This window comes from Gossypium hirsutum, chromosome A06, assembly GCF_007990345.1.
Source record: "Gossypium hirsutum isolate 1008001.06 chromosome A06, Gossypium_hirsutum_v2.1, whole genome shotgun sequence".
NCBI lineage: Eukaryota > Viridiplantae > Streptophyta > Magnoliopsida > Malvales > Malvaceae > Gossypium > Gossypium hirsutum.
Window position 1 is genome coordinate 13558813 of NC_053429.1, and position 72089 is coordinate 13630901.

Sequence of the window (72089 nt, forward strand, 5' to 3'; positions counted from 1 at the left end):
CCTAAATTAATTTAAGCCCCATTTTTGTCGAGATTTGAATTGAAATAGTTGCTTAGCTATGTTGTATTCTACTCTGTAATTTAATGTGTTCTTAAAAAAAACATGTATACATATTAGTAGTGATCTTCTATTTGTAAACTTCAAAAGTTAAATTCCTTAGTCTGAGAAGAAGCTCTGTTGTACGCAAGTGATGATTAACTCTTTTTCTAGTTAGGTAATTTTTCAATTCAATCTCGATTCTAACCCTTTCTTTCAGCTTGTGACTACACCTCCTAACCAAACTTCATTACAACCCTCTAAAGACCTTTTTGATTATGTATCATCTTAAATTATAGTGGTGGAGACTTGATTTTCATGCAAGCCTATGGTAATGACTTTTCATTATTGACTACTGAGTGCTTCATTTATTGTCCTTAAACACCTCGAGTGATTTGAGTGAATCTGTAGTGAGGATGTGAAACTCTATTTGCATGATTAAAAACTTAACTTGGAATGTTTGAAACTTTTTTGTTCTTTTAGTTGAATTCTCAATGTATGATTACCTATGGATTATTCTGAGATATTATCAATAGAATTATAAGTTGAGAAGAATTTATTTTGATTATGAGTTGAGAATTTTGCTTTAGGACAAGCAAATGCTTAAGTGTGTGCGTATTTGATAAACCGTAATTTATACATATTTTTACCCCATGTTTAACGCATTTTATGGATGATATTCCATTAGAATTGGTGAATTCGATGCTCCTAATGCTTTAATTTCATGTTTTACACTTAGGAGAGCATAGGAGAGCGAAAGGAATGAGAAAAGGGCCAAAAACAGAGAAAATGGGCCAAAGTAAGAAATCAACACGGCTCGAACCTCCTCACACGGGCAGACCACACAGCCGTGTCAATTTGACAGGCTCGATAACGGCCTTAAGTAATCACACACGGGCATGTCCCTACCGAGCCCAAGTTGAGTCCAATTTGAAAAAGGCTAATTTTGAGGGCGTTTAGGCATTCCAAAGCCTATAAATACACCCTAGAGAAGGAAGAAAGGGGAGGACAGAGTAGGGGATAAGGAATTACTCCCAGAAAGTCGATTGATTCATCTCAAAAGTTGAATTCATCATCAAGACTGAAGATCTCTCCTCAATTCCCTTTCAGGAGTTTTGGGTTTTCTTTATGTTTTGTATTCTTTATTATTTTGAGATGTTTTGTTATTTAGTTATGAACTAAATCCCCTAAATACCTAAGGGGAATGAAACCTAAGATGAATCTTGTTATTATTTTCTGAGTTTTATGATAAATATTTAACTTGTTCTTAATTATGTATTCTTAATTCTTGTTTTAATATCCCAGGATACCAATTCAAGATAAGTTCTTACTCAAAGGAGGAATAGACCCTGTTTAAGAGTACGTTTGTCATAATTAAGCGGAGTTGATTGCGCACCTAGACATAGGGTGACAAGATTTTTCTGGATTAGGGTGAAACCTAAGAAGGGAATCCATGGATCGAGTTAATGCAGGCCTAGAGTGTTAATTAGAGAAAAGTCTCATTTATTCAAACTAGGTATTAGACATTATTAGTCTTGAATAGGGATAATAACATAACTTAGGGATCTCTACAAAACAAGTTAAATGAATAAATCGTCTGATTCAGAACGAGAATAACAGGTATAGTCTAGGTGGATTTTTCCTTAAGTATTGTCTTCATTCAATCGATTTTTCCAAAAGCAATTCCCCAATTCCATTCTCTGTGCGTTCTTAGTTTAGATAATTAGTTAGTTAAAATAAAAACCTCTTTATTCTTAGGCTAGATAATAAAAAGACATTCATTACTAGTACTTTCAGCTCCTTTGGGTTCGACAATCCGGTCTTACTAAAACTATACTACTGTTCGATAGGTACACTTGCCTACATCGCGATAATAGTTAGTTCAAGAATGAGTAATTATAAATATTTAAAACCTATCACGAAATCACGCGATCAATAGTTCCATCGTGAGCTCGAGGTATGTCAGCTCGATGATCTCAAAGAAGAGCCCCCGCGGTCCAGTCATCAGGAGGGCTCGGATCGCGTCAGCCATCTGAATTTGTTCAAGTGTGTCCTAGTCAATGCAGCAGCCCACACATAGGGTTTGGGCCCATAATATCTGAAATAGCTCCTCTTGGGGTCCCAAGGGGAACTCGAGGAAATGGTGCCTAATTACCGCGGTAGGACCTGAGGATGGCGTTGCTCCTTTCCTTTTCTTCGAGGCGGGGACAACGGTTTTCTTAGTACGTGAGGATGACATTGTATACTTGCATTGAAAAGCTGAAGTTCAACCAATACACCCCAAAAATAGCATGGAAACACAAAACTAAATAGGAATATTTCATGAGACTCGCGTACCAGATCAAGTTAACAAAACTAAAACAACTAAAGCAAATATATTAAGTTATTAAAATAGGACTATGAGAATAATACGACTGGAATATCTAATGTATGAATGCATGTGGGTAAGCATAAAATCCATGGAAACGAGAAAAATAGATGAATGTAGTATGAAAAATGGCAATATTCTTTAATGACAAGCATGAGTATTATTATTCTACTATGAATATTCACTTGAAATAGTCAAATGGATCAGAGAAATCATGAAATAGGAAAAATATTTAAAGAAAATAGAGAGAAAAGAGTAAACAAACGCAAAAAGGAGAAGCTTGGGTCGTTGGAAACAGTGTTGTAGGCGGTGCACGGGCGTGGCATGTAGGGCACATGGAGTTGCAACGACTAGGGTTAGGGATTTTTGGGGAGGGGGATGATGAATAGTGAGGGGTTTATATAGATTTTAGGGCACACGGGCATGCCCCTGTGTTTCACGATTCTTTAAATTTAGGTGTGTCTAACATTCGCCCCACGCCCATATTTCCTTGGGTGTGTGGGTGCACATGGCCATGTCGCACGGCCGTGTCTTGCTTCGTTCGCTTCTCCCACGCCCGTGTATGATATCCCATGCCTGTGTTAGTTTGACAGTGTCTACCACGGGGGCTGGGCACAGGCATGTCGAACGCCCGTGCTAAATTGACAGGTTCACCCAAGGTTTCAAAACACGGGCATGTCGCACGCCCGTGTTGGTTTGGCAGTTTCACCCACGGCCTTATTACATGGCCGTGGCAACTTATTGCATCCCGTGTTGGGGAAAAAAAATTTCCCTGTTTTCACACAGCAATATTGCACAACCGTGTCTCCTCCTGTGGTGTGTGCACGGCCTAAGGCACGCCCGTGTGCCTGGCTGTGTGGATGGGAAAATCCTATGTTTTCAAGACTTGGTTAGTAGGTTAGATGTGAAAAACTAGAATTTAAATAAATCATTACTATTAGTGCTCTGGTTGCCTCTCGAGAAGCGCTTATTTATAGTCTAAGCTTGACTTACCTCTCTGGTGTTTGATTATAGTGGCTCGAGGAGTTTACACTCCTCATCCCTGCTATCAACTTTATCAATATAAGGTTTAAGATGAGTATTTCTTACTTTAAAAGTTCCGAATTCGGGGTGAATTACCTCGACTATACCATATGGGAAAATACTGAGTACCGTGAGAGGAATTTCTTCATTAGGTTCAGAAGTGGTAACGCGAGGATCTGTTGCATCTAGTAGTACTTTGTCTCCAACCTTAAGTTGATTTGGTGATGTATTGAGATCGTCTTGGCTCGGTTTCGGTTTATCGGGTGTTCTCAGTTTCTGTATCTGCCATTCATCTAGTTCCTCGATTTGTAGCCTTCGTTCTTCATAGATAGGTCCTTTGTTGTTGCTTGAACATGGCTCGTGTAGGTTCTCTAAACTTATTTCCTGCAAAGTAGGTTGCCCCACATGGTCAGTTTTAGTAGAATGATTTATACAACCACCTTTAATTTTTGATGTGTTACTCGAATTACAAGCTTGAGTAGAATGATTATTTCGTCTCCCACACGAAGTGTGAGTTCACCTGTACCAACATCAATTATTGTTCTAGCAGATGCTAAAAAGGGCCTCCCTAAAATTAAAGGAACGTTACTATCCTCTTCTATGTCTGAAACAACGAAATTAATTGGGAATATAAATTTGTCAATTTTAACGAGTACATCTTCAATAATACCCCTAAGAAATCTGATTATTTTATCTGCTAATTGAATACTCATCCTAGTTTGTTTGGGTTTCCCAAGACCTAGTTGCTTAAACATTTTGTAAGGCATGACATTTATACTAGCCCCTAAATCAGCCAAAGCATTATTTACACTAGGCTACCAATTAAACAGGGAATCGTAAAACTCCCTGGATCTTTTAATTTGTTGGCCAGCTTATTCTGTAGTATGGCTGAGCAAACTGCATTTAGTTCCACATGCGACTCCTCATCTAACTTCAGCTTATTTGTTAAAAGCTCCTTTAAGAATTTGACTGCATTTTGTATTTGCAAAGAGCTTTAATAAACGGTAAGTTAATGTGTAACTTCTTTAATAATTTAAGGAATTTACCAAATTGTTCTTCTGTGCGGTCTTTCCTTGTTGTGTTTGGGTATGGCATACGAGGTTTGTATTCTTTACTTACTGGTTTTAGGTCATTATGGTCCACCTCACCCTTACCTTTACTTACCACTGTTTCTTGCCTCGGTTCTGGTTCAGGTGCAACTAACCCTTCCTCATCTTGAATTGTAATTGCATTGATTTGCTCCCTTGGATTAGATTCAGTGTTACTCGGTAGGCTACCTTGTGGTTATTCAGATATCAATTTAGCGAGTTAACCTATCTGAGTTCCAGCCCTTGGATCGATGCTTGTTGATTTTTAAGTGCTGTCTCGGTATTCTAAAAATGGGTTTCTGACACCAAGATGAATTTTGTTAGCATCTCCTCAAGGTTCAGCTTTTTCTCTTTTTGGTAGGGTGGTTGTTGGAAGCCTGAAGGTGGTGGTGGTCGCTGGTTCCCTTAGCTTCCCCATGAGAAATTTGGGTGGTTCCCCCAACCTATATTGTAAGTACTACTATAAGGATTATTTTGAGATCGAGGATTATTACCCATGTAATTTAACTGCTCGCTCTCCATGTTGTGGCCATAGGGTGGGTATTCTGGATTGTTCGATCCACCTCCACTTGCTTCCCACTGCATTACTAGGTGAACCTATGAAGAACTAAGAAAACCATCAATTTTCTTATTCAAAAGTTCCACCTGATTAGAGAGCATAGTGACTGAATCAACGTTAAAAACACCGGATGCTTTCGTTGGCTTTGTCCTCATGACTTGCCACTAATAATTATTCAGTGACATCTCTTCTATAAATTCATAAGCATCCTCAGGTGTCTTATTATTGATAGTTCCGTCAGCGGCTGCGTCGATCTTCTGCCAAGTTGAAGGATTCAGGCCATTGTGGAACGTTTGAACCTATAGCCAGAGTGGTAACCAATGGTGAAGACACCTTCTTAATAGATCCTTGTATCTCTCCCATGCATCGTAGAGTGTTTCTAGATCCATCTGCACAAAAGAAGAGATATCATTACTTAATTTGGCTATTTTAGCCGGCGGAAAATATTTTAATAAAAACTTTTTAATCATTTGTTCCCAACTAGTGATTGACCCTCGTGGTAACGAGTTCAACCATTGTTTAGCCTTATTCCTTAATGAAAAGGGAATAACCGAAGGCGAATGGCGTCATTAGAAACGCCATTAATTTTAAATGTATCACATAGTTCTAAAAAGTTTTCCAAGTGAGCGTTGGGATATTCATCCTACAAACCATCAAACTGAACAAATTATTGTATCATTTGAATTGTGTTAAGTTTTAGTTCAAAAGTATTTGCAGCAACAGCAGGTCTAATTGTGCTCGATTCTGTTCCTGTTAAAGAAGGTTTAGCGTAATCATACAAAGTACGCGAAGCAGGACTCTGATTAGCAGCAATCGCAGGAGGTAGCGGATTTTCTTGGTTTTCAGCCATCTCATCGGTTGTGGTTGAAATATTGTCCTCTTGCTCTTCCTCTGTGTATCTTAAGCTTTGCCTTATTTCTCTTCGGTTTCTGCAAACTGTGCGATCAGTCTCACTATCAAACAGTAATGGTCTTGACGGGTTTCTTCTGGTCATAAACTAGAAAAACCTGTCAGAAGAAAATAAATGAAGAATTAGAAAATAAAATAAAAATTTCAATTGCAATAAAAATGAAATGGCTAAAGTAATAAAAATCGAGTGCTCCTAATATCCTAGTTCCCCTGCAACGGCGCCAAAAACTTGATACGTGATATTTGTGACAGGTTTGAAAATTTTATAATTAACCGTTCCTGAAACTAACGATTATCATGATGAAGGCAAGTGTACCTATCGAATAGTAGTATAGCTTTAGCAAGATCGGATTGTCGAACCCAAAGGAACCAAGAGTACTATTAATTACTTTCTTTTTATTATCTAGCCTAAAAGTTAAGGGATTTGTTTATCTAAACTAATTAACTAAACTAAGAGTGCACAGAGAGAAAATTGGAAAAAATCTTTTGGGAAAACTTGTTTGATTAAGACAATACCCAAGGAAAAATCCACCTAGACTTCACCTGTTATTTGACTCTGAATCAGACGATTTATTCATTTGACTTGATCCGTAGAAATCCATAAGTTATATTATTATCTCTCTCGAGACTAATAACGTCTAACCCTAGGTTGATTAATTGAAATCTCTTTCTAATTAACACCTAGTGTTGCATTAACTCGATCTATAGATCTCCTTATTAGGTTTCACCCTAATCTGACAAAATCTTATCACCCTATCTCTAAGCGTGCAATCAAATATGCTTAATTATGACAAATTTAATCTTAAACAGGGTATATTCCTCCTCTAAATAAGAGCATTAACTCAAATCAATATCCTGGAATATTAAAACAAGAATTAAGAACACATAATTAAGAACAAGTCAAATATTTATCATACAATTCAGATGATAATAACAAGATCTGTCTCAAGTTTCATTCCTCTTAGGTATTTATGGGGTTTAGTTCATAATTATAGAAGAAAACATCTCAGAAGAATAATAAATACAAAACATAAAGAAAACCCAAAACCCCTGAATGGAAATTGAAGGGAGATCTTCAGTCTTGATGATGAATCCAGCTTCTGAGATGGACCAATTGGCTTTCCTTGAGTAATTCCTTGCCTCCTATTCTACGTCCCCCTTTCTAAGTGCCTTCTCAAGTGTTTAAATATGCTTTAGAATGCCTAAGATCCCTCAAAATTGGCCTTTTTCGAATGGGGTTATACTTAGGCTCGGCAGGGACACGCCCATGTGTGATTACTCTAGCCCGTGGTCAAGGCTGTTGAATAGGCACGGGCGTGTAGTCTACCCGTGTAAGTCATGCTTCGATCTTGCCAAAGGGACATGACCGTGTGACACGCCCGTATGAGGAAGCCCAGGCTGTGTTGACTTCCCTTATGGGTCTATTTTCACCATTTTCAGCCCGTTTCTCGCTCTTTTTAGTCTCCTATGCTCACCTAAGTATAAAACATGAAATTAAGGAGCATCGAATTCACCAAATCTACGGAGAAACCATCCATAAATGTGCTAAGCATGGGATAAACACATGTATAAATTACGATTTATCAAAACTGAAGAAAATGTGAAGGTAATTCATGATTGTTTGAAAGCGGCATCAGATAGACAAAAGTCGTATGCGGATTTGAAAAGAGAGGAAATTGAGTACCAAGTCAGAGATAAGGTAATCTTGAAAGTGTCTCCACGGAAAAAAGTTTTGAGATTCGATAGAAAAGGCAAGTTGAGTCCTCGTTTTATAGGACTGTGTAAGATTACCGAAAGGATAGGTCCGGTATCATATTGATTGGCTTTGCCGTTTGAGTTAGAAAAGATTCACGATGTATTTCATGTGTCCATGTTACGCTGATATAGATTTGATCCCTCACATGTGATTGCTCCGACAGAGGTTGAAATTCGACCGGATATGACTAATGGTGAGGTACAGGTTAAGATCTTAGCTCGAGAAGTCAAACAATTGAGAAACAAAAGTATTGCTCCTGTGAAGGTCTTATAGCAAAGACATGGGGTTGAAGAAGCTACATGGGAGCCAGAGGAGGCAATAAGGAAACAATACCCAAACTTTTTTACCGGTAAGATTTTCGGAGACGGAAATCCCTAAAAGAAGGAGAGTTGTAACATTCCGAAATAGGGCTTAGGTAGAATAGTAGTTTTGAGACCACAAATCCAAGATAAAAATGATTATTTTATGACTTTTATGTAGTCTATGATGTGTATGCATGCTTATGTCAAAGTTTCATGAAGAAATTCTATGCATAAAATGTCTAATTCAACTTTAGGGACCAAATTGAATAAGATGCAAATCTTGTGTTCTATAAGCTTTTAGCATGAATTTGGTTTAGATTATAAATTAGAAGGTCCTAATTAGCAATTTGACCAATTTCTATAAGTTTGGACAAAAATGGACATGTGTAGGAAAAATTTGAAAGAAAGGCCTTAAGGGCATTTTGGTCATTTGGTAAATAAAAGAATAAAAAGTTAAAAAGAAAGCAAAAACTTCTACATCTTCTCCGAGAGCTAGCTAAAATTTCAAGAGCCACCATAGCTAGGGTTTTTTCATCTTTTCAAGCTCAATAATAAGTGTTCTCTAGCCCATTTTTAATGTTCTTTACATTTTTGAAGTCCTCATAGCTTGATTTACCTATTTCAACCCTTATTTTGAAGTAGGGTTTATGTATGAAAATTTACCAATGTGTGACATGCATGTATTTTGATGATTTGTGGAAGAATATGAGAGTTTAGTGTGTGATAAACATCTTTCACAAGATGATTTTTCATGAAAATCACTGAAAAGGACTAAATTGAAAAAAAGGTGTAAAATAAGTGATAAAATTTTGATTTTGATGAACATGTAGGCTATTATGAGTACAAGGAAGATTCGGTTAGGCTTAGGTAACAAAGAAAATGTATGCATTTCATTTTACGAGCCTAGGGACTAAATTGTAAATAAGTGAAAAGTTAGGGGTAAAAAGGTAATTTCATCAAAGTATGAATTATGGACTGATTCGGACAATGTGATTATTAAACAAGTTAAATTTGGCATTATAGATCAAGAAAAATGTGATACGAGTCTTGATCGAGGGAAGAATAAAGTTTTTGACAAATAGGCTCGTTTATCATCATTTTGTACCAAGGTAAGTTAATGTGTAAATAATGTGATGTATTACAAATTTTAATGCTTTAATGTTATATGAATTTAAATGTTTATTTGTTATCATGAATTATATGCCTTGAAATTTCATGAGTACATGGTTGGTATTATGGATATTGTAAACGACATTATAAGCAAGTTCGACAGTGATGTGACAAGCATGGAAACCCCGTTTGAACCTTAGAAATAGTCTAGGATACAAGTGACATGTCATTAGGAATTAAGAAATTTGAACTCATTGAGCAGTCTGGGTTCGTGATATATATGTGACATCTGAGCTCATTGAGTGGTCTAAGTTCATGATGTATGAGATACATGTAATTTGGTTCCCGATACTAGTCTTGTGTGTCCTACCAATGGCTAGGTAGTCCTGAGTGGTACCCGTGTAGTTACACCCTGACTGATATCTTATGTAAACAGGCCCCTAAGTAGCTCCATTTCAAGCGTTACATGTTATGAGGTAGCATTAGCTACGTACGTATATGTGGCACTTATGTGCAAGTTTTCCGTGTATCCAATAGTATTCCGAGTGTTCAACGGGCAATGAAATGGATGATGTAATGAAAGTTCCAAGGAGGGCATGTTAAAAAAGGTATGATCATATGATAAACTATGAGTAAGTACAGGTATGTACGCTAAACTCTTGAGAAATGCCTCGGTAAAGGATGAATTGTGATGAGAAAGTACACTTGATAAATGAGTCAAAATTCTTGAATGATGAATAATATCTATGGTTATGTTACTATGTCTTTGCATGATAATTGCTTACTATCATTGCATTTTATTTGTATGTGGACTTACTAAGCTTTAATACTTACCTCCTTTCTTTTCCATCCTTTGTAGTTCCCCCAAGCTAGCTCGGGAATCAGAAGTTCTCGAAATATTCAATCACACTATCAAAAGAATATTGGGTATAGTGAATTTGATAACCTGAGTATGGCATGTATAGGGACTTGATTATTATGTGATATGTGTCATGAAAATTTGGCCAAGTCGTGTATATACATATTTATAAATCAAAATGCATATAACATAAACTTAACAATATGTATGAAGACAAGTCGTGTATATACATATTTCATATCTAACAAATTCATGTTCCAAAGTGTCAACCATTTTTCCATCATCAACCTATATATGCAAGTATACTAAAACCTTATAAATCAGTCAATTCCTCAATACACATATATAGCCCATTTCAACTTATTCCCAATTACCAATCATTTAATTCATATTAAGAATTCATATTAAGAATCAAGCGTACATTTTTGCACATTTACCTTATGAATTCATGCAATACGGCAAATGATTATTTTTACATTGAATTCATATCAATCAACTCATTTTTGGAGTCTATCGACTCATTTGTATTTGTTTCGGCCCCCAGGCTTCGTTTTCATTTGATTTGCATACTCACATGTATGGTTTCAGCATTTCATTTGTATTTAAACACAATTCGTTCCAATGGCATCAAATTGTAACATATTCATATCATTCACCATTTTTATATTTTGCAACCCCTATTAACTTGACATTGACTCGGATGGAAACTCGGATCGCCTAACCAACACACCAAACTGGCACCGAAGTGCATCATCAGATAATCTGAAATAGGATAACTGGCACGTAATGTGCATACTAACGCACTAAGCGCATATTGGCACACGAGGTTCATCTTGGCCCATAAGCACATAACTTGTACACAAATCAATCCTATGACATGCTAACTATATCTGACTCAGCTTGACTAGTTAATAGGGTATCAACATTCAATTCCATTTACAATTTAGTACACATAACATTTCTTAATTGTAATCATTAACATAATCCAATTTTCTAATATATAAATATATCATATACATTTCATATCATCCTTACATTTTAACACAATTCCATTACACATATCATTTTCAAAACAATTCATGCTATTTTATATTTTATTCAGCTTAATCCTCTATTTCAAAAATTCACATTCAATCTCAATCCAATAACTTATATCATTTCTTTTTACTCACCTTGACACTTTCATATGCAGATAACATGCAAATGTAATAAATTGATACGACCTTAAATTATAAATGTACAAACCAAAATTTTTGACTACTAATCAACCACTTTTGCTTTTTCTTTCTCTCTCAAAGGTTTCACGTCGACATTAGCTATGAATAGCCATAAAACATAAAATATTATCACATTCCATCCAATTCATAACCAAATATCAATTTTCACATATTTTACAAATATTTCAATATCAAGCTTTGAATTAAAATTCGATTTCACATTTATTCATTAGGAACTTTATACTTTCTACTCCTAACAAACATTTCATAACAATTTTAAATTTTATTCAATTTAGTCCCTAATGTATGAAACTCACAGTAAGCTTTATAATTTAGTCTTTTTCTTAAATTAAGCTTAATTTCTATCAATTTAACACCTAAATCATTCAATTCTCAACACTGACATCTTATCAAAACTTCACCAATTGATCAAATTGGTCATTAGGCTAGCATAATTAAGCTCCCATGATAAAAAAAATCTATAAAAATCAAAGAAAAATTACTAGGGACTTACTTGAGTTTTTTATCCAAAGTTTAAGCTAGGCTTTCTAAGTTTCTTCAATTGTGGCCAGTGAAGCCTTTGGAAAGATGATGATTTTTGTCATCTTTTCCCACTAAGTTTTTTTATGTATTAATATTAACTTTTTTAAATATTAATTAATTAGTTTAATCACACTTATTTATACCTTAATTACCCAATTAACTAACCATAATGTCATTTAACATCAAATCATACTAACATCCATTTATAATAGGTTTATTTTTTATTTTGTTCCTTTAGATAACTGTTATCTAAGTCTCCAAGCACTGTTCAAATAAAAAATATACAGTGATTAAACTTTTAGAATTTAGTCGCTAACCTTAATCAATCATAATTTTGGTTAAATTACTTAGCCAAATTTTAATTTATCTATATACTAACTCTGTAAATATTCCTATTTAATATTTACAGACTCGGTTTATGGAAATAAGGTACCGAAATTACACTTTCCAACACCAATGGAAGTTTGATCGTTCTAGGCCCTTGTACTAAAAGTCGAATTGCATTTTCCCCCCTCTGCTAAAAAATGGGAAAATTAGTCCCTCTACATTAGATCAAAGAGAAAATTGATCATTCTATTAAAAATTACTCATTTCTATTGTTAAAAACTGGTCCCTATATGTCACCATAAGGTACACGTGACACGCCATATGTCACACTCAGGTTATTCCATCAACTACTCTAGTTTTTAACAGTAAAATGGATGAAAATTTTAACATGAAATACCAATTTGCTTTTTGATCTAACACTTAGGGACTAATTTGCTCATTTTTTGAGTAGAGATGGAAAAATGCAATCTAACTTCTAATATAGGGACCTCTAGAGTACTTTTACCTATGCATTTCAAAATGGTCACATAACCATCAATTCTTGGTTTATGAAGTTTACAAGTTTTTAGCCAACAGGTAGATGGGATTCGAAAAATATGATCTATTTTTTTATATGGAGTTACCAAGGATCACAACGTGCGAAGTGGTTTTATGGCTCTTTGTAAAAGAGGGGTTATTGTTTAATTACAAGAGACACCAAAGGTGACTAACTTGGGATGCTTCTTGCTATAATATGGTGTGGTACCTAAGACTGTAACACCCCTATCCCTAACCGTTGCCAGAATAGGTAAGGAGCATCACCGGATGGACAGAACATTTCAGAACGATATAGAATCACAGATATTATATAACAATGATACTTAGGTATTCATTAACAATTCATCCAATAAGAGGGTCTACGAAACCTAAAACATACATTTAAGAAAGGTCTGGACTAAACCGAATACATTCAGAATTTTCAGAACTTCACCAAATCTTTCAAAACTATTAAAGTCACATGCCCGTGTGACTAAGCCGTGTGACACACACGGCACCAGACCCGCCCATGTGATCCAACCGTGCCAAAAAGATGTCCTATACTAACTTTTTCACACGGCAATGTGCCATGGCCATGTGGTACTTAGCTAGATATTGACTTAAGCCCACGACCATATGACATGCCCGTGTCCCCTGACCATGTGGCACAATGGAGGCTTGCTTTAAGCCAATTTTTCCACCCCTTTTGGGTTCAATCCTACAAGCAATAATATACAACAATCATACCAAAATTTTCAACCAATTCTATGCTTAAAATGGCCAAATCACATTAGAACATAGAACATTACAAACATACACCAAAACTACGCATGAACTTATCATTTGTTAGCCAACTCTTATTGCCTAACATATATACAATTCAAAACTTCCATACTTAGACATTCTAGCCTATACATGCCATACTTTAAAATTTACACTTTCAAAATTACCAAAATGAGATCGATAGTGTGGTGACGACCCTCGATTATCCCCGAGCCTTTAGTAGCTACGATAACTATAAAATAGACAGAAATCACTTAGAGTAAGCTACAAAGAGCTTAGTAAGCCAAATACAATTGGTCTAACTACTAAAGCATATAAATACAATTTAACAGTAAAGATTCATAGCCGTTTCATAAATAATTTATAAGCTTAACCATGCTCCTTTGTTTGCATATATGTCATGCTTCATTTACAAATTCCATGCATATTTCACAGAGACAGAGTATTTCATATTCAGAAATTTAGTATGATACAAACGTACCTGTATAGGTTATACATTTCATATACTCATTCTCATATTTCATACTCTATCATCAGACGATTCAGAAACGATACAGATACTCATACACAAGTACAATGTTGACGTCCCGGACATGGTCTTACATTTAATTCAATATCGATGCCTCTATCCTAGACAAGGTCTTACACGAAATCAAATATGATGTCAATGTCCTAAACACGGTCTTATACATAAATATCAATCGAGGCTTGTGTCCTAGACACGGTCTTACATGATATCTCAGATAGATGTCAATGTTCCTTTAGAAGCATACAGAGCTTTTCGGATACTAACATATTATTAGACTTTACTCAAAAGTTATTCATCAAGCTCTCAAGGCCATCCAATACAGATTATAGTTTATATATGTAGAAATTAGTCAATTTAACACATAATTGTAATTTGACTTACCTTGGACGAATTACGGATGAAACGAGTCGACTATTCAATTATTTTGGGCTTCCCTCAATCTAAGTCTGATTTTCTTTGTTCTTCATCTAATACAATTCAAATTCAACCTTTTAATCATTCATTTCATTCAAAACAATCCATGAACACATATTTAAGGCACTTTGCATTTTAGCCCTTACATTTTCACACTTTGACAATTTAGTCTATTTTTCACAAAATCACAAATATGCAAATTTCACCAAGACTATAATTTGGCCGAATATACATGGCTTCCATACCAGCCCAAATAACATATTTAATTCACAATTTAGTCCTTCAAAACCTCATTTTCACAAATTAGCCCAAATAGTTCTATTTCATCAAAATTCAAAGACAAAACTTATAAATCATCTACCAAGCCTTTATAATTCATCCAAAAACATCATAAAACTCATGATATCAACAATGGCATTTCATGAATACTTTAATAGAAACTGAAATTTAGACATGGGTTTTGAAGAACATGAAGCATCGATCACAGAAACGTAGAAATTATCAAAAATGGACCAAAGTACATACCTTAATCAACCAAAACAAGTGTCGAACTTAAAGCTCTATTCTTTCTTCTTTTTCTTTAATTTTTGGCAAGAACTATATGATATTGGCCATTTTTTTATGATATGTTTTATTATATTAAACATTACATGACATTACCAACTTTACCCTTATTAATAGATGTGAAATTTTACCTACTAATGTCCATAATTGTCTACCATTTAAACAAATGGTTCATTTGACATGCAAGGACCTTTATTTTAAAAGCCAAGTCAAATAGGTGCTTTAACATCTAGCACATAACTTTTGCACTTTAAACAATTAAATCATTTTTCATAATTAAGCACAGAAACAGACAAATTAAATCACAAAAATTTCGCAGATATAAATTCACATATCACAAACACAGAAAATAATATTAAAATATTTTTCAGACTCGAATTTGTGGTCCAGAAACTACTATTCCAACTAGGGTCAAAACTGGACTATTACAATTCTCCCCCTTAGGGATTTTCGTCCCCGAAAATCTTACCATTAAACAGATTTGGATATTGTTGTCTTATTGAATCTGCAGGCTCCCACGTAGCTCTTCAACACCGTGACGATGCCACATCACTTTAACTGGAGGAATTTTCTTATTTCATAACTCTTTGACCTCAGGGCTAAAATACGGATTGACTTTTCTTCATAAGTCATATCAAATTGAATCTCAATATCAGACGGTGAAATTACATGTGAGGGATCAGATCTGTATCATCTAAGCATCAATACGTGAAACATATTATTAATCTTTTCTAACTCAGATGGTAGCCTCAATCTATAAGCAACCGGTCCAACTCGTTCGATGATTTCATACGGTCCAATGAACCTCAGACTCAACTTCCCCTTTTTACCAAATTGGAATAGTTTCTTTCACGGAGATACTTTCAGAAACACTTTATCATCGATCTTAAATTCGATATCGTTTCGTTTTAAATCCACATAAGATTTCTGACGATCAGAGGCAGCTTTCAGACTATCTCGGATTACTTTGACCTTCTGTTTAGTTTCTTTTATCAGATCAATATCGTAAATCTTATTCTCACTGAGTTCAGTCCAGTATAACGGAGTTTTACACTTTCTACCATATAAGGCTTCGTACGGTTCCATTTTAATGCTCGATTGAAAGCTATTATTATAAGCAAATTCAATCAAAGATAGATATTGTTCCTATGCACCTCCAAACTCAAGAATGCAACATCTTAACATATCCTCGAGTATCTGAATAATTCGTTCAGATTGACCATCAGTTTGCGGATGAAAAGCAGTGCTAAAATGAAATTTAGTACCCAGAGCATCTTGTAACTTCTTCCAAAATCGCGATGTAAATCTCGGGTCTCTATCTAACACTATCGATAGTGGCACATCATGTAATCCCACAATATCAGAAATATATAACTCAGCCAATTTATCGAGTGAGAAATCAGGTCGTACTGGAATAAAATGAGCTGACTTCGTTAATCTGTCAACTACAACCAAGATTGAATCTTACTTTCTCGGAGACAAGGGCAAACCTGAAACAAAATCCATGGTCACTAGATCTCATTTCTATTCCGGAATCATAATTGGTTGTAATAACCCAGATGGCACCTGATATTCAGCTTTAACTTGCTGACAGATTAAACATTTAGAAACAAAATCAGAGATATCTCTTTTCGTTCCGGACCACCAATAATGCTTCTTCAAATTATTATACATTTCGTACTCCCCGGATGTACAGAAATCTACTACTGTGAGCTTCACTCAAAATCATTTGAATCAACTCTGGATTTCTCGGAATACAAAGTCTATTTCTGAATCTCAAACAACCATCTATATCAACCCAGAATTCAGAATCACATAGAGTTCGTTTTGCTATCAATTCATTGTCATATTTATGAGCCTCGCAGATCTATTGTATAAACAAAGGTTTTGCTTTCAGTTTAGCACAAACCAAGGTATCATTAGATAGTGCTAAATGAGCGTTCATAGAACGCAACGCAGAAAATGGTTTCCTACTCAAATCATTAGCAACAACATTAGCTTTGCCCGGATGATAATCAATCACAAGTTCGTAGTCTTTTAACAGTTCCAACCATCTTCTCTGCCGCAGATTCAAATCCTTTTGTTCCATTAAATACTTCAGACTTTTGTGACTAGAAATCACGTGTCATTTCTCACCAAACAGATAGTGACGCCAGATCTTCAAAGCAAACACAATGGCAGCTAACTCAAGATCGTGTGTCGGATAGTTCTTCTCATGCGGCTTCAACTGTCTCGAAGCATAAGCAACAACTTTTCCTTCTTGCATTAAAACACAACCTAGCCCATTCAATGAAGCATCGCTGTAAACAACGAATTGTTTACTCGATTCAAGTTGTACTAATATCGGAGCTTCAGTCAACAAAGTCTTCAACTGATCAAAACTGTTCTGACATCTTTCAGACCACTCAAACTTCACATCTTTTTGGAGCAACTTTGTCAACGGAGTTGCAATCATCGAGAAACCTTTTACGAATCTTCTATAATAACCAGCGAGTCCCAAAAAACTGCAAACTTCATATACATTCCTCGGAGGTTTCCAGTCAAAAATAGTTAAAATTTTGCTCGGATCAACCCGGATACCGGAGGCTGATACAATATGACCCAAGAAACCAACTTCTCGCAACCAGAATTCACATTTACAAAACTTTGCATACATTTTGTTAATTTGCAGAGTTTGTAGCACTACTCTCAGATGCTCGGCATGCTTAGATTCATCACGTGAATAAATCAATATATCATCAATGAATACAACAAAAAATTGACCTAGATACGGTCTAAAAATTCTATTCATTAAATTCATAAATACAGCAGGTGCATTTGTTAATCCAAAAGGCATAACTAAAAATTCATAATGCCCATACCTTGTTCTGAATGCAGTTTTTAGAATGTCAGAGCCTTTTACTCGCAACTGATAGTAACCCGATCTTAGATCTATCTTTGAAAATACAGTAGCACCTTTCAACTGATAGAATAAGTCATCAATTCTGGGTAGAGGATATTTATTCTTTATAGTCACTTTGTTAAGCTGACGGTAATCAATACACATTCTTATTGTGCCATCTTTCTTTTTCACAAACAGAACAGGAGCACCCCATGGTGAAAAACTCGGTCTAGTAAACCCTCGATCAGTCAATTCTTGCATCTGAGATTTTAATTCCTTTAACTCGATCGGAGCAATTCTATACAGAGCTATCGAAATCGGAGTAGTACCAGGTACTAATTCAATGCTAAACTCAACTTCTCGAATAGTAGGCAAATCCGGTAGTTCTTCAGGAAACACATCAGAGAATTCGCAGACAACGGGCACTGATTCAACTTTCCTATCATCCACTTTTGAGTCTAACACATAAGCTAAGTAGGCTTCACAGCCTTTATTCACAATTTCCGTGCTTTCATTGCAGATATCATAGCTGGTAATCCATTCAGATCGTTAGACTCAATTCGAATTATCTCATCATTCTTACACCTCAAATCAAAGACTTTTCATTTACAATTCACAATAACATCATGCAGAGTTAACCAATCTATTCCTAGAATTATATCAAATTCGTCAAAAGGCAAAAGCATCAGATCAGTAGGAAAAAAACATCTCGAATCATTAACGGACAATTCTTGTAGACTTTATCAACCAGGACACTTTTGCCTAAGGGGTTCGATACTCTAATTACGAATTCAGTAGACTCTACAGGCAAAGTCTTACTGTGCACTAAATTCATATAGATATAAGAATACGTTGATCCAGGGTCTATCAATACAATCACAGAAGTATCATAAAGAGTAAAAGTACCAGTAATCACGTCTAGAGACGAGGCTTCCTTACGAACTTGGATAGCATAGGCTCTAGCAGGTGCTCTGGCATCAGATCTAACAGCAGTATCCCTAGTAGCTCTTTGACCACCGCTAACTTTTCTCGTATTTTTAGAAAGTTTACCTCTAGCTAATGTGTTGCTCGATCTCGGATTCTATACATTCTCTTGCTCACTAGGTTCAGAATAATCTCTTACAAAATGGTCCAGAGGTCCACATCGGAAACAGGCTCGGTCATTCAATCTACAATTTCCTGGATGTCTGTTACCACAGTGTTTACATTCAGGTCTCTCAGATCAGACATTCTCGACACTTGCAACAAAAGTAAAAGGAGTTCTGAAATTCGAATGCGAACTAGCTCGATCTCGATTCAAATGTCCTACATTAGCCTTTGAACGGCTATAATCATCCCTAAATTTCTTTGACACAAACTGAAATGATCTATTCGTAGATCTCTTTCTAACATCCTCACTTCAGAATCAGCTTTTCTTTTCTCTTTACTTAATTCTTCAACTTTACAAGCTCGTTCAACGAGCACTACCATTTCTTTAATCTCCAAAATCCCAACTAACAAACGGATATCTTCGTTTAGTCCATTTTCAAATCTTTTGAACATTAATGCTTCATTCGATACACATTCACGAGCATACTGGCTCAATCTCACAAATTCACATTCTTATTTAGTAACAGACATATGGCCCTATTTAAGCTCGAGAAACTCTTTACGTTTCTGATCAATAAATCTCTGAATGATATATTTCTTCTGGAATTTAGTTTAGAAGAAATCCCAAGTAACTCGTTCTCTCGGAACCACAGATATTAAGGTTTTCCACCAATGGTACGCCGTATCTCTCAGAAGTGAAACGACACATTTCACACATTCCTCAGGATTCAGAGACATTTCATCAAACACTCTTATCGTATTCTCTAACCAGAATTTGGCTCTTTCAGCATCATCATTCGTTGTAGCTCGGAACTCTTCAGCTCCATACTTTCTAATCTTATCAACTGGTGGTCTACTTAATTGTACCGGATTCACTCGTGGCATATCAGAAGTTTGAGGAGGAGTAACCAGGGGTGGAGGTTGTTGTACAATCGGATTGGTTCTAATGTATTGGGTGAACCATTCATTCATCATCTGATAGAAGGCTTGCTTAGCCTCACCATCACGGCTACTCGTAGCCGGTCTAGAATCAGCTTGCACTGTCCCTTGCACAGGAGCAGGCGCATTACTTTCTACATCGTCAGCTACAGCTCTATCGGGATCCATTTGCTATATAAAAACACATTTCAATGTCAGGGGTCAACACGCTATCACAGATTTAGATATATGACATGTATAGCTAGACTCACATAGGCTATGGTAGTCCTAGAACCGACTAAACCATAGCTCTGATACTATTAAAATGTAACATCTCTATCCCTAACCGTTGCCAGAATAGGTAAGGAGCATCACCGGATAGACAGAACATTTCAAAATGATATTGAATCACAGATATTATATAACAATGATACTTAGGTATTCATCAACAATTCATCCAATAAGAAGGTCTACAAAACCTAAAACATACATTTAAGAAAAGCCTGGACTAAACCGAATACATTCAGAATTTTCAGAACTTAACCAAATCTTTCAAAACTGTTAAAGTCAAACGCCCGTGTGACACACACGGGCACCAGACCCGCTAATGTGATCCAACTGTACCAAAAAGATGTCTTATACTGACTTTTTCACACAGCTAACAGACACGGCCATGTGCCATGGCTGTATGGTACTTCGCTAGATACTGACTTAAGCCCACGGCCATATGACACGCCCGTGTCCCCTAACCGTGTGGCACAATGCAGGCTTGGTTTAAGCCAATTTTGCCAACCCCTTTTGGGTTCAATCCTACAAGCAATAATATACAACAATCATACCAAAATTTTCAACCAATTCTATGCTCAAAATGGCCAAATCACATTAAAACAAAGCACATTACAAACATACACCAAAACTATGCACGAACTTATCATTTGTTAGCCAACTCTCATTGCCTAACATATATATAATTCAAAACTTACATACTTAGACATTCTAGCCTATACATGCCATACTTTAAAATTTACACTTTCAAAATTACCAAAATGAGATCGATAGTTTGGTAACGACCCTCGATTATCCCCGAGCCTTCAGTAGCTACGATAACTGTAAAACAGACAAAAATCACATAGAGTAAGCTACAAAGAGCTTAGTAAGCCAAATACAATTGGTCTAACTACTAAAGCATATAAGTACAATTTAACAGTAAAGATTCATAGCCATTTCATAAATAATTCATAAGCTTAACCATGCCCCTTTGTTTGCATATATTTCATCCTTCATTTACAAATTCCACACATATTTCACAGAGACAGAGTCTTTCATATTCAGAAATTTAGTCCGATACAAATGTACCTGTATAGGTTATACATTTCATATACTCATTCTCATATTTCGTACTCTAACATCAGGCGATTCAGAAACGATACAAATACTCATACACAAGTACAATGCCGACGTCCCGGACATGGTCTTACATTTAATTCAATATCGATGCCTCTGTCCCAGACAGGGTCTTACACAAAATCAAATACGATGCCAATGTCCCAGACATGGTCTTATACATAAATCTCAATCGAGGCCTGTGTCCCAGACACGGTCTTACACGATGTCTCAGATAGATGTCAATGTTCCTTTAGAAGCATACAGAGCTTTTCGGATACTAAAATATTATCAGACTGTACTCAAAAGTTATTCATCAGGCTCTCAAGGCCATCTAATATAGATTACAGTTTATATATCTGGAAATTAGTCAATTTAACACATAATTGTAATTCGACTTACCTTGGACAGATTTCGGATAAAACGAGTCGACTATTCAATTATTTTGGACTTCTCGATCTAAGTCTGATTTTCTTTGTTCTTGATCTAATAAAATTCAAATTCAACCTTTCAATCATTCATGTCATTCATTTCATTCAAAATAATCCATGAACACATATTTAAGGCACTTTGCATTTTAGCCCTTATATTTTCACACTTTGACAATTTAGTCCATTTTTCACAAAATCACAAATATGCAAATTTGACCAAGACTATAATTTGGCCGAATATACATGGCTTCCATACCAGCCCAAATAACATATTTAATTCACAATTTAGTCCTTCGAAACCTCATTTTCACAAATTAGCCCAAATAGCTCTATTTCATCAAAATTCAAAGACAACTTATAAATCATCTACCAAGCCTTTATAATTCATCCAAAAACATCATAAAACTCATGATATCAACAATGGCATTTCATGAAATCTTTAACAGAAACAGAAATTCAGACATCGGTTTTGAAGAACACGAAGTAACGATCACAGAAACGTAGAAATTATCAAAAATAGACCAAAGTACATACCTTAATCCACCAAAACAAGTGCCGAACTTAAAGCTCTATTCTTTCTTCTTTTTCTTTAATTTTCGGCAAGAACCATATGATAATAGCCATTTTTTTATGATATGTTTTATTATATTAAACATTACATGTCATTACCAACTTTGCCCTTATTAATATATGTGAAATTTCACCTACTAATGTCCATAATTTCCCACCATTTAAACAAATGGTTCATTTGACATGCAAGGACCTTTATTTTAAAAGCCAAGCCAAATAGGTGCTTTAACATCTAGCACATAACTTTTGCACTTTAAACAATTAAATCCTTTTTCATAATTAAGCACAAAAATAGACAAATTAAATCACAGAAATTTCGCAAATATAAATTCACATATCACAAACATAGAAAAAAATATTAAAATATATTTCAGACTCGGATTTTTGGTCCTAAAACTACTATTCCGACTAGGGTCAAAACTGGACTGTTACAGAGACCATACTACATGTGGTCTGTGATTGCCCAACAACTGATCATTAAAAGAACCTTGCTATAACAATGATCAATCCACACCAACCTACATTCAAGTAAGCAAGAAAAGAGGACCATTGAAGATGTCTCCTGTTATCGTAGGTATGTATGGGTTGAGTTGGGAGAGAAAAAACTTTATCCTAAGTTGTTTCGATTAAGTTTGAATTATTATTTATTTAATTAAAATTAAATTAAATATATATAAATATTAATAATTCTTTAATTTTTAATATTAAATGATTAATTAATTTGAAAAGACAAATTAGGTTAAATGAAAAAAAGTGTTTAGATTAAAAAAAAACCATTACAACTATGATTCTGTTCAACCCATGAACAAGTGTTAGGTGATTGGCTAGAACAGATCATCATCAATCCATCTTGAATTAGCCAAATCAACTCCAACCATTTAGGATCGGCCATTGATAGACTAATCATTCCCTAACTATCAATTCTCCTTCTCTATCTCTCTGATTCTTTATACTCTTTATTTTTGAAGAATTTTTTCATATCTTGAAATTTTAAGAAGAAATTGAAGTACATTTAAAAAAAATCATTTATTTTTTTATTTTTTAAAAATTAGCCCAAATAGCTCTATTTCATCAAAATTCAAAGACAACTTATAAATCATCTACCAAGCCTTTATAATTCATCCAAAAACATCATAAAACTCATGATATCAACAATGGCATTTCATGAAATCTTTAACAGAAACAGAAATTTAGACATCGGTTTTGAAAAACACGAAGTAACGATCACAGAAACGTAGAAATTATCAAAAATAGACCAAAGTACATACCTTAATCAACCAAAACAAGTGCCGAACTTAAAGCTCTATTCTTTCTTCTTTTTCTTTAATTTTCGGCAAGAACCATATGATAATAGCCATTTTTTTATGATATGTTTTATTATATTAAACATTACATGTCATTACCAACTTTGCCCTTATTAATATATGTGAAATTTCACCTACTAATGTCCATAATTTCCCACCATTTAAACAAATGGTTCATTTGACATGCAAGGACCTTTATTTTAAAAGCCAAGCCAAATAGGTGCTTTAACATCTAGCACATAACTTTTGCACTTTAAACAATTAAATCCTTTTTCATAATTAAGCACAGAAACAGACAAATTAAATCACAGAAATTTCGCAGATATAAATTCACATATCACAAACACAGAAAATAATATTAAAATATATTTCAAACTCGGATTTTTGGTCCTAAAACTACTATTCCGACTAGGGTCAAAACTAGATTGTTACAGAGACCATACTACATGTGGTCTGTGATTGCCCAACAACTGATCATTAAAAGAACCTTGCTATAACAATGATCAATCCACACCAACCTACATTCAAGTAAGCAAGAAAAGAGGACCATTGAAGATGTCTCCTGTCATCGTAGGTATGTATGGGTTGAGTTGGGAGAGAAAAAACTTTATCCTAAGTTGTTTCGATTAAGTTTGAATTATTATTTATTTAATTAAAATTAAATTAAATATATAAATATTAATAATTCTTTAATTTTTAATATTAAATGATTAATTAATTTGAAAAGACAAATTAGGTCAAATGAAAAAAAGTGTTTAGATTAAAAAAAAACCATTACAACTATGATTCTGTTAAACCCATGAACAAGTGTCAGGTGATTGGCTAGAACAGATCATCATCAATCCATCTTGAATTAGCCAAATCAACTCCAACCATTTAGGATCGGCCATTGATAGACTAATCATTCCCTAACTATCAATTCTCCTTCTCTATCTCTCTGATTCTTTATACTCTTTACTTTTGAAGAATTTTTTCATATCTTGAAATTTTAAGAAGAAATTGAAGTACATTTAAAAAAATCATTTATTTTTTAAAAATTTTAAATACATAATTTCATATTTAAATATTAATTTTTTGAATTATTCATTTTATTTCTTGTGTTCTTTTAAAATTTTGTTTTCCATGCTTAATTGCAGTGTGATGGATCTTGACGTGAGGAGAACCAAGTGAAAGTTGGAGTATTTTTGTTCCAATCATGATGGACTAAGATCTTAGCGTCAAAGAGTTGATGAGATAAAATTCTGGATATTCTTTTTTACCAAATAATAAATGGATAATTTAAAATCCTAATTACCTAACCAATATCAGTGAGATAAAATAAACTAGATAATAGCACAAATATCCGCTTATACTAAACAAATAAATATGGCTTAAGGTATAAAACGCCCTTCTAAATATTCTAAAAAAAATGAAGTAAGCTTTTTTAATTTCTTTAACTAATTAACCCCCTAACCTTATAAAATTAATTAACTTTATAAAATTGACTAAATTAGTCTTTTAATTAAGGTTGAAGATTAATTTTTAATGGATTTATTGATGTGCTTGTGTTGATGTGGAGATTCAACCGGCACCAATTGTTGATATGATAGTGCTACATCATCATAATTAAAAAATTTTAAAATAAAAAATTATTTTAAAAATTCAAGTATAAAACGAAAATAATTATAAAAATGCATTTAAATATAAACATTTATTTGTCCAAAATCATTCTATAATTATAAAAAAATTATAAAAATTATAAAAATCATTCTCATTGATTTAAGAGCAGCCTGTGTCAAAAAAACACTGCGCTTTAGTAGCAGATGAACGAAAATTTGGATATAAATTTTAAATTATTTATTTGTTAACAGGATCATATCTTTTATGATTCACTTACGATCTACCAGATTTATCTATCAAATACAAATCTTTAAAATCATTTGAGTTATTTATAAAAATATATTAATTAAGACGGTTTATATATAAAATAAATTTGTCTATCTTTTCAAAATAAATTTAGATTTTTAATGTATTCAAATGTTAACAGACTAACCGTAAAAGAAAACAAAAAAATTTAGCATGTTACATAAATAATTATATAGGTGATCCAATTTTACAGAAAGAACAGTTATTTTAATATTTTATTTATTTATTCACATTTTTATAAAAGTTTCAATCCATTATCATTTAAGGAGTAAAAAATGAAAAATTAAATGAAAGATTAAAATATATATTTTTTTTGTAAAGTTGATAATTGGAATAAATATACAACGTTAGTTTTTAAGTAAGAATTCTTGAAATAAAGGAATCTATTCTATGTTGCTAAATGTTGTATTAACTTTTTCCTATAAGAATAAGGATTATGAATGGATTCTTGGAATTATGAGTTTAGAAATTTAAATACAAATCTTTAATCTGTTGGGTTGAAATTAAACTAGGAGAATTGAATATTTATTAAATAGAAAATATTTGTTATCAAATTTGCGGCTCAAATTTCTTTTATTGGAGGTTCTTCTATTTATCTTGTTCTATCTTGATGTTTTATCAGTTGAAAAATGAGGCTTTCTTTTTTTTTTTTGGACCATTTGGGCAGTTTGGCGCAGTCAGTTTGATAATATTGCTGCATGCTAAAATCTTTTTGGAATAAGGATAAACATGAAACGATCAAAATCATCAAGTTGAAGAAGGAAAGCTGAAATTAATATCTTTAATGGCTATAACTAAAAATACAAAATGAAGAAAAATAAATAATACTAAAAATCCCATCTCAATTTTGACATTAATTAAATTCAAAACCCTGCTGATCAGGTTGATTGCTTTTCAACATCCATCACTAACCATAAATTAGTACAATTATAGATGAATCAGAGAGATCAGAGTCTGACAAAAAAGATCGAATGGTTTGGAAGTTCTTTCAGTTGCGTTTCCCTTCTTTCTGTTATGTTTTAGGCTCTCTACAGATTCTCATCAAAAGGAACCAAAGGTTGTAGCTTGTAGGACCATCTTAGAGCAATCTTCAAATTAAAGCACTCCTCAACACATTGTCTTTCCCCGAAAGTACTCGAAAATATCAGGCATTCTAGACACTGGTTGACCTTCCTACATTGAGTAGTTCCATCAATACGGATTTTCCTATTCTATTAGCTAATGTTTATCTCTGGTTTTTTTTTTCTTCTTTCTATGCTGGGACTTGGGAGTGGGTGAGTAAGCTTCTTTGTTGTTTGATGTCAGTTTTTATTATAATATCGAAAACTTTCATTTCTTTATTTACATTTCGTATCTCACTCACCAACTCATATGTATATACAAGGATTGAGCCCTGTTTTAATTCCATCGTCAACTGGATTTTTGTAGCTGGCTAGCTATATATATATATATATGTATGCATGCATGTATGTATGTATGTATCATATATATACCCTTTGGCTGGCAGTGGCAATGGCAGTACCATATTTAAGGTTATAGTTGTTGGGTTTTGCCTATATTTCTAATCTCCCCCTCGATCTCACCAGAATTCTACCGAGAGAAGCCTTAATTCCATAACGTGGATAAGACCCTTTCAATTCATACCTTCGAAAATCCAGGATCGGAGAATTCGCTGAATATTCTCTCTCTAATATATCTCGTTGTAGATAAGATAAAACCATGTCATCTTTTCTCTCATCAGCCTAATCCTTAGTCCTAGATTCAATCTGGGAAGGGGAGAGACGAAGCCTATGTGGAAGTATGTGAAGTTATAAGTACTGGTATTAAGAGCCGATAATCACTCATCTCTTATCCTTAGTTTTTCCTTTAAATTCGAAATTTAGAGCATTAATCGAATATCCCATCCCAAACAGAAAATAGCCTTTGATTCTTTCAAACTGTTGCTTTATCGTTCCTTCTGCTGTTCATGGACTACTGCAAGGAAGTTGAAGGGAAGGGAGTCCATGACCCTTTTAACAAGAATATGACTACGTTATCGAGGTGTGTATGGGTGCCATATCCTGTTATAATTGGTGCTGGCCCTTCGGGCCTAGCCACAGCTGCTTGTCTCAAACAAAGAGGCATCTCTAGCTTGATCCTCGAAAGGGAAAACTGTATAGCTTCGTTGTGGAAGCTTAAAACCTATGATCGTCTTCGCCTTCATCTTCCAAAGCATTTCTGTCAGCTACCCTTCATGCCATTTCCGGAAAGTTTCCCAACTTATCCAACGAAAAAACAGTTTTTATCGTATTTAGAGTCCTACAAAAAACATTTTGGTTTAGACCCAGTTTTCAACAAAACCGTTGTGAGTGCAGAATTCGATCACCGATGTGGGTTTTGGCGAATTAAGACATTGGGGCTGAAACATGAAGAAACCGAGTATGTGTCTCGATGGCTGATTGTTGCTACCGGGGAAAATGCTGAGGAAGTGGTGCCCAAAATTGAAGGAATGGATGATTTTGGTGGCCCTATACTTCACACAAGCTCATACAAAAGTGGCCGGTTGTTCCGAGGGAAAGATGTTTTGGTGGTTGGATGTGGCAATTCAGGCATGGAGGTCTGTTTGGATCTCTGCAACTGTGAAGCTCGTCCATCCCTGGTCGTTAGAGCTTCGGTGAGCATGCTTCTATCCTTTTTGTAATTCCTACATCGTATTATAACCTGGAAATCAATCTTTCAATTTCTTCATTAAAAAAATAGAGCCTATATTCTGGTCTCTTCTTAGGTTTCATTTTTAGTAATCGACGATTCACTTTACTGCTACGTCCTATAATTAGCAGATCCATCGACTTCGATCATTTCCTTGAGAAAACGTTTCCAAGCCAGGAAAAAAAAGAAAAAAAAAAAGGAAATACTGCTATATATATATATATATTCATGATCACCATGTTTAACATGCAGAAATATTATTATTTGTCTTCACATTTAGGAAGTATGCGACCTTGTTTGTTTGATACTACTCTTAACAGCGGGTATTAAACCATACTAGATCAGTTACAAGAGTGAGTTTTTCTCTTTTATTCTCCTCACTTTCTTGGAAATTGTTTGCATGCGCAACATTAGTCGGTAGCCAAAAATTTTATGTCGTACAGTTCTTTTTCTTTCTTTCTTTCTTTCGTCCTGTATGAACTCTTGTGTGAAAGCATAATTAAAAGACCACCCAGATTCCAAAAGGAATATATAGGTTACATATATGGGATAAGTGACATGAGAGAAATGCCCTTAGAAGAGGCGAATTCAAATGTGAGAGCGTGGGGGCTAATTTTATCGTCTCATCTTTACTTCTTTAGCACCACTTTTTATTTTTTATATTTTTGAAAAGGCCTTTTAAGCAACCTTTCGCTGCAGGTGCACGTTTTGCCTCAAGAGATGCTAGGCAGATCAACTTTTGGATTGTCCATGTGGTTGCTCAAGTGGTTTCCGGTGCGCATCGTGGATCGCTTATTACTTCTGCTGTCGCGTTTTACGATTGGAGACACTGGAAAATTCGGCCTCCATCGGCCCCAGCTCGGTCCTCTTGAGCTCAAGAGCAGATCTGGCAAGACACCTGTTTTGGATGTTGGGACATTAGACAAGATCAAGAGTGGAAACATTAAGGTTTAATGCATCAATTTTCCCTTCAACACAAGCTACACAATCGTGCATTTTAATCATATTAGATTCATTGTCCAGAATTATAATTAAAGCTAAACTTCTTTTTGCAATGTATAGGTCTACCCAGGAATAAAGCGAATAACATACAATGCCGCGGAATTTGTAGATGGGACAAAGGAGAATTTTGATGCCGTTATCCTCGCCACTGGTTACAAAAGCAATGTACCACAGTGGTTAAAAGTATATTAAACTTATTTCCCTTTAAAGATTTTGTGTCTGTGTGTGTGGGTTATTGAAGATGTGTTAACTTTGACTCTCTTTTTTTTTTTTCCACTGGATAGGATAGAGATTTGTTTTCAGAGAAAGATGGTTTGCCTCGGGAGCCTTTCCCTAACGGTTGGAAAGGTGAATGTGGACTGTATGCCGTAGGGTTTACAAAGCGTGGCTTGCTTGGTTCTTCACTCGATGCAACAAGGATTGCTGAAGATATTGCCCTTCAGTGGAAAGCATAGTTGATGACGCCAGAAATTTTCATGATATTCGGGGACTGATTCTCTGATCTTAGTTTGATATATAATCAAAGACTAATGAACTACTTAGCTAGCTAGGCTTTTGCTTTTGTTTTCGCTTTCGCTTTCGCTTTTGCTTTTTCAAGGTCTTCTTTTAGAAGGAAAAATGTTAATTCTCAACTTTGTGAATATCTTGTAAATGTCCATTTTTCCATAGCTAAGTAAATTCCTAGTTCTTTATATTTTTATTTTTTGTGAGTAGGGGTTGTTGGTGGTCTATCATTGTTTTATATGTTTGCAAAGTTATATTTTCAGTAATATATATTTTTATGTATTATGAAACAATAACGTGTTATCTAATTTCTTGAATATGAACTTTGTTGTGTAAGAATTTTCCTTCAATAAAAAGTTCTATGCGTCGAGAGAAAAATTGTAATCTGATCATAATTTTGGGTACCACATAAATGATTTGTACTAAATGAATAACGAATAGTTATCCTTTAATGATTATTGGAACTTTCATCTCAAAAGGGACCACGATATATTTATATAATATAATTTTGCTGCAAAGGTTAAAATTTAAAGTGATTCAGAATAACCATAGGGAAAAGTGATGAGCAAATAGAATACTACCTTTTAAGATGATAAAAAGTTCCAATGTTGTATTTGAATCTGATTATAAACCCTCTTTCATTAGTTTTACAACTAATTATTTAAATTGAATTATAATATAATTTCATAATGAACAGCTTATATATATATAAAATAAAAAGCTGGACCAATACCTTTATCTATGCACAGTCCATGCAATCTTCACCGCTGTTTGTTCCATGTCAACGCTGAGCCTGGGGTCTTTGCTGTATTTATAACAATGATTTGTCAAGAAAAAAAGGGGAATAAGAAACATGGAGGAAAGTTCACTTGCATGAACTTTTTAGTTATGATAGTTGTTTTATATGATTTTTATCGATAGAAATTCATGTGATCTGTAATTATAAATGTTTATTATTTATGCGGATTAGGTAATATATTTGTTGATATAAAGAAGCGAATTTGACGTTGAAAATTCATTTGATGAGCCAAGAGCCGTTAGGTTATTTTGAGACGGGTGAAAGATATTGAATTAAGGTTCTCATGTTTTTTAAATAGGATTGATGGTGGAATAAGTTAGATTATGAGTTTGTCGGTTTGATTGTAGCACTCTATACTCAATCTGATTGTTGGGTCTAAGCTACAGTATGTCACATTCGTTGCTGGAGCAACTATGATCAAAATAAATACATTCTCATACCATTAGATATACAAATATGCTTATCATCAGCATATAATGTGGTAAATAATCATTTCCATGTCTTATACGAGCCTACGAAAGCTCTAAAGATAACCCAAGATAAAAATATGGTCAAATTGTAAATAATTCAAAATACAGAGTCGACGTCGAAACATGAGAGAGCTCTTCGTCGGGACGTGACTATAACACCCCAAAATAGGACTTATGAGTTTTAGGGGTATTTTAAGAATTTTAGCCTTAAAGTTTTGAGATTTTCGTGACATGGTATATCGGTGATGTTTTCGACTATGGTTTTTAGAAAAATCAAGTCAATTTTTAAAAAAGGTGTTTAAGAGATTATCAATTTTGAAATGAGGACTGTTTTGGAAAAGAGTTCAAATTAGGAGTAGTTATAAAGGAATAATACCAAAGTTTTAATATTAACCTATTTTCCTCCTTCATTTTTATAAATTCCACATTAGATTTATCCCATCCTTTGTAGTTGCCGTCCCTTGTTTCCTCTTGCTCTTGCAATCGATTTTTTATTTCTACATTATGATATATTGGTTTCCATCAACACTCAAGCCTTAAACCTACATTAAATACCAAGAAAAACTCTCAAAAATATCATTGATTCCTTCATTGCCAAGCTTGTGAGTTTTTTGGGTTTTCGATCAAACTCTTGATTTTTCATCGTCTAATGTAACGATTCAACTCCTAAATAGTTTTAAATGTCATTTAGTCTTTAAAACAAAGTTTTTAGCCATTAAATCACAGGTTTTGAATAAAAGCCAAAAATTGGCTCATTAATGGTGAATTTTGGGATTTTGAGTAAAAACGTGGTTTCAAAGTGTTTTTCAATTAGTTTTAAAATGATTAGAAGGTTTCTAAACTTACTTTGAAGGATTGTTTAAAATTTCTTGAGTTTGAATGAATTTTCGGAAAATAGCCAAAAACATGTCGAAAAAGTCGATACCATGAATTGAGTAGTTTTGTGTAGTTTAAAGGTTGTGAATTAGTCGTAGGTGAATTATAAGATGAACGAAATTGAGTTTAGGTGAAAAGACTGAGTATAGACCGAGATATTCAAATTTAAATTTTGCTATGTTAAAGGTTTCGGTCAAAAGAGAACCTAGCTTATGCTTCTGTTTTTGGATTGTTTGATATGAGTCTTTAGCTGAATGTTGATTGTGTTGTTGTGTGATTTAATTTGTTGAAGCGTTGGAATTGATAGGACCTTCTACGAGTAGAGATAAAGGTAAGGAAAAGCTAGTTTAAGCTTTCGACTTTTCGATGAAAGCGCAATCGGTGAGTGTACAGGATTCATAGTGTTAATTGGGAGCTCACTATCCTAAGTTCCAAGTGTAAGCTTTTTATTTCCCTTATTTTATTTTTGGTAAATTATGTGATTATGATAATATTTATAGATTGATTATTATGATGTGATATTGTGATATGAGACATGTGTGATGACTATTGTGAATTGTATTGTGTTGTAGGCATATTAAATATGCCAAACAATAGTGATGATATTGTGTTAGCAATATAAATGTGCAGTGAAAGTGTGCAAAAACTGGTAAGTACGTCTGTGTTGAATTATGGAATGTAATGCTAATGTAACATGTTATGTATGTGATAAACTAATTTTAATGCACTCATATATGGTTGGATACATGATGGCTCAATGAGCATTATTGTGGCACTTTAAATGCAATTAAATATGAATTTGATAAGCATGCATTGTGCACAAGTTTGTGATGTGAATTCATGAATATGAATAGAGATGATATACATTAAATCAGTAATTAAAATTGTGTAATAGTGGATATTTTGGCCTTATGACCTTATGAGACCATTGGATATAGTTGACATGCCATAAGATTGTGAGTACTCACCTATATGTGTTTTGTGACTTAAGCGTTGAGGCCCTGGGACATGTTGGAGAGATAAGGGAATGTAAGCTAAGCTTCATTCAACGGGACATGTTTGGTGCGTTCGAGAGTGTTAGCTTTATGCTTCACTTTTGGGATATGTTCGACTCTATGAGTCATTTGGTATGTTGGAGATCCATATATACGATGTGTGGTGATAAAGGCCACTTTTATGTTTCATAGCCTCAAGTGCCAAATTATCTTCAAATATATATATGTGTAATGTGACATATTCCTAAATGAGTATGTGGTTGCTATGAAAACTATCATTTAAATTTGATCTTATTTGTTGTGGTAATACGACGTGAGATGGAGGCTTAAACATGTAAATAATGCTAAATGAGTTTATTTAAGTTTTATGAAAATGTTAGTATGTTCTCATAGTAAATTGCATATGTAATTGTGGTTTGGATCGTTTTCATTTAACTTATGAAAGCATGTGAATATATCAGCTAGACTTGTCGGTTATTGAAGCATGTATACGTCGTTTAGTCTTGATGAATTATTGTTAAATGGATTATATATAAGTGAGTTGAGTGTAATTGAATGTAGGAGTATATGTTAGTTTTATTTCTTAATGAAACATGAATGTTATTTTGACTTGATTAGAATATGGTTGTGAACATGTTGTAGTATGTTATTGTTTAACCTTTGATATTGTGTGTACATTTTGGTTATTCTGATCATTCACTGAGCTTTTTAAGCTTACATACTCCTTTCTTAAAACCCTTGTGGATTAGTTGTGTGCCGGTGTGAGCGGTGTAGTTCCAAGGGGTGATCCAAGCAAGTTCTTTTCTGTTATTTCATAGGTGTTATTGTTAACTGTTTACGTTTTGGGAATAAGGCAATGTGGTAAACTTTTACTAATATTTGCCATGATGTTTTGGATGCTTCCGTAGACTACATGCTCCCAAGTTTATGATATTCATTTTGTATTATGTTTATTATAGGTCGGACTTACTTTTGATTGTTGAGACTAGTAGTACGGCCGTTTTAATGTTTATTTGATGACGATATGTTACCATGATGGATTGCAACATGTTGGAATGATAATGCTCAAGTATGTTGTATTTTTTAGTCTGAAGCTGAGGTATTGATATTTGTACTGTAAAAACAATACCTCTGTGATTTTGAAATGTGCAGGGAGACAGTAATGTAATCTGGTATCGATACTCTATCATGAGTAACAATACTTGGGGTAGAAATATCGATACTTTGGCAGAGGTACTGGAAAGACAAAAATATACTCACTTTTTCATGCCCTTTTTAACTCAAATTCATACAGTTTCGGTAAAATTATTGTCGAAAAATATATAAATATTATAAAATAATTATTTTGTACCTAAATTATTAACATAATGAATTTTAATTAATTTTATAATTAATTTTGATTAATTTTGATTAATTTTGACAAATTTGCACAAATGGCAGAAATTGGCTCAGTAAACACTGCTAGAAGTTTAAAACTGAGAAGCAATTTGAAGTACCAAGGCGAATTAATTTTCAGCCTAAGTCGGTCCAATTATGTGTATTAATTCATGATATAATTAATTTTAATTCATATCCAATTTAATTTGGATTAAATAAATTATTATTAATTAATTATGAAAAAGTGGTCCAGTTGAGCCGAACCGAGTGAACTGAACCGACCAAGAAGTGGACAGCCCAAAACCATCCATATGTTGACCCAAATTAGCTTATTGGCTGATTATTTAGCTTGCAAAGAGGCCCTTGAAGACTTGTTCAAGTTGAAAACAAACCCCTCCACAATTGGTGGCTTTATAGATTTGCCTCAAGCCTAAATTAGCAAAGTTGAAACTATCCACCTTGCAACATGTGTGGCCAGCCAAGGGAAGGCTCTTTGGCTGATAATTTTGGCTATTTATAGCATTCCTCTTCAGCTATAAAAACCCCCTTAGGTCAAGCATTCATATATTTTCTCTCTTCTCTCCACTTTCTCTCTTCTTTTCCATTTTAAATTATCTTGCTCTCTTGTCGATTTCTCCTCTTGGAAAAGGGGCATTCATCAGCCATTTGGAGCAAAAATTAAGTGTTCATAGCAACCTTGGTCTATGAGGACAACGGAGAAAGAAGAATGGCACAAACTAGTCAAGCCACAGAAAAATACCGGATATGATTCTTGTTCCCTATCTCTTTAATTTTGTTGCTATTATGATAAACATATCTATGAATATTTATGTTGTTGGAATGGTTAATTTAATCAATTTAGCTTGAATTTAATTCGTGTTAGGTTGATTGCATTTCATTTTCTAAAATTGTTAAAATTGTGTTTATGTTGTTATAGGCCTCAATAAGATGCTTGATTAAGTAAAATCATGACTAAGTTATTCTTGCATTACAATTGTGAGGTATCTAATGAATTAATTATTTAAACCGATTGAAATTGTAATGAATGGACACAGTACTTAATCAGTACATGTTTAATCATCTAAGGTAGCTGAGGGTTAAATTAGCAACGGTATCTGACGATACAATTGTCTTGCATAACTTGCAAGATTATTGTGATTAAACTGTTTCAAGGTAGGGATACTTTGTTACGTCACGTAGTCTTTTTTGTGCTTATTAGATTTAATTAATCGTTCGAATTGACATAGGGATACGTATAAGAGATTATTTCAATTTAATAAGTATGTATGTGTAATAACATATTTGCCTATTAAAGATTTGTTTAATCAGTTGAATTGACATAGGGATATACTCAAAATATGAATGGATTTTGGTAAGTGAATATGTTCATAAGCTAGCAAATTACCGAGTTACCGTGAATTTATTCGTAACAATATAAACATGAGTTTTAATAATTCTAAGTTAAGAAATGTAATTAATCTAACACAGTTATGTCATCTTGATTAAAATCGTATTTTGAAATCGTGCATTTGAGATTTATTTATTTAGTTTACTTAGTTTAAAATCTTAGTTTTTAATCACCCACTTCAAACAAAATATTTTTCTTCACCAAAGTGTTTTAAATAACATTCATAAATAATTCTTTTCATAGTCCCTGTGGGTACGATAACTCGACATTTACTTGTCACTTTATTACTTGTTGTGATTATGTACACTTGCTCATTTTCGTCGTTCTAGTACCAATAATTTTCGACTGTATGGTTTTTGTGCTAGAAACAGAATGCAAGTTTGATATCAATTTCCTAGTTGGTATCGATACTTTAGCGTCACTATCGATACCTACGTGATTGTCTTGAAAATTTTGTTAAGTGCTCCTTTAACACCCCTAACTTGTATCCGTCGTCGAAATAGGATTACGGAGCATTACTAGATTGTTTCTTAAATAATTATACATTTCATATACATTTATCAAATCCAAACAGAAGTCATTCAAATACAATTATATTGTCCCTAACATGAGCCCTCGAGGCCCAAAACAGCATTAGAAGTGGTTCGGGAGTAATTTGAATACATAATAAATTTTTAGAAAACATAGAAAATTTTCAAAGTGCAAAGGACACGCCCGTGTGGACAGGTCGTGTGTCTTACACGGCCAAGAGACATGCTCGTGTCACAGACCGTGTGGAGATTTGAAATGGGATCACATGGTCGTGTTCCAGCCTGTGTCTGACCCCATATAACTTTCTGACTTGGGTCACACGGCCAACCACACGCCTGTGTACCCTTCGAAATGGCCTCACACGCTCGTATGCCAGACTGTGTCTAGGCCGTGCCAAAATTGTAAGGCATACTGACTTATGCCACATGACCAAGTCACACGCCCGTATGCTGGGCCGTGTAGAGCATACTGACTTGGTTTCTAATAAACATCGGGAACACACGACCATGTCACCTAACTGTGTGTCACACAAGGCTAAGACGCATGCCCGTGTCTTTACCCGTGTGGACAAAAATAGGCCATTTTCCATGCCATCTTTCTTACCCCAACTATGCAACAACCTAAACACATCAAATGGCATATAACCTTATCTTCAATAGGCATTCAAAACATCCATAACCAAGTCTGATTCATGCATTATCAATACCAACAACCACAAGGATTATAAGTATCGCAATTAACCATTCACTTTCATACCAATTTTACATCTAAAAATCACCTAAATGGTAACTTTCAACTATGCATTATTTAGCTTAAAACCACATGCATACCATATCCCAAAATTCAACCATTTGGTCCTCAAAATACCAATTCACAACAAGCATTCACATAGCAATTTATACACTAGATAACAAAAGGCCATTTGCTTATATATATACATCACCAAGTATACCAAAATAAGCCAAATCACATGGCTATACACATAACCAAAACATACTTCATTTATAATCCAAATCAATTGGCTAAATACATTACCAATATATAGACCATATTAACCACAACACCTATACATGCCATATAACCAAATAAACAAGTTCAAAAGTACCAAAATGGCAACTTGATAGTGTGATGAGATCTCCGACAACTCCTAATCTGAGCAGGCTTTGAAATCACTATAAAACACGGAAAAGTAACAAAGTAAGCTATAAAGCTTAATAAGCTCGTATGATTAATAAATATAACTTACCAATCTTTAACAAATTAAGTTATCTATCATAATACACTACAATTCAATTTAACCATAAGGCTAACATATGTTCATCCACATAGTAAATCATATAACTCACAAATTTCATAGATTTGATGTTTATACGATTTATGTACATACCTGTACTGATACGTATCAATCTCTTACCCTTTCATATCTTCAATATACCCATTGAACCATTTGGAATAATATAGATATTTGGGAATCTCACACCCAAAGTGCCAATACATGGTCGAAACCATCTCAATCTCATATCTCATATGATACTCACTCTCGAGCTATCATAGGGTCTGCTTACACAAGCTGACGGTCAAGACGTAACTACACGGTGCTGCTCACACAAGTTTACTAGAATCCGCAACAAATGCTGGAGAACTCAGCCACCAGTAGAATGTACGGACCAGCGCCCAAACACAATAACCCTTAATGACATGTCATTTGTATCCTAAACTATTCCTAAGGTTCAACCGGGATTTCACACGTAGCAATTTCTTCGTTGAGAATTTCTGTAAGGTTGTATTCATCAATAATACAATTATAAAGCATTTAAAACACAATTATATTAATGCTTATTAATATACGAACTTACCTCGACCACAAAAACGTCGGAACATGATCGACTAGTCCAATACTTTATTTTTCCTCCAATCTAGATCTGTACGTTTCTTTTATTGATCTATATAATCAAATTTAACTCATTTAATTATCATTCTATTCAATTTAATCCAAATTTCATATTATGGCAATTTTACACTTTTGCTTCTAATATTTCAACTTCTTTACGATTTAGTCCCTAACTCATAAAAATGCAAATTCATGCAATTTAGTCCACACCCATGCTAGGTGAATTTCACCTATACTCATAATAGCCCATATTTTTCATTATTTCACACATTTACCATACAATTTATCACATTTCACAATTTAATCCCTAACTGACAATTTTATCAAAAATCACTTAACAAATGTTATTTATCTAACAACAACCATCCATTTTCTATCATCAAACACCAAAACACATACATATTCATCAATTTTAAAACCCTAAACCTTTAAAATTTTTGCAAATTAGTCCCTAGGCTAGTTAGATTAAGCTACGATGACTCCAAAAACATAGAAATCTTTAAAAACTGGACGAAAAATACTCACATGCAAGCAAGGATAGATGGCCGAATTCTTTAAGCTATTCCCATGGTGTTTTAGGTTGAATTTTTTGTGGTGAATGCACTTAGGAAGATGACCATTTGTTTTTCTATATTTTTACTTAGTTTAATTTACTAAATTACAATTTTAACCTTAATTAATAACCTTTCAAATACTTAATAATATGTCCATATATGTCCACTCACATTATGGATGGTTGAATTACAACATAAGGACCTCCAATTAAAGTTTCATAGCTATTAAACACCTTTAACTTATAGAACTCAAGTTTTACACTTTACGCTATTTAGTCCTTTTTATCGAATTGAGCACCCAAACGATAAAATTTCTTAACGAAAGTTTTGCACAATCATACTATCATGCTGTAGACATAAATTTAATAATAAAATAAATATTTTGACCTCAGATTTGTGATTTCAAAATCACTATTCTGATGTGACTAAAAACGAGCTGTTACAGGTCTAAATGCTTGAATTCTTAACACGGTAAGTTACATTGGTGTATTTCCAGCATGATTTGATGATGATTAATGTATGTATGTCTTAAAACTTGTGCAAATGTATAGAATAACATGTGTTGAATTTAATAATAAAATGAATATTGTAATGTACAAGTAGTGAAATGGTCGTGTGGGATATTTATATTCAGGCTCAGCGACCAGGCCGTGTATAGGGTGTTAAGTGACATACTATTTGGCCTCATCGAGATGACGGAGTTCCTTGTAACACTGTGACGTGGAATTCATATCTCGTCGTGATGACATACATTTGAGTCACAGCGTGACAACCTGTTATGCAATTTTCTAATAGCTGTCAACCAGCAATTCTCCAACCATGGTTCTAGACACATTCAAACATTAACTAGCCAATATTTGTAACTATATAGCATAAATTCTTGCAACTCAATACCTTATACAATACTAGGCCAATACCTTAACACCTACGAGTCATTTACCTAACGCAAGCCATTTAAATCATTTATACACTTACCTATTCCACAAGTTAATATATATTTTCAACATTTCCAACCACTTCAAAGCTACCTTTAACTTCATTACAAGCAATATACATATAAACAAATTCTAACATTAACCATTAAACCATAAGTGTATAACTTTATATACCAAATCTAACTCAACCTAGGTAAATTCCATATAACTAACAAAAGAGATTTATAAAAACATTGTCGAGTCTAGGATATTGATTGGATGCTAAAATCAATGCTCGGGATCTCGTTTGGAACCTAACTTATGCTGGAAAAAATAAACCGTACGTTGAGAGATAAAACTCAATGGTATTTCTAAAATTCAAATAAATATAACACAAATAATCAATTCATGCCTATTGTTCGACTAATTCGTATACCAAATTATAATATAAACTTAGTGATCAAATCATTTGGTTATTTCAAATCTTACTTTCTAGCAACTATCTAACCATTTCCCATATATTTCACTTCATCCATATTTGATCATTTTGTATCACCATTTATAAACATATACTCATAAATATACTGTTAGAGTTGGGTGACCTGAATTCCTGTTAAAAATAAAATACAAGTGGCAAGATAGGGGGATCTACGAGGGTGAAGGCTGAGGGCTAAATAGAAGTTTACTTCCTCTATCTGATGTTGTGTAATGCCCCGAATTTTGGGCTTAGAAGTTTTAAGTCTTGAGTGGGTGCAACTAGGAGACTACACATAGATATTTAGTTGTGCAAGAAAGTGACACAATTGTGTGTCTGCTTTAGTGGTTGAGTGGGAAGTGTCTGAGAAGTCTTGGGCTCAAGGCTTAGCTTTAACAAAATTTTGTTTTAAATGGAAAAAACCCTGTCTCTAGTCAGTAGGCTTCTTAAAAAAATGTGGTTAATTCTTGTCATAAAAAGCCTACTAGTCTAGTGGTAAGTGGTGTGTAGAGTGTGCAAGGGGTCTGAGGTTCGAATCTCTACTTGTACAAATGGAGCTTATTTTTGCTGGTGGTCATGGGAGGAGGTTGTGTTTGACCAAAACACCAAAAGTATGGGGGATTTTGATTATTTGAATTGGTGGATAGGAAGGAATTAAGGAGAAAATCGAGCAAGTTCAAATTTGAAGAAGAGTTGTGCCAGGTTCGAACTCTGGCACTCAGTGTGTTAGTTGTGTAGGAATGTTGGGGAGGTGTTTAGTGTGTAGAAGGCCGACCGAATTGGATGAGTTCATTTGGTCAAAAATTTGGCTGTGGTAATTGGTGTCAAAAATGGTTCTACTTTGGGTGTCATTTTGTGGATTAGCTAACTGAGTGTCGACTTTGTTCTCAATACCTCGGGTTGGCAGCTTCCTTTCTTTTATTTTGTTTGCTTTAGCCGAATACGACTTTTCACATCTCCTTCATTCTTCTTCTCTTTTCTCCATTAAGCCGAATGCCTTGATCAAGTGGCCAACCCCTTTTCTTTTTCTTTCGGCTCTTCTCAGTTTTTTCTCTCTTAGGCTGAGTCCTGTGTTGGATGAATACCCATACTCTCCCTCTCTGAAAATCCTATTGTTCTTCTTGCTTTGCTGAATCTCCTTGTTTGATTACCGAAATTTATTTGATTTATTGGTAAGTGTGTGTTACAATCGCCTTATTATTTCTTTTCCTTGCCGAATATCCTTTTCTCTTTTCTCTCAGTTCTTTCGGCTTTTATCGAGTTTTCCCTTACATCGATTAAAGCCGAATATTTTCTTCTCTTTACCTCTTCTGATTTCAGTTTCTCTTAAAAGGGGAGGGGAATTGGCTTTGGTGTTATTCTGTTTCATTGGCCGAATATTTGGTGTTCCCATTCTTTCTCTCTCTCATCGATTTTCTTCTTCTAAGCAATGGGTTCTATCTAGCACAAGTTGCTGTCGGTTGATAAGTATTTTGGGTAAGGGAAAAAATTTTTCTCAAGCGTTGTAAGTATGTTTTTTAATATGTTAAGGTGCTAATCCTTTGTATGTCAAATGTTATTGTGGCAGTGCCAAATCATGTTGGACTTGGTTTACTTGTGGAGTTATAAGACTTAATTGGTTGAGGCAGTGGAAGTAAGTGTCTATAACGAGTTCGTTTGGTGACTGTTGTGGTATTAAGCATGACTAACGCTGGTCATGAATTTGTCAATTGTTGTAGGTGCAATTCATCTCAAGAGGGGTTGCGTACCTAGAATTCTAACAGGTGTGCAATCACACTGCTATAAGTGTAGATCGGCAAAAGCCGAAAACGTATGACTGTTGACTCTACATGAGCTTACGCCCGCTCGTGTGGTAATTTGAACGCATAAAACGTGGGTGTTCAATCGTAGAGGCCACCATGAGCGATTTCATGGGCTTAGGCCCACTGATATTATTCTAAAATAGGCTCAAGCCTGCACTATTTCTGATTTTGAAATGGGCTAAGGCCCTAATTGAAACTGAGGGGGCTTGGCCCAAATTGTGTTTACTCTGATTGTTTGCTTATATGGGATTACACACTTGAGTTTTCATAAACTCACCTTTCTGTTTACCTGCGCAGGTAATCCTTAGGCAGATCAGTACTGTGAGGGACTTGAAGGTGGCCACAGAATAGCTTACACTTCAGTATCTAACTTTTAAATTATAAGGAGTTTAATTTGGGTATTTTTATGTATTAAGGACTCTCTAGATTTTATTTTTAATTTGGGGATTTATATTTGTTTTACTTTAATACTGCTAGCAGTAGGAAAAGCACTCGGGTTTTCAAAAAGAAAATATTTTTCAAAAATACCAAGAATACGTAAACGGTTTTAAGAGCTGCCACAAGAAAATAATGTTTTACAAGTAAATGCTAGTACGCAACTATTTTAAAAAGCTTCCGCTACAAATGAGATTTTGAAATTAATAACATTTTAAAGAAATACTATTGATAGTGACGCGAGATTTAAAATCATCTTTTAGAGCACACAAAGAGGCTTAATAAAGATTGGGCTTTTCAAACGATATTACACTTTACAGAAAACAATTCAATGTGATATCGCCAGATTCGGCCATAACGTCCAGGTCTGGTTTAGGGTGTTACATGTTGATTAGAATAATGTGTTTTAACCTTACTGTGTTACTTCTATTTGACTTTGATTAAAATAAGGTTTTAAACCTATAAATACATGTAATCGTCTCTCCTCTTGTATCATTTGAATTCGACATAGTGAATTTTCTTCTCTTCTGCCTGTAGTTTTTTTTCCGAAAAAATTTCCACGTAAAATTTTGTGTGTTCTATTTTTTTCTTATCTTTGTGATAAATTTCCATTATCGACTTTTAATTTCTCACAAATTGGTATCATAGTTTTTCATGCTCCTTATCTTAATCAGGATAATGACATCACTAAAGTAATTTTGTTGTTGGATTGCAACACCAGATTTGTGGTGTGGCTTACGTAGATAGATTTGAAGGATGCCCTGCTAGGGATAGATAAGATGCCTTCAATGTTGACGGAGGAAGAAAAGAAGCGTAAAGATCAAAAAGCTTTCACACAACTACATCAGCATTTGTCTAACGAAATTCTGCAGGATGTGATGAAAGAAAAGACCGTCACTACATTATGGGCGAAACTCCAGTAGTTACGCATGTTAAAAACCCTGATTAGTAAGTTACATATAAAACAATGTCCTTATGCTCATCGTTTGGAGGAAGGTATGTCTATACATGAACACTTAACTGTGTTTAAAAAAATTGTCTCGAATTTGGAGCCCATGAAGGTTCAGTATGATAAAGAAGATTTAGGGTTGATTCTACTTTTTTCGTTGCCCTCATCTAATTCAACCTTTAGAGACACAATTTTGTATAGCCCCGAATCTCTCACATTTGACGAGGTCTATGCTTCTTTGACCTCGTATGACAAGATGAAACATCTTGTGGTTGGATCCAACTTTCAAGAAGAGGGTCTCACTATTCATGGGAGACAAGAATGAAATACCAATGATGATTGTGGAAATGACGATTTATTGAAATCCTCTTAGAAAATCTAAGGGTAGATTAATGATACGTGATATTCGTGATGCGTTTTAAATATTTATAATGAATCGTTCTTGAAAGTAACTATTATCACGATGAAGGCAAGTGTACCTATCGAACAGTAGTATAGCTTTAGCAAGACAAGATTGTCAAACCCAAAGGAACTAAAAGTACTGGTAATGACTGTCTTTTTATTATCTAGCCTAAAAATAATGGGATTGTTTTAACTAACTAATTAACTAAACTAAGAATTCATAGAGAATAGAATTGGGGAATTACTTTTGGAAAAACTCGATTGATTAAGACAATGGCTAAGGAAAAATCCACCTAGACTTCACTTGTTATTTAACTCTTAATCAGACGATTTATTCATTTGACTTGATCCATAGAAATCCCTAAGTTATATTATTACAACTCTCGAGACAAACAACATCTATCCCTAGGTTGAATAATTGAAATCTCTTTCTAATTAACTCCCTAGGGTTGCATTAACTCGATTTATGGATCCCTTTATTAGGTTTCACCCTAATCCGGCAAAATCTTGTCACCCTATCTCTAGGCACGCAATCAACTGCACTTAATTATGACAAATGTACTCTTAGACAGGGTCTATTCCTCCTCTGAATAAGAGCTTAACTTGAATCAATATCCTAAAATATCAAAACAAGAATTGATAACACATAATTAAGAACAAGTCAAATATTTATGATACAATTCAGATAATAATAACAAGATCTGTCTTAGGTTTCATCCTCCTTAGGTATTTAGGTGTTTTAGTTCATAACTAAAAAGGTAAACATCTTAGAAGAATAATGAATACAGAGCATAAAGAAAAACCCAAAACTCCTGAAGGGAAATTGAGGGGAGATCTTCAGTCTTGATGATGAATCCGGCTTCTGAGATGGATCAATCGGCTTTCTTTGAGCAGTTCCCTGCTTCCTTCTCTGTGTCCCCCTTTTTCCTTCTCTTCTAGGGTGTATTTATAGGCTTTAGGATGCCTAAGAACCCTCAAAATTAGCCTTTTCCGAATTGGACTAAACTTGGGCTCGGTAGGAACACGCCCGTGTGCGAATACTTCAGGCCATGGTCAAGCCTATTAAATAGGCACGGGCATGTGGTCCACCCACGTGAGTCGTGCTTCAATTCTGCCAAATTCACACGGTCGTGTGGTCTGCCCGTGTGAGGAGGTCCAGGCCATGTTGATTTCGTACGTTGGCCCATTTTCTTTGTTTTTGGCCCGTTTCTCATTCCTTTCACTATCCTATGCTCACCTGAGTATAAAATATGAAATTAAGGCATTAGGAGCATCGAATTCACCAATTTTAAGGAAAAATCATCCATAAAATATGGTAAGTATGGGATAGAGATATGTATAAATTACGGTTTATCAAATACCTCCATACTTAAGCTTTTGCTTGTCCTCAAGCAAAATCCTCAATTCATAATCAAAATAAATTCTTCTTAACTTATAATTTCTATCAATAATATATCAAAATAATCCATAGGTAATCATACATTGAAAATTCAACTGAAAGAACATCAAAGTTTCAAACATTCCAAGTTGAGCATTTTATCATGAAAACATGGGTGTCTCCCCTCATCCAAGTAATTACCTTTGATTCAAAATATCACATAGTTTCACATCCTAACTAAAGATTCACTCAAATCACTTGAGGTGTCTAAGGATAATAAATAAAGCACTCAATAGTCAATAATGAAAAGTTATTACCATAGGCTTGCATGAAACTCAAATCTCCACCACTATAAATTGAGATGGAACATCAATCAAAAGGTCTTTAGAGGGATGTAACGTGGCTTTGGTTAGAGGGTGTGGTTAAAAGCTGAAAGAAAGGGTTAGAATCGAGATTGAATTGAAAAATTCCCTAACAAGAAAAATGACTAGTCATCAATTGCGTACAATAGAGCTTTTTCTCAGACTATGGAATTTAACATCTTTAGTTCAGAAGATCACTACTACTAATATGCATACATGTTTTTTTAAGAACAAGTCAAATTACAAAATAGAATAAAACATAGCTAAGCAACTATTCCAGTTCAAATCTCGACAAAAATAGGGATCAAATCAAATTAATTTATGGGATTTCAACAATAATGAGTTATGGGTTAATATTGAGGGTAAATTAATGAATGGGTTGTTAGGCTCAAGGGGGTTCACTAAGGGTTAATTGTGAAGGTGGGCTTTTATGGAGTGAGTGGGTTAAACCTAAGTGCCTTTATCATTTTGACATATCAAATCAAATGGTGTGGTCTTGACATGCATAATCAAGCAAGTTCTAGAGTAACAATTCAATACTGATGCATTCATAATGAAAGTGAGCATGAAAGAAATAATAGATGCTCTAAAGGCTCAAAATCTCACAACAATTATGGCTTTTTGATGTTTAAACTTGTGAATTCCAACTCGAGGTAATACCTGAACTTGGGGAAACAAACTAAAAGTTTTTAATTCTTCAAAAATCAACTTATCATGCTTGATTCCCTAATGTCTTGAAGTTTAAACAATCAATGCATAAATGCCTATGTTTTAATTCAAGATATATCAATAAACATTATAGACTAATTGGAATTCATTCTAATAATGATATGAGAAGATCGCATGAAAATAAAACAAAATTCAGGGATTTTTATGATAGAAAAGCCCCCCCACACTTAAGACATTGCCCTCAATGTACAAAGATAGATATAATGAAAAAAATAGATTCATAATCATAAGATAGGGAGAGAAGTGAAACTTCCTGAATGATGAATGAATTTCCTTGAATTGGAGTTTTGGAGAATAATAGATGTGAGGGTGGAGGAGGATACTCCGATGGTTGTAGAGGTTCATTAGTCCATAAGTCCTGCGCCAAAAGAATATTATATCTGGTGGTAGCTATGGTCGTGGTCGAGCAGGACATGGCAGTCATGGAGAACCTTTCCTGGTGGAGTTTTTTATTTCCTATGCGAGGATGAGCTTTGGAGCTCTTTCTGTCTGTGATCAAATTAGAAACTCTTTAAGAGGTATACTGAAGCATAATTACTCGTAATGAAATAACCGAAGAATAAAAATTGTAAAAACTAAGGATGAAATAGTATTAAAAGGAAATAAAGATAAAATAAAAAAATATAATTTCAAAATATAGAGATAAAAATAAGATAAAATAAATAATATGTGTTTCTAGAGAAATTGGGACACACGGCTGTGGGGCACGCCAGTGTGCTCTAAGCTCAGCCCGTGCGTTTCATACTTTTTGAATTTAGGCGCATTGGTGTACACGGCCATGTTGCATGGCCGTGTCAATCTTTGTTCACTTCTCCCACGCCCGTGAATGAAGCTCCATGCCCGTGTTGTTTTGGCAAGTTCGCCCACGATTGTTTGGCACGGACATGTCGCACGCCCGTGTTAATTTGACAGGTTCGGCCATGGTTTCAAGGCACGGGTGTGTCGCACGCCCGTGTTATTTTGGCAGGTTCACCCACGGCCATGTCGCACGGCCGTGGTGATTTATCGTAGCCCGTGCTGGGGAAAACCTTTGCCTTGTTTCCACACGGTCCTAAGCACGCCCGTGTGCTTGGCCGTGTCTGTGTGGTAAACCTGTATTCAAGAACTACGTTAGTAAGTTAGGTACTAAAATTTAAAGAAGTTAATACAGTTAGTGCTCGGGTTTCCTCTCGAGAAGCTCTTATTTGTAGTCTAAGCTCGACTTACCTTTCCATTGAATGGTCATGGTGGTTTGAGGAGTTTATACTTCTCATTCCTGCTGTGAATGTCATCAAAATAAGGTTTTAGACGGGTATGGTTTACCTTAAAAGTGCCGAACTTGGGATAACTTACCTCGACTATACCGAATGGGAAAATGCTAAGTATCGTAAGAGGGATTTATTCATTCGATTTGTCAGTGACAATGTGAGGATCTGCGGCATCTAATAAAACTTTATCTCCAACCTCAAGTTGATTTGGAAAGGTATTGAGCTTGTTCTGGTGTAGTTTTGGTTTATCATGTGTTCTCAGTTTATGTGCCTGCCATTCATCTAGCTCTTCGATTTGTAGCCTTCGTTCTTCATGAATAGGTCCTCTACTATTGCTTGAAAATGGCTCATGTACTTCCTTCAAACTCATTTCCTGTAAAGTAGGTTGCACCATATTGTCAGTTTTAGTAGAACGGTTTAGACAATCACCTTTAATTTTTGATGTGTTGCTAGAATTGCGAGCTTGAAGGGTGATTGCTTCATCTCCCATACGAAGTGTGAGCTCACGTGTGCCGCCATCAATAATCGTTCTAGCAGTTGCTAAAAAGGGTCTTTCTAAAATCAAAGAAGTGTTGCTAGCCTCCTCTATGTCTAGAACAACGAAGTCAACGAGAAATATAAATTTATTGATTTTAACTAGCACATCTTCCATAATACCCCTAGGAATTATAAAACTACCAATTAAGCAAGGAATTGTAAAACTCCCTGGATCTTTCAATTTGTTGGGTAGTTTATTTTGTAGAATATCTAAGCAAACTGCGTTTAGCTTCACATGTGAAGCCTCGTCCAACTTCTGCTTATTTGCTAAAAGCTCCTTTAAAAATTTCATTGCGTTTGGCATCTGCGATAGAGCTTCAATAAACGGTAAGTTAATATGTAATTTTTGTAAGAGTTCAAGGAATTTACCAAATTGTTCGTCTAAGCGGTCTTTCCTTGTCGCATTGGGGTGTGGCACACGAGGTTTGCATTCTATGCATACCACCATTGGTTCATTTTGGCCAACCTCATCTTTACCATTGCTTATCTCGGTTTCTTTCCTTGGTTCTGGTTCAGATGTGACTAACCCTTCCTCATCTTGGCTAGTAATCACGTTGAGTTGCTCCCTTGGGTTAGATTCTGTGTTGCTTCGCAAGCTACCTTGTGGTCGTTCAGAAATCAACTTGGCAAGCTGTCCAATCTGAGTTTCGAGCCCTTAGATCGATGCTTGTTGATTCTTAAGTGCTGTCTTGGTATTCTAAAAATGAGTCTCTGACACCTAGATGAATTTGGTTAGCATCTCCATAAGGTTTGGCTTTTTCTCCTACTAGTATGGTGGTTGCTGAAAGCCTAGAGGGGGTGGTGGTTTCTAATTTCCTAGGCCTCCCCATGAAAATTTTAGGTGATTCCTCCAACCTATATTGTAAGTATTGCTGTAAGGATTGTTTTAAGATCGAGGATTATTACCCCTGTAATTTAACTGCTCGTTTTCCATGTTGTGGCCATAAGGTGGGTATTTTGAATTGCTCTGTGACACCCCTAATTTGACCCTAGTCAAAAAGTAGTTTCGGGACCACAAAATCGAGTCATAAAAATAATTAACCGTCATAGTTGATGCTTATTACATGTATATATGCATGTGTGAAAATTTCATGTTTGAATTTTGTTAATTGTAAGTGAATTTTATTAAATAGGACTTATGTGAGAAAATTTAAAAATGTGCTAGGCAAATGTAAAGTGGCCTATTAATGCATGTTATGAAAATGATGGGTTTGCATGTCAAATTACCCAAAATTAGAGCTAGTGGCCGGCCATGCTATGGGGTGAAACATGTTGGAAACATGTTGTGTTAGCGTGTTATGTTAGAAAGAATAAAATAAGAGGTTAGTAGTAAAGTAATGAAAAGAGAGGGGTGATGAAAACAAAGTTGTCTCATCCATGCCCCCTCCATTGCCGTGAATTGAAGGAAGAAAACAGAAGAAAAGAAAAAATGTTCATCTTCTTCTCCTACCTCTCTCAAGTCGAAACTAACCGAGAAATGGAAGAAAGCACACCTAAGGCATTCGGCCATCTTGTGTGGGGAATTAAGGTATGATATCATGTGATTCTTTTGGAATTTTTGTGAAGTTGAGTTTGTTTTGGTGCTCATAACATGACCCATGTGTTAATTTTTGAGTTTGTGTTGCAAGAAACATTTGGTTATGTCCTTATATGTCAAATTGATGATAAATTTTTGATATTTGGTGAATGAATATGGGTTTTGTCATGGTAGATAACAAAGAATGTGGTTGTTGTTCTTGTTAATTTGGATGAATTTTTGGTGGATAGGTGCTTGAATCAAACAAATGATCATGTGTGTACACTAGGTGCTAGTTGAGAAGAATCGGTCACTATATTGGAGGCCATTGCCGAATATGAATTTAGTTATTGAGAGTGATGAATGTGTTTTGAGTTGATGGAAAAAAAGAATGCTTAAAGATGTGTCACAACAAATTATATGTTAAGCTAAGGTTGCTAAATTATCAATCTTTCTTCCTAGCCGAATATGTGTTTATAAAGTTGAGTTGTTAAATAGATTTTGAAGTTAGCCCATGTATTTATTTTTTAATTTAAGAAGAACGATACATTCGACTATGCTTTGATGTGCTTGGATTGTTGTTCATTGAGTAAATGATTGAGGAATGGTTAGAAGAATTTGAATGCTAAACTAGTTGATTTGTTTATAATGTCCGATTATGATCATTTATAGAGATGTGAATGAATTGTTGTTATGTGAATAAATATTTGTTTGATGATATATATATGTATTCGGCAATGGGATAAAATGTGTATTAAGGTAAGTTTCATGGTGATTATGCTTGTGATGTTGGGTTAATATTCGGCATTGAGTAATGTGGGGTAAGGTGATTAATCGGCTATGAAATTAGCTAAATTGAATAGGTATGTTTAATGATATGCTTAGTATAATGTATGATCTTATAACTCGGTTTGGTATTGAGATAAAGGTTAGATGTATGATTGGATTTTGGTATGTGTTAAATTGGTTAATCAAAGATTAAATGATATGTGATTGCCAAATGTGATTGTTAAGTGAATAATATTAGTTAAGTACTTAAGCAAATCTATTGTTTTACTTAAGCTTAAGAGCAAAGAGGATCAAAGTCGGATAGGGGAAAAGAGAAAGTAAACGAATAGCCGTGGACATCTAATCGTCGACCACTTCCGAGGTAAGTTTTAAGTGATTAAACGTTCAGTAAATTCAATCATAATAGGACATAATGAGTTGATTTAATAAGATATGATGTGGCCATGATATGTCTTAAACTCAAATGGTAAGTTCATAAGTGTTTGGACTTGGAAATTTAAGAGCAAATTGTAATAATTTGCTTTGGACAGCAGCAGTAACGTGATTTTAGAAAATCACTATAAATTGTTGGTGTGGAATTATAGGCTGAATAAAATATGTAATCAAAGCTTAGTTAGTCTAGTTTCTTATAAAAGAGACCGTGGAAGCAAAGAAGTTTCCTATAAAGAGATATTTAAAGTTGTGTGGGACAGTGTCAGAATGACTCCAAAATCCCCTATTCTGTATTTGGAAAATCATTATAATTTGTACAAAAATGGTTATAAGATAAGATTTATATTCTTAGACTCCTTAATGAGTCTAGTTTTAAATGAAATCAAATAGAACACATTATGAATTCTGTACAATGAAAAATTTGATTCGTAGTGAAGAGTGGTCAGATTAGTCAAATAGTGAAACAGGGGAAACTTTAAGAAAAATCTGGTACTGATTGGCCAAACCTAAAATTCTGGAAATTTTATGGATGGAACACATACGAGTCTATATTCAGGGAAAATTAACGGCAAGTGATTTGGAGTTTTGTAGCTCCAGTTATAAATAATTTAGTGACTATTGCTCAGGAAAACAGCTCGTAGTGAATATGTGATTTTGTTGTAAACATGGATAAAACTTGTTTTAGTTGCTCATAAGCTATTGATTAAAACCATACGTGAATTCTAAATCGTGATATTGTAAAACGATATATAAGTGTTAGACGGATCTTTGATATTAAAATTTGTGAAATTGTAAGTTTATGAGTATTCGAATATGAAATGATAGTATTGCGTGAAATTGAATTATTCATTGGAAAATGATTGATGTAGATTCGGCCAAGACAAAGTGTATACATGATAGTATATGTGGTATGTGAAGTATATTTGGATAATTGTGATGTGAATACATGAAAATTTATATTTTGATTTAGGATTTTATGTGATGAATGTGAATGTGTATATATGTGATAAGGCCGAATGGCCAATGTGATGAATGTGAGCATGCATATGTGTGATAAGGCTGAATGGCCAATGTGGTGAATATGAACATGCATATATGTGATAAGGCCGAATGGCCTATGTGATGAATGTGAACATGCATATATGTGATAAGGCCGAATGGCCAATGTGATGAATGTGAGCATGCATATGTGTGATAAGGCCGAATGGCCAATGTGGTGAATATGAACATGCATATATGTGGTAAAGCCGAATGGTCAATGTGAAATATATATATGAGATATGTATATGTGGTAAAGCCGAATGGCTAGTGTGAAATGTGTAGGCGATGTGCGTATATTGTGGCCGAACGACCAAATGTGAAAGGTGTGTACTATTAGATATTTGATGAGGCAAATGAATTACAAATATGACAGTCGATGTGAATGTTGTAACATGTGATTAAATGTACATGAAACTTGGAAATATATTCCAGGTGAGACCCGATGACTACGTGTGGAGATTATGTCCTGGTAAGACCCGATGACTACGTGCGGAGATTTTGTCCGGGTATGACCCGATAACTTCGTGTGGAGATTTCGTCTGAGCTAAAGGTCTCGCCGATAATCCGAGTAGAGGTTAAAGCTATAAGACTTCGTAATAAGAATTGCTTATAAATATATTCAATGCGAAAGGTTAAACAGGTATGTACTCCAAGTTTATATGTGAGCTCGATTTGAACTAAATCATAAGGTAGTTATGTGATGCCTACGAGAGCAATCTATGAGACTATTCCTATTATTATGTGACATCGGATCAGTGTGAGAGGTTATGTGAAATCATACGATATATCTATGTCACATGAGCTCACTTTTATGTGAAAGTTTATCTGTCTATTGTATATGATGAGATGTGCATATTCGGTAAAGGGATGGTATGCCCGAAGGAAGAGTGAAATAAAAATACGAACAACTATGTTATAATTTGACTGTTATCTGTTGACACTGCTTAAAACTGACTAAGCATTGTAATGCTTACTCCGTTTACTCTGTTTCCTCTGTTTTATAGATCTCATTGCGAAGCTACAGACTCGGGGATCGTCAGCAACTAGTCACACTATCACTATCCACCGCTTGTTACTGTTATGGTTAGAATTATTTTATGGCATGTATAGAATAGACTAGTGGCAGAAGAATATTTTTGGTTAATGTATATAAGCCATGCCAAAATGGCATCTTTTGAATGTTTACTTAGTGAAGTTTAAATTTTACCTCTGGCTATGCTTAGTACTTATTTAAATGAACGATCTTTATTTCAAGAAAAAGTTCAAAATTTTACTGTTCTGACATGAGTTACAAGTCCGGTAATGCCCCTTACCTATTCTGGCGACGGTTACGGGATAGGGGTGTTACATGCTCGATCCACCTCCATTTGCTTCCTACATTACTGGGTGAACCTGTGAAGAACTAAGAAAACCATCAATTTTCTTATTCAAGAGTTCTCCTTTATTAGAGAGCATGGTGACTGAATCGACGTTATAAACACCGGCTATTTTTGCTGGCTTTGTCCTCATGAATTGCCAATGATAGTTATTCAGTGACATCTCCTCAATAAATTCGTAAGCCGCCTCAGGTGTCTTATTATTGATAGTTCCTCCAGCGGCTGCATCAATCATCTGTCGAGTCGAAGGATTCAGGCCATTATGGAACATTTGAACCTGTAGCCAAAGCGGTAACCCATGGTGAGGGCACCTTCTTAAAAGGTCCTTGTATCTCTCCCATGCATCGTAAAGTGTTTCTAAATCCATCTACACAAAAGAAGAGATATCATTACGTAATTTGGCTGTTTTAGCTGGTGGATAATATTTTAATAAAAAAATTTTGCTCATTTGTTCCCAAGTAGTAATTGACCCTTGTGGTAACGAGTTCAACCACTGTTTAGCTTTGTTCCTCAATGAAAAGGGAAACAACCGAAGGCGAATGGAATCATCAAAAACGCCATTAATTTTAAAGGTATCACAAAATTCTAGGAAATTTGCCAAGTGAGCGTTGGGATCCTCATCCTACAAACCATCAAACTGAACAAACTATTTATCATTTGAATTGTGTTAGGTTTCGGTTCAAAATTATTTGCAGCAATAGCATGTCTAACTATACTTGACTCAGTTCCTATTAAAGAAGGTTTAACATAATCATACATAGTGCGCGGAGCAGGATTTTGATTAACAGCAATTGCAGGAGGTAGCAGATTTTTTGGGTTTTCAGCCATCTCCTTGGTTGTGGTTTGAATATTGTCCTCTTGCTCGTTCTCTGTGTATCTTAGGCTTTGCCCTATTTTTCTTTGGTTTCTGCAAACTGTGCAATCGATCTCACTGTCAAAAAGTAATGATCCTGACAGGTTTCTTTTAGTCATAAACTATAAGAACCTGCCAGAAAAAGGGAAAAAACAGAATTAGTAATAAAAATTAGAATAAAATTTAAATTGCAGTAACAGTAAATGGCTAAAGTAATAAAAATCGAGTGTTCCTAATATCTTAGTTCCCTGGAAATGGCGCCAAAAACTTAATACGTGATATTTGCGATAGGTTTTAAATATTTATAATGAATCGTTCTTGAAAGTAACTATTATCACGATGAAGGCAAGTGTACCTATCGAACAGTAGTATAGCTTTAGCAAGACAAGATTGTTGAACTCAAAGGAACTAAAAGTACTGGTAATTACTGTCTTTTTATTATCTAGCCTAAGAATAATGGGGTTTGTTTTAACTAACTAATTAACTAAACTAAGAATTCACAGAAAATAGAATTGGGGAATTACTTTTGGAAAAACTCGATTGATTAAGACAATATCTAAGGAAAAATCCACCTAGATTTCACTTGTTATTTAACTCTTAATCAGACGATTTATTCATTTGACTTGATCCATAGAAATCCCTAAGTTATATTATTACAACTCTCGAGACAAACAACATCTAACCCTAGGTTGAATAATTGAAATCTCTTTCTAATTAACTCCCTAGGGTTGCATTAACTCGATCTATGGATCCCTTTATTAGGTTTCACCCTAATCCGGAAAAATCTTGTCACCCTATCTCTAGGCACGCAATCAACTGCACTTAATTATGACAAATGTACTCTTAGACAGGGTCTATTCCTCCTCTGAATAAGAGCTTAACTTGAATCAATATCCTGAAATATCAAAACAAGAATTAATAACACATAATTAAGAACAGGTCAAATATTTATCATACAATTCAGATAATAATAATAGATCCGTCTTAGGTTTCATTCCCCTTAGGTATTTAGGGGTTTTAGTTCATAACTAAAATGGTAAACACCTCAGAAGAATAATGAATACAAAACATAAAAAAAATTCAAAACTCCTGAAGGGAAATTGAGGGGAGATCTTCAGTCTTGATGATGAATCCAGCTTCTGAGATGGATCAATCAAATTTCTTTGAGTTGTTCCCTTCTTCCTTCTCTGCGTCCCCCCTTTTCCTTCTCCTCTAGGGTGTATATATAGGCTTTAGAATGCCTAAGAACCTTCAAAATTGGCCTTTTCAAAATTGAATTAAACTTGGGCTCGGTAGGGACACGCCCGTGTACGATTACTTCAGGCCGTGGTCAAGGCTGTTAAATAGGCACGAGCGTGTGGTCCACCCTTGTGAGTCGTGCTTTGATTCTGCCAAATTGACACGGCTGTATGGTCTACCCGTGTGAGGAGGTTCAGGCCATGTTGATTTCGTACGTTGGTCCATTTTCTCCATTTTTGGCCCATTTCTCGTTCCTTTCACTCTCCTATGCTCATTTAAGTATAAAATATGAAATTAAGGCATTAGGAGCATCGAATTCACTAATTTTAAGGAAAAATCATCCATAAAATGTGGTAAGCATGGGATAGAAATATGTATAAATTACGATTTATCAATGAAGATCTTTAAATAGAGGTAAAACATATAACTTTTGCAAGAAGAAAGGGCATATTAAATCTCTGTGCTATAACTTGCAGAACAAGATCAAAAAGGAGGTTGTGAATCGAAAGGGAAAACAATTGGAAAAATTTGATGAAGCTGATGTTGTAGAAGACTACAGTGATGGTTACGTCCTAGTTGCTTCTACCAATAATTCTAAAGTGAACAAGGAGTAGATTCTTGATTCTGGCTGAACCTTCCATATGAGTCTCAATCAGGACTGGCTTACAACTTATGACATAGTGTTTGAATGTGTTGTTTTGATGGGAAATAATGGTTCATGTAAAATCGTAGGTATTAGCACAATCAAAATCAAGATGTTCGATGGAGTTTTTAGAATACTTAGTGGCGTACGACATGTACCAGAATTGAAGAGGAATTTGATTTCATTGAGTACTCTTGATTCAAAAGGATACAAATACATATTTTAAAGTGGGGTTCTCAAGATTTTCAATGGTTCCCTTGTTTTGTTGAAAGGGCAGAGAAAAACTACCAAGTTATATGTTCTCTAGGGTTCTACTATTACTGGTGATAAAGCAATCACTTCCTCTTCCTTTTTAGATGATGATGTTACTAGACTTTGGCATATGCATCTAGGGTATATGAATGAGAACAACATGACAAAATTGAGCCAAAGAGGACTTCCTGTTAGGCAAGAGAGTTGCAAATTAAAGTTCTGTGAGCATTGTGTTTTTGAGAAGCAACAGAGAGTTCGATTCACCAGAGGAATCCATAACATAAAGGGAACGTTAGATTATATTCATTATGATCTTTGGGGACCGTCTAGAGTGCCTTCAAGAGGTGCAGCTAATTATATGCTAACACTTATTGATGATTTTTCCATAAAAGTTTGGCCATTCTTCCTGAAGTAGAAAAGTGATGTATTTTCCACATTCATGTCTTGGAAAACTATGACTGAGAAATAGAAAGAAAAATAGATAAAACACATTTGCACTGATAATGGCTTGGAGTTTTGTTTTGATGATTTTAACGAATTGTGTAAATTAGAAGGGATCGTGGGACACTTGGTAGTTTTTCAGACTCCACAAAAAAATGACATTGTAGAATGTATGAACAGAACGATCATGGGGAAGGTTCGATATATATTGTCGAACACTAGTTTACCAATGTCATTTTGGGCTAAAGTAGTCTCTACTGTATGTTTTTCTGAGAAACTGATATCCATTCGTTGCCATTGACAAAAAGACTCCACAAGAGGTATGGTCTGGTAATCTTGTTGATTATTCTAATTTAAAGATTTACGGGTTTCCTGCATATTCTCATGTTGATAGTGGAAAATTGGAACAGAGATTAATTAAATGTGTTTTTAATGGTTATAAGGCTAGTGTAAAAAGATACAAGTTATGGTGTCTTAAAAATAAAAAAGTTCTAATTAGCAAATATGTTATTTTTTATGAAGCTTCTATGTTTCCCAATTTATCTCATAAAGACTCTTCAAATAAAGAACAACAAAAGCAGGTGGAGCTTCTGATTGATCCAATATCTACAACACAATTGACTTTTCAAGTTAGTACAGAAATTTAGAATAGAGTTGCTTCTTCACCACAATATTCTATTGCCAAAAACAAACCTAAAAGAGAAATTAAACCTCTAAAGAGGTATGTCAAGGCTAATCTAGTTGCTTATGCTTTATATGTGGCTAAAGTTATAGATGCAAATTAAGAACCATCTATTTATTCTAAGGCAGTTAGTTGTGGAGACTTAGAAAAGTAGATGTTTTCCATGCAAGAAGAGATGTAATCACTCCACAAGAATAGAACATGGGATCTTGTGAAGCTTCTTAAAGGTATGAAGGTTGTTCTTTGTAAATGGGTGTTCAAGAGGGAAGAAGGGACACCGGTAGTTAAAGAACCCAAATATAAAGTAAAACTTATTGCAAAGGGTTATAGTCAAATTCCAGGTGTGGACTTTACAGATGTGTTTTCTCCAGTTGTGAGATACAGTTCGATTTGAGCCTTGCTTGGTATTGTGGCCATGTATGATTTGGAGTTCGAATAATTAGATGTAAAAACAATATTCTTCATAGAGAACTTAAGGAGGATATTTACATGTAACAACCAAAGGGCTTTCTAGACTCAGAAAAAGAGGACTTTGTTTGCTTGTTGAAAAATTCCCTTTATTGCTTGAAATAGTCACCAAGATAGCAGTATAAGAGGTTTAATTTTTTTACAACTACTCATGATTTCAAAAGAAGTAGCTTTGACAGTTGCATTTATTTTAAGAAAAGCAATGATGATGCTTTTATGTATTTACGCCTCTATGTTGATGACATGTTGATAGCAGCGAAAGATAAAGGAGAGATGAGAAAGGTCAAAGCCCAACTTAGTGAAGAATTTGAGATGAAGGATTTGGGAGAAGCAAAGAAAATACTTGGGGTTTGAATAATCTCAAAGATAGAAAAGCGAGTAAATTATACCTAAGTCAAAAAGGGTACATTGAGAAAGTTCTTTGTTGGTTCCATATGTAGAGTGCTAAGCCTGTTAGTACTATTTTAGCAACCTATTTCAGATTTTCGTCGGCTTTGTCTCCAAAATTAGACAATGAGATTGACTACATGTCACATGTTCTATATTCTAATGCAGTGGGATCTCTTATGTATGCCATGGTTTGTTCACATCTAGATTTATCAAATGTAGTTAGTTAGTAGATACATGGCATGTAACACCCCAAACCCGGCCTAGACATTATGGCTGAATCTGGCGTGTCACATCAAATCATCTTTCAAGGTTGATCTTTCCGGTAAAAATCCGTTACTGAATCTAAACCCATTTATTTTTATTTAATTAAAATTCACGTCAAAACATGTACCGGTACGATTGCCTTTGGTATGTTACTTCAGTTAAAACCGTAGAAGCATTTTGAAAACTTTGTTGTTGGAACCTCGTGTTTCTTAGAAAATCATGCTATTTTTAAAACTCGCGTTTTCCTAGACTTGCAGTTTAATATAAGAAACCCCAATCCAAATTAAAACTTAAATCCCACCAACGGCCTTATTACATAAATTAAAACCCAAAACGAAAATCTATTAGCAATTTAAAGAAGGAGAAACAATAGTGTGGCCGTCCCCGAGTCCCTCGAGCTCCAAACCATCTAAGCTTAGGGATTACCTGCACAGTTAGAAACAAAGTGAGTTTACGGAAACTCAGTGTGTAATCCCAATAACAAACATACAGTAAACAACACAGTATCAGTACAGTCTGGGCCAAAGCCCTATTCAGTAACAGTACAGTCTGGGCCTTAGCCCTATACAGTAGCATTGTGGGCATAAGCCCAATACAGTATCAGTATAAATGCGTAATGTAACCCATCCCATACTAGCCAGCACACCACCCGTACCAACCAACACACCTGTGGGGATATCAATCGACCCACCCAACCAGCACACCAATATCGCAACAAAGCTGCCAGTAATAATAATGCAGCATAGCCACCAGTAACAGTAAGCGTGGTAAACCACCAGTAATAATCATCGTGACATAGTCACCAGTACAGTACTCCCTCCAAATCATATACCTATCCCCATGCAGTATGTCATATCATAATTATTAAATGTACGCAGCATGCTGTAATAACAGCTAGTTTCATAATATCAACACACATCAGTTAACCTATTGCTAGGACATAATAATCATTTCGCCAGCCAGGGGTAAAATCGTAAATTTTTTTACCCCTCAGGGGTATTTCGGTCATTTAACCATTATAGGGTCTCGATACCATTAACGACCTCTTGGAGGGTCTTTGGTCATTACAAATAACTCAAATAATCCATATGGCCAAAACAGTGCCAATTGGCCCTAGGCCCATTCCACTGCCCAAGTGGGTCCACACGCTCGTGTGGCCTATCTAGTCCCTTTTCGGTCGCGACTTCGCGATTTGACAACCCAAACCACAGTCTGGCACCTACCGCACAAATTTTTCCGTGTGGACCCGCAAACCCATTGGCCCACACAGCCCATCTCAGCCCTACGAGGCCCAAAAGTAGTGCAAGCCCACGAGTTTGTCGTGGTGACCCCTTGGTCATCACCTATATCGTATGGATCGGTTTACCCAAGAGCATTCACATACTCGAGGAACCTCTCATGCCATAGTTTCGACTTTTGATTGATATTGATAAGGGTACGGTTACACACCTGTTAACGAAACCGCCCAAGTTTCTCAACTATCCAACCTTGTCTCAAGAAATGCAATCTACAACCCTTAGACCACTGATTGAAAATGATCGAACAACTCCTGCCAATCTTCTGCATTAACAGCAGATTTTATTAGCAATAAGTATAAAATCCAAAGCTTGATACCTATAGTCCAAATAAATCCAAAACCAGAGTTAGAAAGATTTGATATCCAACCGCAACTCACAACTTAGTCTTCTTACCCCAGTGATTAGATCAAACGCCAAAAAGGAATTTGTACACCTTTGAACGCTGAAGGCTCCCCTTTATCTCTTCGAGAGTTAGAATCTAGAGATCCCAAACATGCAAAAGGAGTAGAGAATTAGCATCCCTAACCGAACATTCTACTTGATAAGGAAACGAAAGAATAATAGGCACAAGAAAGAATACTTACCCCAAGACCAAACGATAGGCAGAAAAGATGTTGGCACAATGGATGCTTGTCAGAACTTGATGCTCAAAAGAGGCGAGTGCACAGGAACAAGAGGCACAATAATTGGCCAAGGAGGGAAAACAACAAGAAGAAGAAGATGAACAGAGAAGAGAGCAAGAGTGGCTCGGCTAAAGAAAATCGAAAAGAGAAAATGATGAGAGGGAGAAGATTAAGTCGACTAATGGTAAAGTAGTATAAGAAAAGAATTGAGGGAGATGTGAGAATCGGCTAACGCAGAACAACAAGGGAAGTAGTGCTTCACCAAACAGAATAAGACCGAAAGAGAGAATGCTCGCTTGACTAACAAAAAAAGATAACAACCGAGAGAATAGAAGAAGAAAGAAAATATGCAAACGAAAGAATCTCGAGACAGTAGAGTACTGAAATTGAGTATAGGAGAATTCAACCACTTCCACACCACACAAAAACGTCCCCACCTTCCCCAAACCGAAACCAAGGGAACCTTAGTGTTCCATTCAGCCACAACCACCAACCAACACTACATCCCTTGATTTTTTCCCCAATTCTCTCCCCCTATCCCTTTACAATCTTACCAACCTCCCATTCAAATTCAAACCAAATCCCCTTTTACCAAGTCTCCAACCATTCTTGCAGAGTTTGAGTCAAACTCCACCTCTTACGCCACCAAAACATAAAATAAAGCCCCCCTTGCGTTACATGGGATTCGAACCCATGGCCATACGAATGCACAACACGCTACTTACCACTGAGCTACAAGGGCCTTCTGTGTCACCAATCAACCATGAATATTTATAAAGCCTAAGTGCCAGCGTTCAGGTTCTTTTAAGAGCAAAAAAAAAAAGCTGCAAAAGCCGAAACTTGAACCCAAAACTACTCAGACACCCCCAAACACACTTAAATCAACTAACCATTGAAGCAAATATGGACTATATGCCAAAACAAGCAAAATTATAGACCTCATATTTTTGGGGCGTTACATGTCAAATCCCAGTAAGTACACTGGAAAGCAGTTCAGTGGATTTTGAGATACTTCAAGCTACTATTGATTTTGCTTACAGTTTGGAAGAAATACAGATGGAGTCTTGGGTATGTTGATGTTGATTTTTCTAGAGACTTTGATAAAAGCAGATCTCTCACAGGTTATGTCTTTACAATTGGGGGTTGTGTAATTAGTTGGAAAGCTACTTTGCAGACTACTGTCACCTTGTCTACCACTGAAGCTGAGTACATGGCGATTACTAAAGTTTGTAAAGAAGCTATTTGGCTAAAGGGGCTCTTTAGTGAACTCAATAAAGATCTTAAAATTAGTACAATATTTTGTGACAGTCAAAGTACCATATTTCTTACAAAGTATGAAATGTTTCATGAGAGAAAAGGGCATATTGATGTTCGATATCATTTTGTTCATAATATTATTACTCGTGGTGATATTGTTGTGAGCAAAATTAGTAGTTATGATAATCCTGCAGATATGATGACTAAGTCACTTCCTATAACCAAGTTTGAGCATTGCTAAGACTTGGTTGGTATTCATTGTTGAAGATAAACCCTTAAGGGTTTCATGGAAGAGGTAGAGAACTTGTTCATTGAGAATTCGTGTCAAGGTGGAGATTGTTAAAGTTGTGTGACCCAAATTCTTGTTAAAAATAAAATACAAGTGGCAAGATAGGGGGATCTACGAGGGCGAAGGTCGAATAATAACACGAAGCAAAGGCGTTTTAGTTTGCAAAATCTAGCTTAAAGCTTGGGAATGCCAACTAACTTAGGGTTAAGGATGATGGCCACATTAAAGCTATAAATAGGTTTATTTCCCACACATTATGGACAACATTCGAGTAGCTTAGATTCTTTCATTAGGTTTAGTTTTTTTTCTTGCTTTCTTAGGTTTTCATAGTTTTAGTTTATTTGTTCTTTGCTTTCGTTCAAGAGATCTGATTGTAAATGAGATCAACTTCTATGTATTTGCAGTATTTATCAATATCAATCAGGAATTTCTTAAACTCTCTATTTCAATTCATTCCTTATGATTTATTCTTCTATTCATTTCATGATGTTTATGAAAGCCATGATGAACTAATACTTCTATGGGGGATTAGCTAGTAGAGGCATGATCTCTTAACTATTTTCTATGGTTACTCCACGGATCAACTATTTCGGAAAGGAAGAACGTGAAATAAATTCTAGGCCTAAAAATAGTGGGAAGTCATCAAGGTGGGAATTGACCCAAAATTGGTATTGCCTATTTGTAAACACCTTTACCCCAAGCCAGTCTGGACTTTGAGATCGGAAGATAAGTAGTTTTTGTTTACTCATTATGTTAGTCGAAGATCGAAAGATCCTACTAGGGTAGCGACTAGTTGGCTGACGAGGAACTCAAGACGACAGTTAATTGGGATTGCCGAAATGAGTTGATCACCCATCTTCAGATTTCATTCACTTTATTTCTCTCTATCTCTCAAAATTTTAATCTTTTATGTTATGTTATTTTATTAATTTTAAAACCCTAAAAAATATATCATATTTTACTATCGTACTATAATTGATTTAAAAATATTAATTAGACCTTTAAGTGTTTAGGTTAAGATTGATTTAGTATCACCTCCATTGGGTACGATCCTTGGAGTACTAACTTACTTCGCTGTACAATCTATATTACAACTGGATCAGTATACTTACGAATACCACCTCATAATTCAACATTCTATTGCAGTATTCACACTCTGGACATTAGTACATCCGGAGGCAGTCAAGTTATTCATGTCGTTGTTGGCAAGGCAACGTCACTAGATTGATTTTAACTTTTGCATGTTAAAGAATAATTAGGAAATTTTTAGGTTATAGTTACGCATTTCAATTTATTTTTTTTTAAATAACACTTCTAACATTTGTTTAATTATATGACAGACATATTTATTATAAGGGAGTCTATGAAGATTGGAAAATCCAAGAGAATCAATGATTACTAATGCTCAAATTAAGTCAACTCCGATGAGAGACCACAGTTCATCCCCAAGATGATAACAACCACAATGTAACACCCCTATCCCGTATCCGTCGCCGGAATAGGTAAAGGGGCATTACCGGACTTGAAACTCATATCAGAACAGTAAAAATTTTGAATTTTTTTTTGAACATTCCTTTAGATAAATACTAAAGACAGTCAGGGATACAATTTGAACTTCTATAAGTACACATTCAAAAGATGCCATTTTCGCATGGCTTATATACATTAACCAAAATATTCTTCGGCCACTGGTCTATTCTTTACATGCCATAAAATAACTCAAAACATAACAGTAACAAGCAGTGGATAGTGATAGTGTGACTAGTTGCTAACGATCCCCGAGCCTGGAGCTTCCGAATGAGATCTATAAAACAGAGGAAACAAAGTAAACGGAGTAAGCATTATAATGCTTAGTAAGTTTTAAGCAGTATCAACAGATAACAATCAAATTATAACATAGTTGTTCGTATTTTTATTTCACTCTTCCTTCGGGCATACCATCCCTTTACCGAATATGCATATCTCATCATATATAATAGGCATATAACTTTCACATAACCCCTCACACTGATCCGATGTCACATAATCATAGGAATAGTCTCATAGATTGCTCACGTATGCATCACATAACTACCTTATGATTTAGTTCAAATCAAGCTCACATATAAACTTGGAGTACATACCTGTTTAACCTTTTGCATTGAATATATTTATAAGCAATTCTTATTGCGAAGTCTTATAGCTTTAACCTCTACTCGGATTATCGGCGAGACCTTTAGCTCAGATGAAATCTCCACACGAAGTCAGCGGGTCTTAACCCAGACATAGTCACCACATATGGTCATCTGGTCTTTAATCCCAGGTTTACATCATAGAGTTTCATGCATATTTATTCACATGTTACAACATTCACATCGGCTATCATATTTGTAATTCATTTACCTCATATCCATCTCATACACATTTCGCATTAGCCATTCGGCTTCGCCACATATATACACTTCCACATTCATCACATTGGCCATTCTGCCTTATCACATATATGCATGTTCACATTCATCACATTGGCCATTCGGCTTTATCACATATTTTCATGTTCACACTCATCACATTGGCCATTCGGCTTTATCACACATATGCATGTTCACATTCATCACATTGGCCATTCGGCCTTATCACATATTTGCATGTTCACATTCATCACATTAGCCATTCGGCCTTATCACACATATGCATGTTCACATTCATCACATTGGCCATTCGGCCTTATCACATATTTGCATGTTCACATTCATCACATTAGCCATTCGGCCTTATCACACATATGCATGTTCACATTCATCACATTGGCCATTCGGCCTTATCACATATTTGCATGTTCACATTCATCTCATAGAATCCTAAATCAAAATATAAATTTTCATGTATTCACATCACAATTATCCAAATATACTTCACATACCACATATACTTTCACGTATACACTTTGTCTTGGCTGAATCTACATCTATCATTTTCCAATGAAAAATTCAATTTCATGCCATACTATCATTTCATATTCGAATAATTATAAACTTACAATTTCACAAATTTTAATTTCAAAGATCCATCTAACACTCATATATCATTTTACAATATCACAATTTAGAATTCACGTATGGGTTTAATCAATAGCTTATGAGCAGCTAAAACAAGTTTTATCCATGTTTACAACATAACCACAATTCTCTACAAGCTGTTTTTCCTGAGCAACAGTCGTTAAATTATTTGTAACTGGGGCTACGAAATTCCAAATTATGTGCCGTTAATTTTCCATGAAAATAGACTTGTATATCCTCTATCCAAAAAATTTCAGAATTTTTGGTTTGGCCAATCAATACCAGATTTTTCTTAAAGTTTTCCCCTGTTTCACTGTTTGACTAATCTGACCACTCTTCACTACGAATCAAATTTCTCATTGTACAGAATTCAAAATGTGTTCTATGTGATTTCATTTGTAACTAGACTCATTAAGGAGTCTAAGAATATAAATTTTATCTTATAACCATTTTTGTACAAATTATAATGATTTTCTAAAAATAGAACAGGGGATTTCGGAGTCATTCTGACACTGTCTCACACAACTTTAAATATCTCTTTATAGGAAATTTCTTTGCTCACACGGTCTCTTTTACAAGAAACTAGACTAATTAAGCTTTGATTACTTATTTTATTCAGCCTATAATTCTGTAACACCCCGTACCCGAGACCGTTGCCGAAGTCGGACACGAGGTGTTAACGGACTAAATTCACTTATTTTCACAGTCCATTTTAAAAATTTCCAGACAAGCTGGCTAACTGCGTCACTGTCACCTTAAAAATCATATCTTGAGTTCCAAACCTCGAAAACCAGTTTCAAAATTTTTTCCTGAAACTAGACTCATATATCCATGTACAAATTTTTTTCTAGAATTTTTGGTCGAGCCAATTAGTACAGTTTATTAGTTAAAGTCTCCCCTATTTCAGGGTTCGACTACTCTGACCTTCATGCATTATGACTTAGTTATCTCCTTGTACAGGGCTTCAATACTTATGACGTTTGTTTCTAAAGAAACTAGACTCAAAAAAAATCTTTACATATAGGTAATGACTTCTAATTATCTCTGGTTAATTTATAGTGAATTTCCAAAGTCGGAACAGAGGATCCAGAAATCGCTCTGTACCTGTTTCACAAAAACTTAGATATCTCATAAAATATGGCTCATATGATCGTTTCGTTACTTTCATATGAAAATAGATTCATCAAGGTTCAATTACATAATTTATTCACTATTTAATTCCATTCCTACTATTTTTAATGATTTTTCAAATCCACACCACTGCTACTGTCAACATCTGTTTTTAAGGTAAACTTTACCTATTTCATGGTTTTCCATGAATCAACTAGAGTTTGTCATACATAGCACCAAAATGATCATGATTAACCATTCCAATGGCTAATCGTTACCAAAAATTTCCATACCTCTCAATGAACAACATACAAAATGATTATAATGCTATGCTCAAAGTATATATAAGGCATTTTCGCATGGCTATCCAAATTTATACAAAACCAAAGGGTCCATGACCAACAACAAAAAGAGTAGTCTTGTACATGCCATTTTCAGAGTTCAACCAAAAGTGTACCAAAAGGGCTTTGATAGTGGGGACGACTTCGACTTCGACAATCCCGAGTCCGATAGCTGACGAACCAAAATCTATAAAACAGAGATTCAAAGAACAGAGTAAGCATTTAATGCTTAGTAAGTTTTGAATAATGAAATTAGTTTCGGCTAAGGTATAACATTCATATAGCTAAATGAATAACTTCATATATGCACACTTTCATAATCATACTTACATTACACTTCAACCAATATATTCATACACAAGGTATCAAACCTATCTAGAGGCTGAAAATTCGTTAATCAATTTAACGGATACTATTTAAAACGAATCGACTTTTCCGATGCATGTACGAAACATACCTTATCGTTTGGATTTTATGAGCGTGTTAATTGAAATTATTACAGCAAGATCGCTCACTTCCAAACCCAAGTATCTTCGGGATTTAGCATGATATAACAACTCGTACAAATGCCTTCGGGTCTTAGCCCGGATATAGCAACTCGCACAAATGCCTTCGGGTCTTAGCCCGGATATAGCAACTCGCACAAATGCCTTCGGGTCTTAGCCCGGTTATCATCCGAATAATCATGCACATATGTCCACAAATCATAACACATTTTTATTTCGTTATCATTACTAGAACTCAGACACAAGGCACTTATCTACCATTACCATTTTCGGCTCAATAGCCACATACAAAGAGCATGGTTTTGATTCGCTATATAACATGATCTAATCGAGTCATAATCTAAGTTCCATTACTCGAAAACTTAACTCGAATGCTGTCGAACGATTTCAACGGCTATTCGATCACCTTTTCCTTTCCTTTATTGGATTTAGTCCCCCTTTGCTCTTGAGCTTAATTTAACAAATAAATTGATTTAATCATTTTGAACATCAAGGAGGAATTTAAGGTACTTAGCCCATATATATATTAGGCATTAGAGTCATATATGTATGAAATCATGAATCAAATTCAACATTTTAGCCAATATTCCCTTTTAGCCGATTTTCTAAGTCAAGATAAGGCCATCAATATGCTTACCTATAGCCGAACGTACAACATCAATCTATGTATTCATTCATGTGGCCGAATATGCATGTCTATGTTGAGGCCGATTATTTACTTAATACATTCCACAAATATGGTTACTTGTATTGACTAAATACCATTTTGTTTCAAGTTCAAAACTCGGCGAATACACATATATATACACTAGTAATCAAATACTAGCATTTGCACTTCACCTTAATAGCTAGCTTAGCAAACCTTAGTTTAACATATAATTGTTCATAACACAATTAAAACATCCTCTCCATTCCATCAATTCAAAACACATACCTCACTCAATAATATTCCAAGTCATATTCGGCCTTAGTACACACTTGTTAGCCGATTTTTCTCCATTTAGCAACTAATGCACATATGTGCTCATTTGCTAGACTCTACTTCACCTAACTACCATTTCTCATCCAAATAACATGAACAACATTTACTCATGACATCAAGCATTCTTTAATTCGGCTATCACTAGTATAAGCTCCTTACCTTAATATTAACCTAACATGACAGAATGCTATTTAACCCAAGTCATCAAGAGTTTTATTATTTAACACCTTAGATATCCATTTCAAGACACTTAACCGGCCTTTGATCAAGACTTTAAACAAAGTCTATGTTCGGCTATCACACACATGGGTGTTATTAGTTTAAAGTTTTAACTAGATTAATTTCTTTCATCAACAATCTTTTTGTTTCTTTATCCATCAAAACTTAAGGGTAAGAAAGAAAGAAAAATCAAGTTCTTCTCACACATACCATAACCGAAAGTTCCATCCAACCCTCTAAATTCAAAATTTTAGTATGGCTAGGTAAGAAAAACATGATGATTAACCTGAACAAACTAAGATTTCAAAAGAAAGATTAACAAAATTTGCTAACCTTCTCTTCATTCAAAAGGCCGAATGCCCCCCCTCTTTTTCTTCTTCTTGTACGGCTAAAAAGAACAAGGTGATACCTTTTTTTTTCTTTTCTTCACCCTTCATCCCCTTATTTTATTACTAACTCTTTTATTTTATTCTTTCCAACATGAAACATTAACACACCATGCTTAAAATATGCTATGACCCATAGCATGGCCGGCCACTAGCTCAAATTTTGGGCAATTTGATATGAAAACCCATCATTTCTATAACATGCATTAATAGGCCACTTTACATTTGCCTAGCACATTTCTAAATTTTCTCACATAAGTCCTATTTACTAAAATTCACCTACAATTAAACAAAATTCAAATATGAAATTTTCACACATGCATATATACATATAATAAGCATCAAATATGACAGCTAATTATTTTTATGACTCGGTTTTGTGGTCCCAAAACCACTTCCCGACTAAGGTCACATTAGGGCTGTCACAACTCTCCCCTACTTAAGAAATTTTCGTCCCCGAAAATCTTACCGGTAAATAGGTTTGGGTATCGTTCTCTCATAGAGTTCTCGGTTTCCCAAGTAGCTTCTTCGATTCCGTGTTTGAGCCATAACACCTTTACTAACGGAACCTTTTTGTTTCGCAACTCTTTCACTTCACGAGCTAGGATACGAATTGGTTCTTCTTCGTAACTCATATCGGCTTGAATTTCAACCTCGGAGGGACTTATTATGTGCGAAGGATCAGATCTGTAACGCTGAAGCATCGAAACATGAAAAACGTTGTGGATCCTTTCAAGTTCAGGGGGTAAAAGCAACCTATATGCAACTGGACCAACTCGTTTGGAGATTTCATACGGCTCAATGAATCTCGGACTCAATTTGCCCTTACGGCCAAATCTGAGTATCTTTTTCCAAGGTGAAACTTTAAGAAACACTTTGTCTCCCACCTGATACTCAATATCTCTTCGTTTCAAATCCGCGTAGGACTTCTGACGATCTGTGGCTGCCTTCAGACTTTTACGGATTACTTTTACTTTTTGTTCAGCATCTTTAATCAAATCAACTCCGAAAATTTTACTTTCACCGAGCTCGGTCCAAAACAACGGTGTACGGCATTTACGACCGTACAAAGCCTCGTAACGTGCCATCTTAATACTTAATTGAAAACTATTATTGTAAGCGAATTCAATCAAAGGTAAATACCGCTCCCATGAACCACTAAACTCGAGGATGCAACATCTCAACATATCCTCAAGTATCTGAATTATCCGCTCGGATTGACCATCAGTTTGTGGATGAAAAGCAGTGCTAAAATACAACTTGGTACCCAAAGCTTCTTGCAATTTCTTCCAAAATCGTGAGGTGAACCTCGGATCTCTATCCGACACAATAGAAATAGGTACCCCGTGTAATCTTACAATCTGAGAAACATACAATTCCGCTAGTTTATCTAATGAAAAATCTGTACGTACGGGGATAAAGTGAGCCGACTTAGTCAGTCTATCAACAACAACCCAAATCGCATCTTTCTTACTTGCCGACAATGGCAACCCAGATACAAACTCCATCGTGACTCGATCCCATTTCCATTCAGGTATCATGATTGGCTGAAGTACACCCGTAGGCACTTGGTGTTCCGCTTTCACTTGTTGACATATTAAACACTTCAAAACAAAATCGGAAATGTCTCGTTTCATGCCATGCCACCGAAACTGACGTCTCAGGTCATTGTACATTTTCGTACTTCCCGGGTGAATCGACGTTCGGCTACAATGAGCTTCATTCAGAATCATCAAAATAAGTTCTGAATTTCTTGGAACACACAAACGACTTCTGAACCTCAAACAATCGTCATCATCAATTTGGAATTCTGATTCCATATTCGAAACACATTCAGCCCGTTTTGCAACCAATTCATCATCGGCTTTCTGAGCTTCACGAATTTGATGAATCAACAATGGTTTGGCCTTTAATTCAACTACTAACACATTGTCGAATAGAACAGACAAGTGTACATTCATCGCTCGTAAAGCAAACAGTGATTTTCGACTTAAGGCATCCGCAACCACATTAGCCTTTCCCGGGTGATAGTTAATGACAAGTTCATAATCTTTTAACAACTCGAGCCAACGTCTTTGTCGCAGATTTAAGTCTCTTTGAGTCATCAAATATTTGAGACTTTTGTGATCCGAATATACATGGCACTTCTCACCAAATAAGTAATGTCGCCATATTTTCAAAGCGAATATGATGGCAGCTAGTTCGAGATCATGGGTCGGATAATTTTTCTCATGTGGCTTCAATTGTCTCGACGCATAAGCTACAACTCGACCCCTCTTGCATCAATACGCAACCCAACCCAAGCAGGGATGCATCACTATAAATGACAAACTCTTTACCTGATTCGGGTTGCACTAGCACTGGAGCTTTGGTCAAGTAAGTATTTAGTTGATCGAAACTTTTCTGACATTTTTCGGACCATTCGAACTTAACATCTTTCTGAAGTAGCTTCGTCATTGGTGTGGCTAACATCGAGAAACCTTTTACAAACCGTCGGTAGTAACCGGCAAGTCCCAAAAAGCTCCGAACCTCAGTAATATTTCTCGGAGGCTTCCAGTTAAGTATAGCTAAAATTTTGCTCGGGTCAACTCGAATGCCCAATGCAGACACCACATGACCCAAGAAGCTAACCTCTCTTAACCAGAACTCGCACTTACTGAACTTAGCATATAACTGTTTATCCCGTAAAATCTGCAACACTAATCTCAGGTGTTCAGCATGTTCGGTCTCATCTCTTGAATAGACCAAGATGTCATCAATAAACACAACTACAAACCGGTCCAAATACTATCTGAAGATCCGATTCATCAAATCCATGAATACTGCAGGGGCATTAGTGAGCCCAAACGGCATCACTAAGAACTCGTAGTGACCGTATCTCGTTCTGAAAGCAGTTTTGGGTATATCCGAATCTCGAATTCGCAACTGGTAATAACCCGATCTCAAATCTATCTTTGAAAACACCGAGGCTCCCTTTAGTTGATCAAACAAATCATCAATACGCGGTAACGGATATTTATTCTTTATTGTCACTTTATTCAGCTGACGATAATCGATGCACAACCTCATGGTTCCGTCCTTCTTTTTCACAAACAATACTGGTGCACCCCAAGGTGAGAAACTTGGTCGAGCGAAACCTCTATCCGTCAACTCTTGCAACTGAGCTTTCAACTCTTTTAACTCGGTTGGTGCCATACGATACGGAGCTATCGAAATCGGTGTAGTCCCAGGTACAAGCTCAATACCAAACTCTACCTCCCGAACAGGTGGAAACCCGGTATTTCTTCGGGAAAAACATTCGGGTATTCACAAACCACTGGCACAGATTCAGGCTTCTTTTCTAACTCTTTGTCATCAAGTACATACGCAAGGTATGCTTCACACCCCTTTCTCACATATTTCTGAGCCAACATCGATGATATTACAGCTGGCAACCTATTCAAGTCAGTAGACTCAACTCGGATTATCTCGTTATTTACACACCTCAAATCGATGGTTTTTCTTTTGCAATTTACAATTGCATCATGTACGGTCAACCAATCCATACCGAGGATAACATCAAATTCGTCAAACGGTAAAAGCATCAAATCGTCCAGAAAACAGGAACCTCGGATTACTAGGGGACATTTCTTGCACACTTTATCGATAAGCATGTAACGACCCAAAGGATTTGACACCCGAATTACAAACTCAGTAGACTCAACAGGTAGAGTCTTACTGGATACTAAGGTTTCACATATATATGAATGAGTAGAACCAGGGTCAATCAAAGCAATCACATTAGTATCAAAGAGAGTAAAAGTATCGGTAATAACATCTGGCGAGGAAGCATCCTCCCGTGCGCGTATAGCGTAAGCTCTAGCAGGAGCACGAGCCTCAGATCTGGTCGTAGCATCTCTAGATCCTCTCTGACCGCCACTAGCATTGCCTGTATTCCTAGATGGT

At 35.2% G+C, this 72089-nt stretch overlaps 1 protein-coding gene and 2 non-coding genes across 3 annotated transcripts; all 3 read left to right on the forward strand.

Annotated features, from left to right (window-relative positions):
• Positions 1 to 5389: 5389 nt before the first annotated feature.
• On the forward strand, positions 5390 to 5496 carry LOC121231402 (small nucleolar RNA R71). Its single transcript, XR_005929460.1, has one exon. It is a non-coding gene; the product is annotated as a small nucleolar RNA R71 (small nucleolar RNA).
• Positions 5497 to 26579: 21083 nt separating this feature from the next.
• On the forward strand, positions 26580 to 29766 carry LOC107962678 (indole-3-pyruvate monooxygenase YUCCA2). Its single transcript, XM_016899152.2, has 4 exons — positions 26580 to 28037; positions 28772 to 29020; positions 29135 to 29257; positions 29359 to 29766. The coding sequence occupies exons 1-4, from the start codon at positions 27351 to 27353 to the stop codon at positions 29527 to 29529; spliced, it is 1230 nt and encodes a 409-aa protein (XP_016754641.1). The 5' UTR covers positions 26580 to 27350; the 3' UTR covers positions 29530 to 29766.
• A 23390-nt stretch (positions 29767 to 53156) lies between these two features.
• On the forward strand, positions 53157 to 53263 carry LOC121230948 (small nucleolar RNA R71). The gene has a single exon (XR_005929020.1). It is a non-coding gene; the product is annotated as a small nucleolar RNA R71 (small nucleolar RNA).
• Positions 53264 to 72089: the final 18826 nt, after the last annotated feature.

Excerpts from the sequence above, each read along its gene's own strand:
- LOC107962678 (XM_016899152.2), top strand. The coding sequence starts at position 27,351 with ATGGACTACTGCAAGGAAGTTGAAGGGAAGGGAGTCCATGACCCTTTT. Across the intron at positions 29,021-29,134 it reads TCAAGAGTGGAAACATTAAG|GTCTACCCAGGAATAAAGCG; the intron begins GTTTAATGCATC and ends TGCAATGTATAG. Across the intron at positions 29,258-29,358 it reads ATGTACCACAGTGGTTAAAA|GATAGAGATTTGTTTTCAGA; the intron begins GTATATTAAACT and ends TCCACTGGATAG.